Genomic DNA, 72,089 nt, shown 5'->3' with positions numbered 1-72,089 from the left:
AGTTTTGAGGAATAACTTACCATACTAAACCTGGGAACAGATTTGTATGCTATCCAAGTGATATCGAAACAACATAAGCCCTTGGTACCTGCAAAGCATAGGAAAAATTGTAGGCTAGTTCAAATGCTGGTATATACAGTAAACACTGTTATGGTAGTGGGTTGGGTAAAGTTTACCAGTTAGGAAGGCAGAGCTAGCTACCATTTTAGGAAAGTTGATAATGGCCCCTCACAAAGATTAAGAGGATAAAAAGAGTAAGGTGGTATAATCCCAGTGGTACAAAGTATTAGATATCAATCTCAACAGTAGAGGACCCCTAGCCTTCTTCCACCTCATTTGACAATAGTTACCTCTATATAATCAGCCATAGCCTGCCTAATCCTAGTTCTGTAGGGGTATCCACCCTAGTAGACAACCTGAGAGATGCCGATAGTTCATGTACCCTCTCCCTACTCCTTCCATCAGGCAGAACTTGATATAACATGTGCCCCACAGAGTTTGAACAGTTTGAGGAAACATAGTTACATAGTTACATAGTTACATAGGGTTGAAAAAAGACCATTGTCCATCAAGTTCAACCCATCCGAGTAAACCCAGCACACAACCTATACTAACCAATCTATACACTCACATACATAAACTATATATATACAACCAGTAATACTAACTGTAGATATTAGTATCACAATAGCCTTGGATATTCTGCTTGTTCAAAAACTCATCCAGGCCCCTCTTAAAGGCATTAACAGAGTCTGCCATTACCACATCACTAGGAAGGGCATTCCACAACCTCACTGCCCTCACCGTGAAAAACCCCCTACGCTGCTTCAAATGGAAGCTCTGTTCCTCTAATCTATAGGGGTGACCTCTGGTGCGCTGATTGTTTTTATGGGAAAAAAGAACATCCCCCAACTGCCTATAATCCCCTCTAATGTACTTGTACAGAGAAACACTGGTAAACAGAAAAAATTAGAATGTTGTGCAGGGAGGCTGATCAGACCCTGTAGGACACAGAAAAGGTCGGACCATATACTGTTTAATGGTGAGATACATAAGGAACCCCTTTTTATATCTCACTGTTGATTAAAGGCATATTTGCCTTATCTCCAGATATAATGAATAACATAATAGTAGTACATATGCTCATAAGAAAGGATCTCACCTATAGTATAGGTTGGTCCAGGTGCTCATGCCCTAGACCCTCAGCCAAAGGGAGCCAACATGGATACGTCTCAAAAATAGAAAAAAGGCAGGCACTCCGGTAAAGTCATAAGTGGATAGCAATTGTTCATGAGAAGTGGAAGTAAAATCAAAAAACTTTTTTCTCCAGATATAGGTCACTGTATAAATCAATATGTGTATAAATATATTTCATTTGTGTGTTCACGCCTTTCAACTAGGGGGTTAAATGTCTATAGCTATGAATTAGCAGTTTAAACTTTATTTATGAAAATTGCACAGGTGTAGTTGGCGATAGCAACCAACCAGCTATTAGTTTTGTCTACTACAAGCTGTAAAATTAAAGCAAAGACCACCTGAATAGCTGCTACATAAAGCTGCACTTGAATAATTTAACACATTCGGGTAGATTTATCAAAACGTGAGTTTAGATCTTAATACATAAAAACTCACCCATGTTCTATTCATTTTTATGGGATTTTTAAAAGTGTATTTATTGAATGGCCAATTTTAACTATCCCCCACTGATAAATTGGCTTCCCATATTAGTGAACAGAACGTGGGTGAGTTTTTATGTATTAAACTCTAATACATAAATCTGCCCCTTAGGTTTGTAAATAAGCCCTTTCCAAGTTGACCCGGGGATCTTAAAATCACTTGAAGGGGGAAAATATACCAATGTTTAACATGATAAAGCTAAATAGTGGCTGTCCTTAAAATGGGTTCCAGCTATTGTTTTTTAAACAATATATTTTTTTATTTTAAAACAGCCCCCCCTCATCCTAGATCAGAACACTGAAGGCTCAGACTGTACATACAAAACATACCAGGTACCAATCTTAGGGGTCAATTCATTAAAGTACGAATTTTCGTTAGTTAAAAGTATGATTAGAAAAAATTCGGAGTAACCACAATAATTTCTGATAATCGAAAATGTCACGAAAATTTGTTTCTTGGACGTACAAAAATATTGTGGTTACGATCCGAAAGTTACAAAAATATATTATCCGAATGATCGTAAACGGCGCGAAAACCTTTCCGCATGATTTTGGAAGCCTTCCATAGGATTTAATGGCACTCTGCAGCTCCAACCTGGCCAAAAGATAGTCATGATACCAAAGCTTGAATGAATAACAAAAAAGTACAACAAGTGCAACTTTTTCGTGGAAGACCGAACGTACTATGAAAAAGTTTCAGTGCAGCAGGAGGGATTGTAACTGAGAAGAGAACTCGCCTAGGTCACAAAAGTGTGGATTACCTGACCTTTATTAAAATGAATGAGGCATGGATCTCGGAGGGTTACTGCACGCCGGAAGACTTGTTCTGACTCCCCATGCAGCTGTCCTTCTCTGCACGCCGCATGACTCCACACACAGCTGTCCTTTAGCGTCCTCCTTTTTGAACAGGTAAATCCTGAGTTTTTCTGGCCTCTGTGCTTCAGTGGCTGCAACAACAAAAAAACAAATATTTTCAACATTTATCTAACATATATTTGTCCAAGCTTTTACATTCCCTATCTGATCCCCCATGTCCCTCTATGCGTTGGAGTTTTCCAATGTGCAGCTATCGAAATTCGAGTTGCTGTTAAAACATGGTTGATCAGTGCTTGGTACGCTATCTTAGTTTATTTTAAAGGTTCTGCCTGCGGTATGGTTGTGATACCATGTATCTAACATATTTTTTCTGTCCTCTGTGCTTCAGTGCCTGTGACAAAAAAACGATTATTTTCAGCATTTATATGCCATATTTTTTCTGGCCTCTGTGCTTCAGTGGCTGCGACAAAAAAAACATAATTTTTCAGGAATGTACACATGCCTGATTTTTCAGGGTTCTGCAACAGCGGCAAAATCGTATCTTTTATGGTCACCGCAGGTGATCAATAAAGTAGTCCAAAACTGGGCCCACACTGCAGAATCAGTGTTTTTTGGTTCACTTCACTGACATTGAATTACCTCTGCCTGACTGTGCACGTGCGCACAAGCACGGTGACTGCTAAACACACCACTACAGAAATATTCCCACCGACAGGACGAACTGGAGGTGACAAGCAACTAGTAAAAACTATTATTCGCTCACTTGACAGTATCATTAAAGCTTTTTGCATTTTTTTTCGTTGCAGTAAACGCGGCGTTTTGTCTTTGCGTGTGAACCGGCCGTAACCTTTACACGACTTGATTGGCATGTAGACGCCGGACGTTTTAAAGCAGTTTATTACACAAGTTTAGGAATGTAGTGTGATTTGTGCCCTTTACAGCACAAAACGCAACGCTGTGTCAACAACGTATTTTTCAGAGACATTTTTGCCCTTGATCCCCCTCCGGCATGTCACTGTCCAGGTCGTGGCACCCTTTAAACAACTTTAAAATCAGTTTTCTGGGCAGAAATGGCTTTTCTAGGTTCGCCTTCCCATTGAAGTCTATGGGGTTTGCAAAGTTCGTGAACGTTCGCACATTTTGGCGGAAGTTCGCGAACGGGTTCGCAAACTTTTTTTGCGAGGTTCGCTACATCTCTATACTTGGGTTGCAATCAGCAGCACCAGTAAAAATATCATTAAGCCCCTGCAAAATGTTGCTTTCAGTTTCACAGCACTCAGTTTGTAAACGACCCCAGAGATTATATAATACAAGACCTGCTCACTACAGCTTTCCTTTGTGTGCCAGGGGGTAGAGGTACTATATTTATATACATTTAGGTTATTATTTAGCACTCCCTGGACTATATCATATAGTGCCTGTGCAATGTTAGCCTTCCCTTCTATAGAGCTCTGTTTTTGGTTGTATAGGCAAAAAAGCAGTTTATAACATTTTGTAAATGTGTAGCAGCCCCCATTTGATTACACCTTTCGTACCTTCATAGTGCTATAATGTAAGTCTGTTATACTGCTAATTTAATTATGAAGCTTGAAATTGTTTAACGCAGTTAAGATGTATGCAGTTTTTTTTTTTTTTTTGCTACGTACTGTTTGGCAATATTGGCAATGTTATCCTTAATAGAATAAGGTAACATAGTATGGCGGCTAACACATCCAGAGACTGCATCGAAAGTAAAGCTAATGCATAGCTTATAACTTGTTTAAGTTATCACAAAATTCGCATGAATGCTTTTAGACTTAAGGTTAGTGCTTGTCTGGTTATTGAATGCCTAGATAGATTTTTAGTTCTTAGTTTACTTAGAAAGCTTGGATTACATGGGGGGGCGAACAAGGTCTATAGGTGCAAGCAATCGAGAAACGAATAGCCCCCATCCCAGTCATGGCAAGGCTATCAGTTACAATAATTCTTTCTGTGGCTACTTGTCACTACAGTGGCCATAATATCAAAGTCCAACACTAATGATTTTAGCAGGAGCATGTTTAATCTCAGGAAAAGTGTTGTATGTTGCTCTGACCCCGAAGTGGGTGTCTGCAGTGTGGTGGTCTAACCCCAAGGTGGGTGGCCGCAGTGTGGTGGTCTAACCCCAAGGTGGGTGGCTGCAGTGTGGGGGTCTAACCCCAAGGTGGGTGGCTGCAGTGTGGTGGTCTAACCCCAAGGTGGGTGGCCGCAGTGCGATGGTCTAACCCCAAGGTGGGTGGCCGCAGTGTGATGGTCTATCCCCAAGGTGGGTGGCCGCAGTGTGGTGGTCTAACCCCAAGGTGGGTGGCCGCAGTGTGGTGGTCTAACCCCAAGGTGGGTTGTCACAGTGTGATGGTCTAACCCCCAAGGTGGGTGGCCACAACATTTCCTTAACGGCTACGGTGATAGCAGCACATCAGAAAGGTCAGGTAAGCTTACCCTCTGAGCTGGGGAGTTTTGTGTACAGAGTGGATGGACTACTAAGGAAGCAGCATGGCAAAGCAGCTGGTTGATATTACCCTCTATACGTGGCCTTCTGAGCTAGGCACCTGCAGCTGGAAGGAGATCTCTACAGAGTTAATGGACTGCTTGGAAAGCAGCATGGCAAAGTGGTTGATTGACCCTACCCTCTATGCTGGGCCGTCAAAACCAGGCACCTGCGGCTGGAGGGAGGTTGACCTTAACCTTTATGCTTGGCCCTCTGAACTGGGCATGTGCAGCTGGAGGGAGGCTGACCTTACACTCTTTGCTTGGCCCTCTGAACTAAGCACCTGCGGCTGGAGGGAGGTTGACCTTACCATCTATGCTTGGCCCTCTGAACTGGGTATGTGTGGCTGGAGGAATGTTGACCTTACCCTCTTTGCTTGACCCTCTGAACTAGGCACCTGCGGCTGGAGGGAGGTTGACCTACCCTCTTTGCTTGGCTCTCTGAACTGGGCTTGTGCGGCTGGAGGAAGGTTGACCTTACCCTCTTTGCTTGGCCCTCCGAAACTGGCCATGTGCATCTCGAAGGAGGTATCTACAAAGTGGATGGGCTGCTAAGGAAGCAGCATGCAAAGTGGTTGACTTTTTCCTCTATGCTGTGCAATCTGAACTAGGCACCTGCGGCTGGAGGGAAGTCTCTACAGAGTGGATGGGCTGCTATGGAGGCAGCATTGCAAAATGGTTGCGCTTACCCTCTATGCTGTGCCATCTGAGCTAGGCACCTGAGGCTAGAGGGAAGTCTCTACAGAGTGGATGGGCTGCTAAGGAAGCAACATAACAAGGTGGTTGACTGACTCTACCCTCCGAGCTGGGCATGTTCAGCTGAGGCCCTTCAGACCAGATGGGCAGGTTGACTTCTACTCCATTATCAGTAAAAGAACGGTAAGTTTAGTATCCAGGATGGAATCAAATTGGAATCAATGTAATATGCTAGTTGCTTTGGTTTTTATTAAATATTCTTGTTGTTTTGGTTTTTTGGTAACCATCCAGTCCTCTAGCACTGAACTGTTTGGTTTGGCATGGGAGGTAACCTAGTGGTAGGTCTGCCTTGCTTTAACTTGCCCATCCGATATACAGCCACAGGAAGGTGGCTGGATTTGCTGTCAGTACACATGGTCACCGATTATTTTAGCTGTATTTCAATAAAGGAATCTATTTATGTTTTTTGCACGTATATAATGTTAAGAATATTTTACCAGGCTAATGCCTGCATACATATAATGTTAAAAAACATTTTATCAGGCTAATGCCCAGTTTTATTCCATCCTGGGGTACAGTATGTTTGTTACATAGAACATGTTTTTGTGTATTTTATGACTATATTATACATTTTCCATGTTTTATTATCTAATAAGCAATAATTATAAAGGTATGGCGGGGACGAGCCCAACTGAAGGTTTTCAGTTGAGCTCGCTGTGGCGGTAGGACCTTGCCAGAGTACTGCACAGGTCATTTTAGCAGAGGGAGAAAGGAGGTTCTCTCCTGTGACTGCACGGTGGATTGATAGATACAGACGCTACTACTGCTTGTGCTAGGTGACAGCCTGCTTGGATTTCCTATCATCGAGACACTGCAGATCCAGGACCAGCAGCAGGGCTGCTGAACTTCTCTCATGGTTGGTAATGCAGCTCCTGCTGGTAGCAGAGTTTGGGGCCATCCTCTCTGTAGGTAGAGGCAGTCTAATACTCATTCAAGTCTTCAGCGAGGAACGGCAGAGCATAGTAGCGACCTCTTATGGAATTATGGCTTTAGAATATTGCCTTGGGTTAGGCTGGCAAGGTCCTATTTATTTGATAAAATGTGAATAAATGCGGTGGCCATTTTCTCCACCTCTGTCTCCTGGTGTTTCATTGAGATATGTAACAAGGGGGTTCAGTGGGGTGCCTCAAGGCGAAGGGTTAATTGAGGAGTCCCCTTGTCATGTTCCATAAGCTACTTCTGTGTGCGCAAAACCCACAGGGCCAGAGCTAGAGAAGACAGCAGACGGATGCTAAGTCCCTATCAGCCACCATACCCCATTTTCTCCATAGGCACATGTATCTTCTGCCTACCCCTGCTTTTGTCCCTGCAAAGGATACACTCATTCAAATCAGGAGGCCAATTTTTAGATGTGATACAGGGACTAAACTACAGGGGATGCAGGAGTTACAACCACATTTTTTGGAATGTTTGGGACCTGGGGGGAGGCATCCTTTCCCTTTTTTACCCACTTTTCTTGCCAGGAGAAGCAAAAGTGCAGCAATCAGTAGAAGAATTGGCAAGCCATTTATTTTCAGGGCCCAGTCCATAGCTGGAAGCCAAGTCTATGTGAATCTATGGGATAAAGGAGGAAGCTGGGTGTGAGAAGGTTTATAGAGTACAAACATCCGCGATGATGTAAACAAAGCCCAGACCATTCTAAAGGGTTCAAGGGAGCACTTCCTATAACCTGCCACTCCTCAGTTTGTTTCTGACTGTGGGACAGAGCATACACACGGCAGGATTAAAGCTTGGTTTGCGTGCAGCCTATAATAATGCTAAGCAGCTAGTAGGGAGGATCATTTACAGCTAAAATTAGTCATAATCATAATCAGAGTAATAATATAATAATTTTACTATTACTGATCCTGCACATTATTGAACATGTGCTTGAGTTATTTTGTGGGGGTGTTAAATTGAAACAGTCCAATTTCTGCTTCCCTTAAGCCAGATTAGTATTTGCCATATAGAAATCCAAAAAATAGGAATAAAGCTTCAGCAGATTTGCTGCAAAACATTTATTGTGGGGAGTGGTAACACGACATGTTTCGCGTCAATACCCTTTGGGTTACACTTGATTGACCCAAAACATGTTGTGTTACCACTCCCCACAATAAATGTTTTGCAGCAAACCTACTGAAGCTTTTTTTTTTTGGATTTCTACAATTGTATTTGGTTGCAGCACAGAGCAACAACTAGGAGCTAAAGCTTTTTTCACAAGTATTTTATACAAAGTCATACAAAGTTATACAAAATCATACTTTGTCATACTTTGTCATGATTTTTATGGTATACTTTTTACTTCTAAATTACACTGTTTACATGGGAAATAATTCACTCTACTATTTAAAATTTTATTCTTGAACCAACAAATATATATATTTTTAGCTGTAATATTGGTGTGTAGGCAGCCATCTCAGTGCATTATGCCCGAGTCTGAGCTTTCAGAAGGAGCCAGCGCTACACATTTGAACTGCTTTCAGGTAACCTATTGGTTTTCCTACTCCCATGTAACTGGAGGAGTCTCAAGCCAGACTTGGATTGCTACTTGGAGTGCTATTCTGATATCTACTGGGAGCTGCTATGGTGCTTCCTTCTCATTGTTCTGCTGATTGGCTCCTGGGGGGGGGGGGGTAATATCACTCCAACTTGCAGCTCAGCAGTAAAGTGTGACAGACGTTTATCAGAACACAGGTCACCATACCTGCCAATGAAAAGAAGAACTAAAAGAAAATATTTTGGCCATGCCCATTTTGTGACCACACCCCCTAAATACCACTCCCATTTTACTAAATTTGGCAGGTTATTTAAAGTTTGAACACATTTCTGGGGGGTTTGGGGTAGTTTTATGTGTTATTACAGTTTTGCTAAAATGGTGAAATTGCCCTGCAAGCTGCAAGTCTCAGTTCCCCCAAGAGACCTGTTTAGCTTATTAGTTACAATTGTATCTAAGTACAGGTATAGCTTGTTGAGTTTCTGGGCTCTCTGCCAAAAGCTACTTTTTTAATTTAAAGAGAAGTAAACCCTAAAGATGAATATGGCTAGAAATGCCATATTTTATATACTAAACTGACTTCACTAGCCTAAAGTTTCAGCATCTCTATAGAAGTAATGATTTAGCTGTTTACAGTTGTCACAGAAGTTCCTCATCTTGGATTCTGTTAGAACTGTCAGGGACAGTGCACATGCTCAGTGTTCTCTGGGCAGCTGTTGAGAAGAATGTACTGTAGTAAGTATCTGTACTGATTCCTAATCAGTCTAATATTGTGACATTTATATTCTATGTATACAGTATATTTTGAGTCGCTCCCTAATCTCAGTAACTGACAGCAGCACAGAGCATGTTTAGTGAATCAGTAAAAAAGAATATGGGGAACTACTGGGGGCATATTTGGAGGAACAGACCTTCCCTGTTAAAGGGCTGTGGTTGCCTTGGGCTGGTACAGAAGCCCAGAACATAATGTACAACATTTCTTTAGTTAGCTTTAGTTCTCCTTTAAGTTTGAGAAACATTGTACAGTATCTAAGTGCAGGTATAGCTTGTTAAGATTTCTGGGCTCTTTGCCAAAAGCTACCTATTTAATTTGAGAATCGTTGTACCTTTTTTAGTGTTCAGTGCAGGAGGACTGCGGGCTGAGCTATTAAAAGAGGGACTGTCCCGCAAAGATCGGGACAGTTGGGCGGTATGGGTCCTGGCACCCTGGGAAATGAAGAACATGGCTAGCCCCATGTGAGATTCGAAATTAATTATAAAAAAATCTGTTCGTGATTTTAAAAAACAGATTTCAATGCAGGATTCTGCTGGAGACGCTCTATTAACTGATGCATTTTGAAAAAAACAAGTTTTCTCATGACAGTATTCCTTTAAACAGGACATGATTTAACAAATTAAGAGTACATAGTAAAGATCATTGTGCAGTTAGTTTTTGGATAATAAAACTTTTTGTAAATCTGCACTAGAATTTCACTGTGTTATTTGTGTCGCTGGAAAAAAACATGTACTTTTGCAATGAAAAAAAATGGCTGCGCTAGAATTTTTCCGTGTGTTTTTGCTCCAGAGCCCTCTCTAACCCCTCCCATTTGTCTAAGATGTCTGGGCACCATGTTTGCAAAAAAGAATGGGAAGAACATGGGAGCCTTTTATTTCTATGAAGAACAATGGAAAGGAGTTTCTCCAAGAAGGCAGGCAATGTATATATTATTGGTGAGCTAAAAATGCCCCAATGCTTTCTGTGAATTGTCTGCAAAATTTTGCCATTTTGAAATTTTTGGTGAATCAAACGGCCCTGTTTTGCTCATTATTATTTAAGGTCACTGTATGTGAAAAGGGTGGTTCACCTAACTATCAGTTTGTTGTAGAAGGACCAAATCTAAATATCAATATAATTTTCAATTATTTTCATTCTTCCTCTGCCTCTTTCCAGCTTTCAAATGGGGGTCACTGACCCTGGCAGCCAAAAACTATTTTATTGTTATTGTTACTTTTTATTACTTATTTTTCTATTCAGGCTCTTCTATTTATATACCAGTCTCTTATTAAACTATTCCCTGGTTGCTGAGGTAATTTGGCCCCTAACAAAATAATAAAAAATGAAGACCAATTGCACAGAATATCACTCTCTACATCATACTAAAAGTTAACTCAAAGGTGAACAACCCCTTTAATTTGATACAAGCTGAACTCCCACACTTGTATAAAGCGATGTTCATTTATGTATTATATATATTATATATATAATACATAATAATATAATATAATATAATATACATATTATATTATATATTATATAAGTGCAAGCGCTTTACTATCTAATATAAAAAAGCAAAGCAAATAAAGTTTCAAAATGAACAAATGAAAATAATTAATTCTTATTGGGTGTAAAATAATCCTATTTGGTTTATTTAATATTAAAATGATTTTTAGAAGAATCCCTTATCCAGAAAATTCCAGGTCCTGCACAACAGGTCCAATATTTTGTTGTTTGTCATACTAAAGAAAATAAAAGGGAAACGCTAATATGGAATAAGGTTTTGCTTTGCATATACAGGTATTGTATTTGCTTTGGCTAGCAAACTTTAAGCATTGCATTGTAGACATTGTTCATAAATTGTGCTAAATAATCCAAAAAGAAACTGTCACTACTTTTCCTTATACATCAGGTTAGGTTTACACAAAATGTTTCTGTTTTGTTTTTACACATAAAACAGCCTCACTAGGCACATTTTATACAATAAATCAAACAAGAATATACAAAAGAAAAACATCTCTGCCATTTTTAATGTGACTTTCTGTTAGTGGAGCCAGGGGCCACTATGGAACACCAGGGGGCCCCTGGTCCCTTTAAGAGTTTAAAGTGAGGACTGAGGAGGAAGCTAATTGGCAAATAGACAGGGCAGGTGATTAATAAACAGGAATTCTTCATATTAAGCACAGGCAGGGTTAACAGGGCAAGGCAAAAGGCATGTACTGATATACAGGGTAAACAGGCAGGCATATGGCAGGAAAAGTACAAGGTACGGCACAGCAAGGGTAACCAAGTTTAAGCCCAAAGTCCAGGCAACGGGCCACGGCAGGTAGTGTACAGAGAGACAGACAAGTAACATTCTATACCAGGACCAGGATCAGTTTCAATATTAACAAGCAAATCATTAGGGTTGAGAAACTGCCTCATACAGATACAAATACACAAAAGGAATTCTGGGAATGAATTCCAAACAAGCTCCAAGAAAATCCCATTTACATGGGTTTATCCTATAGGCTAAAGCTCTTCAACGCACATTGGGGCACTATTCATCATACTATGTAATCAGAATGGTGACCACACATCGACAGGCATCACAACATAAAAAACAGAGCACTTACCAAGCTGTGTATGGGTTTTCAGCGACCGCGTATGTAAGGATGCGAAATGTTAATAGTTAATACAAATTAGTTTAGACACTAGGTGGCAGTGTTTTCTAAGGTTAAATAATAGTGTGAGTTGTGTGAGAAAGAAAAGTAAATAAAGGAAAGAGGAACTGGAAATGCAGTAGCCATTTTGGCAGTGAGAAGGTAAGGGAAAGAAGTGCTTGTCAGGGAAAGCTTAGGAAGGAGAAGAGTGCCAAATCTGTGTGCTGTACTGAAGTCACACAAATAAAGTTGAAGTGGTTTACAGGAGAGTCTTCCATCACTTGTGTCTCAAGGTAACATTTGGAGTAGCCAGCATGATGGAAGGCTCTGGAGATGTGGTTTCAGCAGCAGCAGCACTCTTATTACCAGTAAATGCGGCCTTGGCCAGTATACCCAAGTTTGATGGAACCAATGTGATGGTGGCAGACTGGGCTGAATGGTTGAGAGGGACGGTCCGATTGTACAAGGTGCCTGCCGAACATAGGGTTGACCTAGCACTTGGGTCACTAGAGGGTGATGCAGGTAAGGCAGTGCAACAGCTACCGGCAGCCAAAAGAGGTACACTGGAGGAGATTGTGGATTATATGGAGAAGTTGCAGTAGCCACAGATCTGCGCACCCGGTTCTTTACACGTTTGCAAAGAGAAGGAGAGATGCTTCCCCAGTTTGCAGTAGCACTGCGGGACCTTTTGAACAAGCTAATCAAGGTGGATGACCGGGGACTGGCTGTGGTCTCCTTTGAGATCAATTCGTGGCAGGCCTGCGAGAAGCAAAGGTGAGAACTGCATTAAAGGAGAAGGTACGAACCGATGCCCGTATCCCGTTCCGAGTCATTCTGCGAGAGGCCATAGAGAGGAACCACGAGGGGGAAATGAACGCCCCAGAGGCCGCCCCAGTCTCGACAATGGCTACTCCCAAACCTAAGGTAGCCGGTGGAGCTGCCCATGGCTTGGAGAGAGTGGTGAAGGAGCTGCAGAAGTCCCTGGCAGCGATACGGCAACAGGTGGCTAGTCTACGCTGGGTGAACGCCAATCGATCCATGCCAACAAGAGTTGGAAGAGGCCTCCACGATGTTGGCACTGTGGGACACCTGGACACTTTGCTGAATATTACCCCATGAATGAGAGGGGCCCTGTCTCAGAAGACCCACAGTTAAACTAATGGAGCCCGTGGTCGAGGGGCCGACCACGGGCACAGCTGATATGTGGCCCATGGAGCAAGAGCGAGGGCTCATTGGCACTAGGCCTTACGTGATAGCAGAGCTCGGGGGAAGGAAAGTTTGTTGTCTCTTGATGATAGTCAGAGGTGACTACCATGACTCTGGCTTTCTTTGAGCAGGGAGGGTTCCAGCACCTGGAGAGACAGTTGTCAGGCTTCTCTTTGAAAGCTGTGAATGAAACACCTATTAAGGTAGTGGGCATCACCTGGATGGATATTACACTGCTCAGGGAATGTGTGCCCTGCAAGGGAGTTGTGGTGGTAAGACAAGCCCAGAGCGGGAGCGCTTCGGTTATTATTGGCATGAATGTCCTGCAGGAATTGGATGGCCTGCTCTTGGCAGATGTAGGGCCAGAATATTGGAATCAGTTCCCTGCCAACTTGGAGACATGCCGACTGCTGAAGCAGGTGGACCGGAAGTGTGAACAGCAGCAGGTGCTACAGAGACTGCCTGGCCGTGCGGGGATCATAGGTATCCCCGCCAAACAACCACACTATATTCCAGGTGGGCATGAAATGGTAGTGCCACTGTGGGTTGGTACCCGTTTCCGATATAAGGTATCACTGTACTTATTGAACCCTGCCCTGACATCTGTACATGGCAAAGGGAGTGGTTAGTTGCCCACTTGGTGGGAAAGGTGCAAGACTGTTGGGTGCCAGTAAGGATAATGAACCCAGGCGCTTCACCGGTGACCATTCCCGCCAATGCTATTGTAGCAGAGGTGTTTGCTATTACTGCAGATGATGTGTTGGATGCCACTGAGCGGAACAGAAATAACCCACCCACATTGTATTAGGAGGTCAGGGGTTTATTGTAAGATGCTTGATGGGGGTGTTATCTGTGAAAGTCAGAGTCCTTGGGCAGCCCCATTGTCCTGGTCCGAAAGAAAGATGGCTCCCTCCGATTCTGGCTCCCTCCCCTGCTGAAAGTAAGGGTGGACAGAGGCACTGAATGCTCAAGTGGCTGCGGTGGAAGGCCCTATGAAGGAGATCTATACTGTAGAGGAGTGAAAAGAGGCCCAACAGAAGGAAACCGCACCCCAGCAGGTGATCAACTGGGTGAGAAAGGGGCAGCAGCCCCCCCGCCGGGTAAGAGTCAGGATGGCCCCTGCAGCTAGAACGTTGCTGCGACACTGGGACCAGCTGCAAGAGCGCCATGGATTGCTATACCGCCAGAGTGAGTGGGAAAAGGAGCGGCAGAAGGTTTGGAAGCTAGCTGTCCCCGCAGCCCAGGTGCAAGAAGTCTGCCGCATTATGCATGAGACCAGGGGCCACTTCATGGCGGAAAAAACTGAGCAATTAGTCCGCCGTTATTTCTTTGCTCCAGGGCTGGGGACAGCCATCAAGGAGGTGTGCCAGCAGTGTCCAAAATGTACTATCCACAAGGCCCAACCAGAAAACACTACCCCATTACAAATCCGCACTGGAGAGCCATTTGAGCTAGTGGCCATGGACTTTGTGACGATAGCTGGGGCCTTGGGACGGTATCGGTATGCCCTCGTGTTTATTGATCATTTTTCTAAGTTTGCAGTGGTGGTGCCTACCAAGGACCAAACAGCCCAGACCACAGCTAAGTTGATGTGGACTCATGTAATAAGACCATATGGTTGTCCCCAGTGGTTATTGTCGGATCAAGGAACAAATTTTGAGTCTCAGCTAGTTACTGAACTCTGCAAATTTCAGGGGGCGCAAAAGTCCCGCAATACCCCCTACCACCCCCAAGGTAATGGGGTATGTGAGAGTTTCAATCAGACATTGCTGAACCTGTTGCGAACTTTGGGAGAGGAGTATCATGAGAGGTGGCCAGAAGTTTTGCCCAATGTGGTATGGGCCTACAACAACACGGTGCATCCCACCACAGGGTATACCCCCTTCTTCTTGCTGTTTGCTAGGCAGGCTTGGTTGCCACTTGACCTCATGCTGCCGGCATCTGAGGCCCCTGTGGGAAGAAGCCCAGAGTAGTGGATACGGTTGCTAGCTAAGCGGCTGCAGAAGGCACGAAACCTAGTACTGCAGGAGGCCCGCAAAGAGGTTCCGCAAGTGGACCCAGCACCATTAAAGAAGGGGGAACGTGTGTTGATGCGGAACCCAAAGGCACAGAGAGGTTCTAAGCTGTGGCCAAAATGGGAACTTGATCCGTATGTAGGGGTTGCTCAACCAGATCAGAATCTTCCCGTCTATCTGGTGGAGCCAGAGCGGGATCGGGGGAAGTATAAGCGGGTACACCGAGACCAACACAAATTATGTGTATTCTACCCTGTCCCAGAGAGCAGGACAGGGCTGTTGACACAGGGAAAGGAGTCCGAGAAGGCTCCAACCTCACTGCCTGTGAGACCCCCGATTATTTGGTGTGCATTACAAATGGAGTGAGGCCACCAATGCGAGCAAGTGACCCAGAGGGTTCGGGGCCAAATGGAGATGTGGAACCTGTAACCACTATGAAGGAGGAGCCCTATAAATATGTCAGTCTCTCATTCAAACCATGCCCTGGTTGCTAAGGTAATTTGAACACTAGCAACCAGATAACTGCTGAAATTCCAATCTGGATAGCTGCTGCACAAAAGAGATCTTTGCCTGAAGATCAGCGGCGGGAGCCCCCAAAACATTGTGCTTTCCACGTGCTGTTTTCACAATATAACTTGCAATAAAAAATGTACTTGTAAACTATTTCCCCATTGAAATGTTGGTGTGCTTGTTCATTCTACATTCTGAAGACCTACAGTTAAAATAAATTGACTCTAGCCTAGCTGTGAATTAATAGAGGTGTTAGCATGTAAGCTCCATTGGGGTAAGGGCTATGCATGGCACATAATCTGTAGCGTGCAATTTAAAAGCCAGTGCTGTATAAAAAATATAATGCAGGTTTGGGACCTATTATTCAGAATTCTCAGGACATGGGGTTTTCCAGATAAGGGGCCTTTGCATAATCTGGATCTGCATACTTTAATGGGCGTATTCATCAATTTTCAAGTTTGTGAATTCGAGTTTGTTTTTCTAAATTGAATAAACTTGCATATCAAATGGTCGATTATTTATTAACAAAGATTACAGAAAGATTCTTTATCTTGAAAACCACAGGTTCCAAGCATTTTGGATAAGAGGTCCTATAGCTGTACTAAGTAAGTTAGTAAACAGCACCCAGTTCCTTCAGCTTTAAATCTATTATGCCCATGATTTAGCTTGGAAGGACAATATCCCATCTTAATTCCATTCCATTATTCCTTAGTGAAACAAATCTGAGCATTCATTGAACAGTCTGTTGTACAAAACAACAATGGTGGAAGGTTTCATATTCATAAAAAGAGATTTCTATGTTTTAGAAAACTTTAATCTTTCTTTTGTGAATATGAGACCAGGTTTGTTTGAATTTTTGTGCATTTTTTTTACTGGTGTTGTTTCATTGCACCTAACCCTGTAACAAACATATAGACACACCCTTTGTGCTCACACAGAGATTGAGAAAGAAATCTATGTTGTGTCATGAGTAGCTGCACAGCACAAAAGCACAAACAGGACAAGGTACAGAACAGAACTGCAAAGCTGACAACTTCACGATGGCACTGGGCTTTGTAGGCACGATTCTTCTGACTGCGTGTGTCACCATTCTGCTTTTCCTGTTTAAATGGAGAGGCAAAATCAAAATCAAAAATCTGCCCCCAGGACCGACCCCAATTCCTCTTTTGGGTAATATTCCACAGATTAACACTAGAGAACTTCCTAACTCTTTGCTTGAGGTGAGTTCGTATTCAGGGAGGCACAGGATAGCATGCAGTAGGTTCGAGATAAGAGGGAGAGTTTGGGATTTTTGCTGTATTATGTTGTTATTAGTGATGAGCGAATCTGTCCTGTGTCGCATCGGTGGAAAACTTGCAACTGCTAAAAAGTTCACAAAACAGAGAAAATTTGTGAAATGCGGTTACTGCATGATTTTTTTGATGCAACTGACAACTTTTTCCTCACTCAGCAAATTTTTGTTGTGTCAAATTTTTGTGTCAGTTTTATAAGAAAATATGCCAATGCATCCATGCCTGGCAAAAAAATTCCCTCATCACTAGTAGGATACTGAATTTTGACAAGAGTAACTGTGTTTAAAAAGCCTAAATAGCACTCTGTTTGCTCTATATGACTAACCACAACTGAAGGAACAAAAACATTATAAGACCGAGTTTTACAACATAGATGTGCTTACTTATAGCAACCCATTTTGTCTTAATTTTATTTTCTAGCTTGTGGCATGGTCATACTGAAAAACTGTTCAAATGTAGATAATGTTACTGCAGCAATTAGTACATGTTACCCATACTGCTGTGATAACATAACCAAAGATGGTAAATTTTTTTATTTAATAAATGATACTATGGTATGGCCCAGGGCTACAATAGCTTGAAAATAAATATAAGCGTTGCATTTGTCATAAGAGGTTGTATAAAAATACACATTTTACAAATTAGCCTATAAACTGTAGCTTTAATATAACTGATTGTACAGGTCGAACTCTGGAGATTATGGTGCTCCATAAAAATATGTCACCAAAATATAGATTAGATTTGTCACTCACTGGATAGATCTATACATTTTTACTTATTGTTATATTTAGAAGCAAAAAGTCACCTCCCACTTGGAAATGAATGCAAACAAAGGTGCAGGTGTTGTACCCAATGTTTTTCCTGCTATTTCATAACGTCCATGTTCTTTATTTTGTGTTTACAGTTAAGTAAAACCTATGGACCTGTGTACACCCTGCATTTGGGCAGTTATCGATCAGTCATGCTCATTGGGTATGATGCTGTGAAAGAGGCATTGATTGATCGCAGTGAAGTGTTTAGTGATAGGGGAATTATGGACCTTACTGAACTGATATTTAAAAATTATGGTAAGAAAATTGGGGTGGACAAAAATTTATTTTTGGCTGTTTACATTGAATAAATTATAATTATTAATGTTGTTGTTAAAAAGTTGTGTGTACATAGACCTCTTGATTTGCATGCTTATGTAGTGTATTTACACTGGCCAAAAAAGTAAACACATAAGGAAAAATGTATGTCATATGGTAAAATAGGGTTTGCCCCACGGGTGAGGTTTTTTTCTCCATGTCAGCTTTATTGCAAGGATTAAGATTTGGATCCACATTTGGCATTTGCATGGACAGATGCAACTGCTTTAGGGTAAAGTGTGAATTTAAGCAATAAGAATTTTGACAATATTAATAAAAATGTGAATTCAGAACTTAATAAATTAAAATTCACCAATGTTTTATTTATGTCTTCGGATTTTTAGAAGTGTATCTATCAAATGGTGAGTTCTAACTTCCACCCAGTAATAAAACACTTCTAAAAAATCCCATAGGAATGAATAGAACATGGGTGGGTTTTTATGTATTAAGCTCTAAATTCACATTTTGATAAATCTACCCCTAAGCATTCTTCTATATCCTGTAAAAATTCCGGGATTTTTCCAAATCTCAGACAAATCCTGGCTTCAGTGCATCCCTACTCAATATTTTTATTAGACACATTTAACCCTTTCCCTGCCAACAACGTAGGTACTACATTGTTTTAAAAAAAGCAGGTATCTGCCAACAACGTAGTACCTACGTTATTGTTAGCTAAGCAATTCTCTCTGCACCAGCCGCCGGTGCAGAGAGACAGATGTGCCCCCAACCCCTTTGGCAACGAGCCGAGGGGGTTGGGGTTGGTCCTGTAATGCGATTGTCGCATGACTGTCCTACAAGTAGCAGATGCGATCGTTTTTTTTTTTCCACTTTGCACGCTTATATACACTCATATACACACTATCACACAACTTAACATGTGCACATGTATACTTTTTTAAAAAAAAATTCCCTCCTAAAAACTGTTTATTTTGACAGTGTGACTATTGGATCAGATATTCTGACCACTAATTATGCTGTCATGTGACTTATTTTGTTGTTTCATTGATTTGCACAATTTTTGTGGTTTTATTCCATTTGTATCCCTATATTAGTGTTCCTGATCTGATTTTAACATAGCTTTGCCATGTGTAACTTTGGTGTACAAAAATAACTTTACCTATTTTGAATTCATCAGAATGTGTACTTTTCAAAAATATATGGTTTTTCTGGGGGTCTCTGTATAGTTGGGGGGGTTACGGCACATAATACGCTGTCAGGGGGCTCTGTGTGCAAAAGCTGAGTTGGCAGGCGAGAAATCCATATGCGCTATTTTAATTTTGGGATCAGTACATACCACAGACTTTGGTATATCTATGCATATTGGGCATCAAACTGTTCAGTAGACCTTAGGTGTTCCTATTTGGGGTGATTTGCCTTTGTACGCAAGAAATTGTGTGAGATAATTGTGGCAAACTGCAACATTTTTATTTGATTTTCTGAAATGTCATAAAAACCACTAACTTTAGGAAAGCTTTGCAGATTGTTACTTTGGTGTAGAAAGGACTCTTTACCCATGTTGGATTTGTCAGAATGTGTACTTTCCAAAAGTATATATTATTCTGGGGTCTCTGTATAGTAAGGGGGTGTTACGGCACATAATATGCTGCCAGGGGGCTCTGTGTGCAAAAGCTGATTTGGCGAGAAATCCATATGGGCTATTTTCATTTTGGGTTTAGTACACACCACAGACTTTGGAATATCTATGCATATTGGGCATCAAACTGTTCAGTAGACCTCTGGTGTTCATATTTGGGGAGATTTGCCATTGTATGCAAGAAATTGTGTGAGAGAAATGCGGCAAACTGCAACATTTTTATGCGATTTTCTGAAATGTCATAAAAACCACTAACTTTGCAGTTAAGCTTAGCAGATTGGTACTTTGGTGTAGAAAGGACTCTTTACCCTTGTTGGATTTGTCAGAATGTGTACTTTCCAAAAATATAGGGTTTTTAGGGGTCACCCTACATTTCTGCAGCTTCTACCCCTCATAAAACTGCCGTGTGTTTATGAATTAGGTAAAAATAAGCCATGAAATTAGTGTGCACAAGGTATATTTGGGGGGTCTCTAAGTGCCATGTGCTTTGATAAACCTATGTACAGTGGGCATCAAACTGTTCAGTAGACCTCTGGGGTTCATATTTAGGGTGTTTTATCTTGGTATCTAATGACCTGTAAAAAATAACATGCTGCATAGTGGAAGTTTTGAGGTGATTTTTGGAAATGCCATAAAAATCGTCAAACTTAGGAAAGATTTACGGCTTGGTAAGCCGTTCACATCAAACTATTCATTGGACCCCTGGCGTTCAAATTCAGGGTGTTTTACCTTGGTACCTAATAATACGTGGGAGATAAGATGCTGGAAAATGGAAGCTTTGATTGATTTTTTGGAAATGTTATCAAAATAGCCAATTTTAGGAAAGCTTTGTGTCTTGGTACTTTGGAGTTGAAAGACATGGGTACCCATTTTAGATTCGGGGGAATGTGTACTTTCCAAAAATATATGACTTTCTGGGGTGAATGTACTTTTTACTAGTGTTATCCCACATATAATGATGTAAATGTTAATTTTGCAGAAGCTGAAATGACAGTACATATGGGGGTATGTTCACATGCCACATACTTAGGTAAACCTATACATACTGGGCATCAAACTGTTCAGTGGACCCCTGGCATGGCATTCATATTTAGGGTGTTTTGTTTGGTTACTTTTTGACCTTTAGGAGTTAAGATACTATAGACTGGAAGCTTTGAAGCAATTTTTAAAAAATTTCACAAATTTTGATAAAAACCAATAAATTTAGGAAAGCATTGCAACTTGGTAGTTTGGAGTAGACAGACAGTTCTACCTATTCTGGATTCCCCAGAATCTGCTCTTTCTAAAAATGTATAATTTTCTGGGATAAGTTTTGGCCTTAAAATCTAAAGTATTCAGCTTTCTGGAGCAGTGCTTTGGGAATATGGTAGTGTACTGCTGGGAGTTTTTGACCTATACAAGTGAGAAATCTCCATAAAACTATATATATTTGGTATTGTCACGTTCAGGAGACATGGGACTTTCCACATCAGGTGTATTTTTTATGCATAAAATAATTTTTGTTTCTGGTGTATGTGTTTATATTATGGAAAATATTTTTTTTTCATTTTTTAGACATTTAGAAGCCTATATCTTGTTACAGAATTGGAATTACACAAACATTCTACCATATTTCAAAAGCTTAGGTTGTACTGAAAAAAACGATATATTATTTTCCTGGTTAAACTAAAAGTCCCCCCCGAGGAAAGGCCCCTAAAGTGAAATGTAATGTAATGTGCAAAATGTTCAAAAACTGTCTGGCAGTAGAAGTTCTGCTTTGTCCAAATGGCTGGCAGTGAAAGGGTTAATAGTAACAGTATTTTTTAAAAATATTTTAGGTGTTATAATGACCAATGGGGAGAGGTGGAAAACAATGCGGAGATTTACTCTCATGACTCTACGAAATTTTGGAATGGGGAAGCGAACCATTGAGGAAAGGATTCAAGAGGAATCGCAAAGCCTTGCAGAAGCATTTGAAAAGAATAAAGGTGGTAGATAATATGTCTATTTAAAGTTATCAAATGTGGTGGGACAGTAAAGCAAACATTAAAAGCTTTTTTGGTAGTAAAACAAAATGAATTGTTACTGCATCACCCATGCCATTAACTCTTTAACTGCCAATAATGTAGTTATTTCATTCTCAGCAGGGTAAATGACATGATGTAGCACCTACCTATCCAAATTGTAAGTTACACTATGGAAAAAGTGCTGTCCTTGTAGCACAAACAACAGACCACCAGATGTCTGACAGTAAGAGGGTTAAGAGAAATCCCTAAACATTGCATAGCTGTATAGCAATATATCAAATAAAACGGCCGATTTAAGTACAAAAGTTTTTCCTTCTGGCTCCTATGAGGTACTGTGGTCATGTACAAAGCAAGAAAATGCATACATGCTAGGATACACCAGCCTATTAATGTACTGGAGATTTGGGGACATTTACTCACCACAGTGCTGGTAAGTGTAAGGCAGCCCCATCTTTACCATCGCCATAGTGGCCTGTGTCCTCTGGCTCTACATAATTTGCATGTGTGAATGATGTGCAAGGGGACTGGTTAGGGGGCCGGAGGGGGTGCATCTACTGCCTTTCACCATGACTATAGAGCTTCCCAAAGTGGGTAAATAACCCCCACTGTAAAACTAAATAGCAATATTTACTGATATGACTGTATGTTTCTATATTTTGCTTCAACGCTTAGGGGTATATTTATCATGCTGTGTAAAAAGTGGAGTAAAAAAGTGGAGTAAAACATCACCGGTGATGTTGTTTATAGCAGCCAATCAGATGCTTTGCTTTAATTTTCTAACTGTTGAATTCTAACTGCTGATTGGTTGCCCTGGGCAACATCACCGGTAATGCTTCACTCCACTTTTTACACAGCATGATAAATATACCCCATTTATTGTCACTAGACTCAAAATTTTCTATAGACCTTTATTATATGACACAATGATTTTCAAGGAAAATTTAAGGATTCAGGTCTTCAAAGTTGTGCACAGGTGGGTCACCATCTTGGATTTTGTTAGGAGAGTCGGTGACACTTGACATGCTCAGTGTGGTCTGGGCAGCTGTTAAGAAGCTAAACTTATGGATCGTCGCAAATCATCAAGCAGAAAATGTGGTTATGCTTTCATAGAACCTAATGCTACAGGGCTATTTAATAAATTCTGATTCATATTGCACAAACTGCCAATGAAATGAGAATCTGAAATAATTACTAGTTATCCTTGTATTGTGACATTTATATGCTTAATATAGAGTATAATTTGAGTCAGTCTCTAAGCTCAGTAACTGATGCCACCACGGAACATGTGCACTGCAACAGCAGAAAAGAAGATGTTCTTGGGGCAATGCCAGGCCAGGCTGACCCCACCCCCCAACCATAGCACTGGGGGAGTGCGATCGGTGCACAGCAGCAACACAGGTATTATGAGTGGGATTGGAGGACCTAGTCTCAGTGTAGACAGACAAGAGGTATGTGCCTAGCCCCCTTAGTGTTGCACCCTAGGCACGTGCCCCTTCTGCCTACCCCTAATTCTGGCTCTGTCTGGAGGCATCTTTAGAGGCACAGATCTTTGCTTCTAAAGGGCTGTGGTTGCCTTGAATTACTACAGAAGCCCAAAACATAATGTACAAAATTTCTAACCTACAGTGGATACAAAAAGTGTGTAGAATTTTTATATCCAGTGTACTTCTTTGTTAATGGAAAACTATACCCCCAGAATACTTAACCAACATATAGTTTATATCATATTAAGTGACCTATATATATATATATATATAATATATATATATTAGTAAATATTTTACCTCTTTTCCCTTGATCCACCATTTAGTGATGGTCTGTGTGGTCTGAGGTCACCTGACAGAAAATAATGCAGGCCTATCTGTAACAGAAAGTAGTGTTGGAGCCATAGACAGAACTCTGTCCACTAATTGGCTAATGTGGCCTAGCATGTATGTGTGCCCGCGAATCGTATGATCCCAGAAGGCCCTTAATTCTTAATTTTCTATTCAGGATTACGAAATGGCACATACTACTAAAAAAGTAAATTTTTATGAAAATGGTGTGTTTATATGAAGCAGGGTTCTATATATAAGCTATTTTAGAAGTACACGTGTATAAACAAAAGCTCAGTATGAATGTATTCCTTTGCAGGTCAACCATTTGACCCAATGTACCTGCTGGTACTAGCTGTATCCAATATAATCTGTTCCATTATTTTTGGTGAGAGATTTGACTACGAGGATCAAAAATTTATGACTTTACTAATGTATCTGAGGGAGATCATAAGATTGTCAAACACTTTCATTGGACAGGTATGTATAGGTTTTTCTGTCTGTCTGTCTATCTCAATTTTTCCATCTTTACAAGTTCTTGTTTATATGCTTCATTAACAATAATGTTATTTTTGCTACAGCTTCTCAATTTCTTTCCAAAAGTGTTACAATACATTCCTGGCCCCCACCAAAATATTTTTACATATTTTGACAAGCTAAAAGAGTTTGTAAGGGAAGAGGCAAATGCTCACAAAGACACACTGGATAAGAACTGTCCAAGAGACTTTATAGACTGCTTTCTTATGAGAATGGAAGAGGTGAGTTCATCTAAAAGGTTGATCCATTAGAATGTACCTGTAAAAGAAAATGTATCCAGTCTAATTGGCTCGTATTAACTGGCTTATTGTCATGAATTATGTGCCTTTGTTATGCACAAAAAGAAGGTTAAATGGATTGTAATAAAGATACATTATTCATAAACTATATTCATAAATTAATAACTGGAAATATAGAAAATCAGATAAATTTGCAGATGGGCAGATCTTGTACCCCTGTTTTGAAACTAGTGTACCTAGTAAAATTAAGGTTCTTTCACAAACTACAAACTACAGAAACTGGATTCACCCTCCCTGCATTGTGGCAATGCTGTAAACTACAAAATCCTGCATATCAAGCTATTCTTCATACATATAACGATACATTGTTGGTCCTGGCAAAGTAGATGCAGAATCTAGACCAGAATCTCCCAAAATAAGTACAGATATGGGATCCCTTATCCAGAAACCTGTTATCCAGAAAGCTCCAAATTACAGAAAGCCCTTCTCCCACAGACTCCATTTTAAGCAAATAATTTAGAATTTTAAAACTGATTTCCTTTTTCCCTGTAGTAATAAAACAGTACCTTGTAACTAAGCCCAATTAAGATATAAATAATCCTTATTGGATGCAAAACAATCCTATTGGATTTAATTAATGTTTTATTGATTTTTTAGTAGACTTAAGGTATGGAGATGCAAATTACAGAAAGACCCCTTATCCGGAATACCCTTGGTACCGAGCATTCTGGATAATGGGTCCTATACCCGTACTGTGCTTCGGTAAGAAACAGCAAGAGCAGCAAAATGGAAAACTTATCTGTCAAGGGAGGCCAGTGAAGTGAGCACCGAAGCAGCTACATTTTAATCTGCTGCAGCCTTTCCTTCTCTTTCTCATCACTGCAGCTTATTTGTGTGCTGTGTAAAAACACTTTGCAATCAGTCTGTTACAAAAGTTACCACCAAAACAAAGAGGGTAAATGAACTTAGTTGCAGGATTTTCTGCAAAACAGGACCCTTGTGTTCTGGTGGATAAGAAAGTGATGAAGCATGACAGCACACAGGGAAGCTGCACAAAAGATTCTAAAACCTTTCAAATCTGTGATTCCTTCAAGTAACACAGGATGAGACATAAGGAAATAGCAGAGAAAGGCCAGCAATTCGAACAGCAGAGAGACAGCAAAGTATGCTTGAAACCATGACTGCTTTTAAATAATTTTGGTAGAACAACATTACTGGTGGTATAGGCCTGCCCAAATTGTGCTAAAGCCAAAGAAATTTGAAAGCCTAGAGAAAATGAATTAGTTCTAAAATACTCAAAAGATTTCTTTTTTTCCAGGAAAAAATGAATCCTAACAGTGAATTTCACAATGAGAATTTGAATGAAGTAATCTTCGATTTGTTTTTCGCTGGGACAGAGACAACAAGTGTAACACTGAGATACGCCTTCTCTATTTTACTTAAATACCCAGAAATTCAAGGTAAATCTGCTTAGGTTACAAACTGCGGTATGTCACCAACTTAGTTAATGGGTACCTATAGCGCCAAAATATTTTCCCCCCACAGGTATTATCTGGAATAGAATTACTGCCAACACATGTTTTTTATCAGAAATGATGCTGTACTGGAAAGCTAAAAACTCAGAAGGCATTACAAATGTGCTCATAATACTGTACTTAGGTAGAAGTGACTATAATATTCTCAAATCGAATTTATGTTTCAAAAAACAAAGGTACATTGGGTCAGCAAGGACACTAACACTTCAAAAACATATTTTACCAATTTAAGATCATTATTTCAGATAACAGATTACCATAATGCCATTTTAGTTAATACAAAACAAAAATGGGTACCATTTAAACAAATAATAAACTATTTTTTCCTTCGTAATTTTTTTAGAATTTATTCCCACAGGAAAGAAATCTAAAACCATCTTATGTGGCTTCACTCAGATGTAAGGAAGTTAATAATAAGAAAGTTTTTCAAATCTACAAATCAGAGAAAACAGACAAACACAAATAAGCTTTTCACAATTTAGAAAATTTTCCCTCAGCACTTGAACTTGGAGGTTGAGGGGACATAGCAATAGCGACAGGGTAGGCCACAAGAAGACTAAATATTGAAGCTCCAACCTGCCTAAACAATCAAAATTGCGAAGAAAACATGATTTCAGAGTTAGATAGCAGCCTTGCAGTTTCCATCATTGATAGACAGGTATTTCAGACATATTGAGATAAAAGCAGGGGTTATTGCTGACACACAGAACATTAATGTTATACATTCTTTCACACATCAGATGTTCATGATTTTGTGTTATCCTGTGATATCTTTATTCAACAAACTTTTAGCCCTCCCATGTTATTATTCAAATGTAATGGAAAAAGTTGTGTGATTCATTGAAAATTTCTCCAAAAACCTTACTCACCCTACCCATTTGTGCTGCCTCCTTTCCCACACTGTTAAGGGTGCTGAAGGCACTAAGCAGACTGCACTGTAAGATAGGAACCATGAGCAGCTAGGCTGACCTGATAGGGAACTGAAGCCTGTCTTTACTTGTGTAACTGCAGGGCTGTGATTGGCCAACCCCCTCCTACTGTACTTCTGGCAGGACCCCCACCCCTTATTTGAAACATGGGCAGGGAGCGTAGCAGATCTATGGGAAGCGTCAATAAAGGCACCAATCTTAAAGATAATGATCATTTTAGCCCAGAGTGGAACCAGCACCATGTATTATTTATTATTGCCTACGAGATGGGAGGGGGTGGTTCAGTTATGCTATATGTCTCCTTTAACCACCATCATGTTTTTTATTGTTTTGTCCTTGTTATTCAAGTAACTGCAGGACTGCTTAATAGAATATAGTTATAGTGCACACAAATACAGTTCAAAATGTATCTTTATCCAGTTCAGCTTGAGTTATCAAGTCCATGATAAACTAATCTCTTAGTGTAAGATGGATCATTTACTATATTCAGGTGACACAGTAAAAACCTTTCCCTTGGTCTGAACATATACTGGTACTTTGTCCAGAGAATGTTCTTAATATTTGTCAGTTGTGTTTGTGTGCACTGTTCTTTCCAGTGGGTCAAATTTGGTATTAAAGTGGTAACTAGTGATGAGCAAATTGTTTCGCCATGCATGGATTCACAGTGGATTTGCGCATTGTTTCACGAAACGTTCACGACGATTCCCCTCGGAAAAATTTGTCTCGCATCAAAAAAAGTCACAATCGCATCAGATTGGGCGCGGTCGTGTCAAAAAAAGACACTAGCGACAAAAAAAGACGCAGGTGACAAACGCGTTTCTTGGATATTTTCCTTTTTTGCTAATTTTTTGGTGAAGCAAAACGGGACAGATTCGCTCATCACTAGTGGTAACAGACTTCAAAACTTCTCTAGATTTAAGACTTCAGTTGGGTTATTAGCTTCACCAGTTATATAGCTGGCTACATTTTTTAGCCATCTTGGTAAAAAGTACATACATGTACACAGCATTTTTCCTAAGAGGAGCAGGTACAATTTAGCTACACTTTTTATGGCAGCTGATTTAATAACTGTAAAGGACATGTAAAGTCTAATTTTCCCCATGTTGGAGCTTCTGTAGAAAGCTGCATTGACCTGTGCAAAAAAAATGTATCAGCCCTGCGCCGGCATTTTACTTACCTTCTGACCGGTGTCCCAAGCGTCCCTTACGTCAATGCGCAGTTAAGTAAACCTGCATGATCTACTCTACTGCACCTATGCAGAACAGCAAAGGGATAAGGATCTCAGGTAAGTAGATGCCAACGCAGCAGGTAGTGGGGGGTTGCCTAACATTTTGGCACACCCAAGTGAAATAGACTTTACATGCCCTTTAATGATTATTTTCTATTGCCCACATCCCTTTTGCATTATGATTAGGGATGTAGCGAACCTCAAAAAAAAAGTTCGCGAACCTGTTCGCGAACTTCCGCCGAAAATTGCGAATATTCGCGAACTTTGCGAACCCCATAGACTTCAATGGGAAGGCGAACTTTAAAAAATAGAAAAGCCATTTCTGCCCAGAAAACTGATTTTAAAGTTGTTTAAAGGGTGCCACGACCTGGACAGTGGCATGCAGGAGGGGGATCAAGGGCAAAAACCTCTGAAAAATTGACACACGCCGTTTTTCGAAATGATCGGTAATTTTGCGACTTTTTCGTATTTTTCGGCGCTTTTGTAAAGTTATCGTAAGTTTTGCGACTTTTTCGGAGCTTTCATAACGTTATCGTAAGTTTTGCGACTTTTTCGGAGCTTTCGTAACGTTATCGTAAGTTTTGCGACTTTTTCGGATCATTCGTACCGTTATCGTAAGTTTTGCGACTTTTTCGGATCATTCGTACCGTTATCGTAAGTTTTGCGACTTTTTCGGATCATTCGTAACGTTATCGTAAGTTTTGCGACTTTTTCGGATCATTCGTACCGTTATCGTAAGTTTTGCGACTGTTTCGGATCATTCGTAACGTTATCGTAAGTTTTGCGACTTTTTCGTACCGTTATCGTAAGTTTTGCGATTTTTTCTGAGAATTCGTACCGTTATCGTAAGTTTTACGATTTTTTCGGTGCCGGCGAACCCAAATTGCGAACATCACGAAAAGTTCGCGAATTTGCGGACTTGCGAACACCCGATGTTCGCGCGAATTAGTTCGCCGGCGAACAGTTCGCTACATCTCTAATTATGATATAATGCCTTCCATGTAAACATTCTATATTGTAATTGCTACACTGTGCATTATGTCTAGTTAGGGAACTCTATAATCAATACTGTTGCTAAATGTGCAGGTGCTTTGTAGAAAGGATTATCTGAGTTTAATATATACATTTGCAAATGCAAACAAAAAATAAAAAATACTGTGAACTCATGAAAGTTTTGTAATTACATCTTCTACTGGCAGAATTTTGTATGTGACTGATTTACAAGCATAAGTGCTACATTGCACAAGTGCAGTTAACAGTAACAACCAATCATCAATTAATTTCAAAGTACTTCCTTTTTGTGTTTGCTATTGGCAACAGCACATACTGTATGTTAAGGTGGCCATACACGAGGCGATTTCGCTCGTTGTGCGATGAACGATTATATCGACAAACGATCGTATGGCGATCGAGTTCCCATACGATATGCCATCCACGGGCAACGATAATTCGGGAAAGATTTTGTCGCATCATTATCGTAAAATACCTACGATCGTACATCTACGTACGATCGATGTCGTTGCTGGCAATCGTGACATGCGCAGAGAACAATCGTTGAAAGACAAATGTCTGACACTCACACCAACTGGCAGATTTTATCGTTAAACGACCAAAATTTTTAAACCTGGCCGATCGATTTTGGGGACGATAATGTCGGCTCGTTTAGTGGGCCGACGATCGTTCGTACACCACCAACTATACGATAACTTAACGATAGCATCGGATCGTTCGGGAATCGGTCGTTTGTAAGTAAAAAATCGGTCCGTGTATGGCCACCTTAAGTTAGCACTCATGTTAGTAAAAGATCTCTTTTATTGTTCCAGCAGTGTTGGGTATTTATGGGCATATAACACTGAAAAAAATGCAGTTTTTAATTCTATGTCTGGTTGATATAGAAAAGATTCACAAGGAGATTGATCAAGTGATAGGCCAAGACCGCTGTCCATCAGTGGAGGACAGGAGCAAGATGCCATATACTGAAGCTGTGATCCATGAGGTGCAGAGATTTGCAGATATTGTTCCAGCTGGACTGGCCCATGCAGCCAGCAAAGATACAACCTTCAGAGGATATAACATTCCCAAGGTTAGAGGCTTGCATGCTGAGTTCTTTAGGAGCAAAATTACCATAGATATGCTGCTCTAATAAAAAAACAAACTTTGGATTGCATTGCTATTAGTACAATGCAGGTATGGGATCCCTTATCCAGAAACCCGTTATCCAGGAAGCTCCGAATTACGGAAAGCCTGTCTCCCATAGACTCCATTTTAAATAATTTTTTAAATATTTTTTTTAAATAATTCAGAATTTTAAAACTGATTTCCTTTTTCTCTGTAGTAATAAAACAGTACCTTGTAATTGATCCCAACTAAGATATAAATAATCATTATTTTTAGTAGACTTAAGGTATGGAGATCCAAATTACGGAAAGACCCCTTATCCAGAATACCCTTGGTCCCGGGCATTCTGGATAACGGGTCCTATACCTGTAATACCAATTACAAAGAAAGGTTCATCCAAATACATATCTTTTATTCATTTTGGCCTAAAAAGAGTGTATCAAATACATCCCTGCCATTTGATAATATATTAAACTTAGCTTAAACATGCCTCTGTTATAACTGAATTATGGCTCCAGTGCTGACCTATGATATGTCTTTCCCATAAGCATATGCAGGCCACATGATTGGCTGACCCATAAAAATATTAGTGATATTTATCATTGTATACAAATCCTGCTTTTCAAATATTTTTATTATTCTACTCCAGGGTACTTTGATCTTTCCAGTGCTGACCTCTGTCCTAAAGGATCCTAAATTCTTCAAAAATCCATATCAGTTTGACCCTGGGCACTTTTTGGATAATGATGGCAGTTTTAAGAAGAATGATGCATTCATGCCATTTTCTGCAGGTAGGGACAGATGGCTACCTTGTGTGGATATTTTGAGAGGTGGGAACACCACAATTAAAATTGGCCTTTATAATAAAATATTCCTTGCCTAGCTATAAATAAATATTATTATTATATAATTATTATTATAATTTAAATATTTTAAGCACAATATTTTAAGGCAACCTTAATGTGATTGACCTTGTTGCATTATTGCCTTGGCAAGCCTGACTTTAGGCTAATGTTTTCTACCTTATTTCCTACAGGAAAACGTGTGTGCGCAGGGGAAGGACTAGCTCGAATGGAGCTCTTCATATTTCTCACTACCATCTTACAGAAGTTCATTTTAAAACCCACAGTTGATAAAAAAGACATTGAAATTACCCCAGAACCTAAAACCAACGGTTCACGACCTAGGTCCTACAAGATGTTTGTTGTCCCTCGCTGCTGAAGCATGATTTATCAAAATAATGATGCACTTAATATAGACTTGAGGCTTACAAATGATTTTGTATGTTTTTGCATGTGTGTGTGTGTTGGGGAGGGACTTGCTCTTCATATTTCTTACTACCATCTTACAGAAATCTGTTTCATAACCCACTGTGGATACAAAAGACCTTAAAATTACCCCACAACTAAGAACCAATACTTCTTGTACTTCAATTTTGTTATGGATGGTTTGTAGCGCCCTCGATGTGGTGATATATACTGTTCTTTTCCACTAGCACTAAATGACTATATCTAATGATGCATTCTCTGTTTTTTACTGATTATGAATGCTTTCAGTCTGTAATGCCATGGCCTGCCCATTAATGATTCTGGATTTAGTTCCTAAATTATTAAGTATGCTATTCATTGCTGACAATGCAGATTAGACTCTCCATGTGGACTTTTATGTCTAAGTTATAATTCTACTGGTTTGCCTCGCTGAAAATTTCATAAAAAATTCACAAAAAAAATTGTGAAATGACAAAAAAACACAAATCTTTTTATGCCATTGCACCTATTTTGACATGACCACGCCTAATTTTATGTGACTGTGGCCTATTTGACGCAACTGTAACATGCCTATTTTGATGTCTTTTCTTGAAGCACAGCAATTTTTTTCCGCTGCAAGTTTTGCTGCTTCCAGAAAAAAATCTAGCAATTTGCTGCAAAACCATGCCTGGTGAAAAATTTCGCTCATCCCTATATATGATTATTAGAACCACTTAATTATCATTTAGGAATGCTCTGTTAATTCAAACTGTTGTGCTTCAAACTGTTTCTCATACAAGCTGATCTTATCTTGAGACGTAACAGAGCACCTGGATAGGGATTTAGAAAATATTTCCAAAGATAAGAAGCTATTCCAAGAAAGTATTTGGCATACCTAGCTCTCAGTCAGTATACTGAAACTGTGGTCAGAAGTGAGTAAAACACTGTTTAAAAATGAGTAGTGCTTAAAGTGATACTGACACACAAAAAAACTACTTTTTTAAAATATGAATCTACATAAAAAGTTACCTATACATCATGTTGATAATTTTTTGCTGATTTCTTTTCTTTTGTAAGTGTTATTTGAAGTTCCTAAACCTGACTGTTTGCCAACCTGACTGTCCCTTCTCAGCCTGTAAGTTACAGCTTCTAATGCTAATAGCCTCCTGCTGCATAAATATGGCAGCCCTCTCATAGAGGAACACGAGGGGATCAGATAGGTAATAAAAAAAGTTTGATTTTTTTTCAGCATCTCTTTAAGCAGAAAAAGAAAAAAAACAACACTGTTGTGGTTCTGTGGTTGGGGGGGGGGGGGGGGCAGGACAATGGGGTTTGCTGTATAAACTCAATATTTTTTAGTCAGCACTCACCACTCCACGAGTTCGTGTTTAGGTGCACGTTGAGACTGTCCACACATCAGCCACATCATCAGACAATGAACGTAATAGTCACAGCACCTTCTCCAAAAATGATTTAAAAAGCCTTTATTGCTCACATCTGGCTTCAATACAGTAATACAAAATACAAAGTAATACAAGAGTAGCAAGAGTAATACAAAGCACTTCAATTTCATACACTTTTGTAGTACACCATTAATGAGCTGGAGAGAGTGCAGAGACTGCAACTAAACTGGTAAAGGGGATGGAAGATTTAAGCTATGAGGTTAGACTGTCGAGGTTGGGATTGTTTTCTCTGGAAAAGAGGCGCTTGTGAGGGGACATGATTACTCTGTACAAGTACATTAGAGGGGATTAAAGGCAGATGGGGGGTGTTCTTTTTTCCCATAAAAACAATCAACGCACCAGAGGCCACCCCTTTAGATTAGAGGAAAGGAGCTTCCATTTGAAGCAGCGTAGGTGGTTTTTCACGGTGAGGACAGTGAGGTTGTGGAATGCCCTTCCTAGAGATGTGGTAATGGCAGATTCTGTTAATGCCTTTAAGAGGGGCCTTGATGAGTTCTTGAACAATCAGAATATCCAAGGCTATTGTGATACTAATATCTACAGTTAGTACTAGTGGTTGTATTTATAGTTTATGTATGTGAGTGTATAGATTGGTAGGTGTGGGTTGTGTGTGCTGGGTTTACTTGGATGGGTTGAACTTGATGGACACTGGTCTTTTCTCAACCCTATGTAACTATGTAACTATCTACAGGCATCTATTAGGAAAAACACTTAAACGGTTTTCAGAAAAGATAAAATAAATACATTGTTACTTATTGGTAAATTGTCCATAGTTACAATGTTTCATTTGACACACGTATCAGCGAATAAGTCAAACACTGTCTTGGGAAACTGAATTACGGAACTCCTTTGAGACAGTAGTGGTTGCAGAGGGGACCGGAAAGCTGGAGGACCATCTACAGAAGTTCTGCACTAAAGTGGAGACTCGAAAACGCTGCAAGTTCCAGAGAGACGCTGCGGATTCCAGCACGGGCCACGTGTACCTAAACTTCCCTAGCATTATTGAAAATCTGCCCATGACCTTTTCTTTTGACTCTTTCCAACCTTCAAATGGGAGTCACTGACCCTGGCAGCCAAAAATTATTGCTCTGCAAGGCTACAATTTGTCATTGTTACTTTTTATTACTTATTTTCTATTCAGCCCCTCTCATATACATATTCCAGTTTCTTACTCAAACCACTATTAAATCAAAAAAAGGACTTGCACTCAAATAAAGCAGTTTACACAGGTGATATTATCAAAATATCTTTATAAAGCGTCTCAAAATAGCACAATATTGCAAATGCATTACAATTCAGTTGATTACATATAGTACATACAGTCAGCGAAAAGCCTTTATCAAGGGAAATTCCTTTGAATTTGCAATTTAATTGCAATTTGCCATTTAACTGTAGCTTTATGTACCTGTATGGGAGTATATTTGGGCTTTTTTGCACCTTACTTCATTTTTTATTTTATATTTTTTGCTTGCTTGTATGTCCTCCATTGATTTATACCAGTGCTGTCCACAATTAATGTGGGTATGGTCTTAAAACCTCTTGTGATAACATGGGTGTGGTTTGAAGTGGGTGTGGTTTAAAAAAGGGGAGTGGTCAAAACTGTCTTCCATTATTGGCCCTTCACCATGTAGGCCAGAAAAATTCCAGCCCTTGGTACCACAGAAGTTGAACAGCGCTGATCTATACTGTTGTGTTCCTATTTAAACCACTGCCTGGTAGCTAGGGTAATTTGGGTATCTGCTGAACAAAAAGTTAAATCTTTAAAAAATAAAGACCCACAGAAAATAAAAAGCAAAGACCAATGGCAAATTGTCTCAGAATATCAAGCATTATATCATACTCAAAGTCCATATGATATGCCAAAACTGCTCTATGCTTTTCTACCCTTCCATATTGTACCACTCTCTTTATTGACTTCTCTGCTATTTCAACAATATCCTCAATGGCATCAAATTGAAGTACTAGAGAATTAATTGTAAAATGAGACCAGGAGGAAAATGGTTGATTCATATACAACCCGGATTCCAAAAAAGTTGGGACACTAAACAAATTGTGAATAAAAACTGAACGCAATGATTGGGAGGTGCCAACTTCTAATATTTTATTCAGAATAGAACATAAATCACGGAACAAAAGTTTAAACTGAGAAAATGTACCATTTTAAGGGAAAAATATGTTGATTCAGAATTTCATGGTGTCAACAAATACCAAAAAAGTTGGGACAAGGCCATTTTCACCACTGTGTGGCATCTCCCCTTCTTCTTACAACACTCAATAGACATCTGGGGACCGAGGAGACCAGTTTCTCAAGTTTAGGAATAGGAATGCTCTCCCATTCTTTTCTAATACAGGCCCCTAACTGTTCAATCGTCTTGGGCCTTCTTTGTCGCACCTTCCTCTTTATGATGCGCCAAATGTTCTCTATAGGTGAAAGATCTGGACTGCAGCCTTCTCCTACGCAGCCATGATGTTGTGATTGATGCAGAATGTGGTCTGGCATTATCTTGTTGAAAAATGCAGGGTCTTCCCTGAAAGAGATGATGTCTGGATGGGAGCATATGTTGTTCTAGAACCTGAATATATTTTTCTGCATTGATGCTGCCTTTCCAGACATGCAAGCTGCCCATGCCACACGCACTCATGCAACCCCATACCATCAGAGATGCAGGCTTCTGAACTGAGCGTTGATAACAACTTGGGTTGTCCTTGTCCTCTTTGGTCCGGATGACATGGCGTCCCAGATTTCCAAAAAGAACTTCGAATTGTGACTCGTCTGACCACTGAACAGTCTTCCATTTTGCCACACTCCATTTTAAATGATCCCTGGCCCAGTGAAAACGCCTGCTTTCTTGCTTAGAAATGGCTTCTTCTTTGCACTGTAGAGTTTCAGCTGGCAACGACGGATGGCATGATGGATTGTGTTCACTGACAATGGTTTCTGGAAGTATTCCTGAGCCCATTCTGTGATTTCCTTTACAGTAGCATTCCTGTTTGTGGTGCAGTGTCGTTTAAGGGCCCGGAGATCACGGGCATCCAGTATCGTTTTACGGCCTTGACCCTTACGCACAGAGATTGTTCCAGATTCTCTGAATCTTCGGATGATGTTATACACAGTTGATGATGATAGATGCAAAATCTTTGCAATTTTTCGCTGGGTAACACCTTTCTGATATTGCTCCACTATCTTTCTGCGCAACATTGTGGGAATTGGTGATCCTCTACCCATCTTGGCTTCTGAGAGACACTGCCACTCTGAGAAGCTCTTTTTATACCCAATCATGTTGACAATTGACCTAATTAGTGTTATTTGGTCTTCCAGCTCTTCGTTATGCTCAAATTTACTTTTTCCAGCCTCTTATTGCTACTTGTCCCAACTTTTTTGGGATTTATTGACACCATGAAATTCTGAATCAACAAATTTTTCCCTTAAAATGGTACATTTTCTCAGTTTAAACTTTTGTTCCGTGATTTATGTTCTATTTTGAATAAAATATTAGAAGTTGGCACCTCCACATCATTGCATTCAGTTTTTATTCACAATTTGTTTAGTGTCCCAACTTTTTTGGAATCCGGTTTGTACATTTCCTTGTCTTTTTCATTATTCAGCGCTTTTATTTTTAGCAGTTTTATTGCTGTTATCAGTATGCCCTATAGGGATTCTGTCATCGTTTTTATGGTGTAGTTTTATTACTAAATTACACTTTGTACATAGCAAATAATTCACCCTCCCATTTATTTATTTTTTCTGAACCAATAAATGTATTATTTTTTTATAGCTGTAATATTGGTGTGCAGGCAGCCATCTCAGTGCATTGTGCCAGTTTTTGAGCTTTCAGAAAGAGACAGTGCTGCACATTAGAGCTGCTTTCAGGTAATCTATTGTTTCTCTTACTTGTCTGATGTCATGTCTCTTAAGCTGGCCATACACGTGGCGATCTAACGATGTTTCGTGCGACCATCGTTCGCACGAAACATCGTCAGATCCGCCACACACAGTCAGGGCTGAAACAGCAGATAAGGAGGTAGAAACAATAGGATTTCTACCTCCTTCTGCCGATTCAGCCCTGACGGCAGATTTTGGTCAGGCGCCTTCTATGGCGCCCGATCAAAATTTTCTAACCTGGCCGATCGGCGAGTCGTCCGATATCAGCAGCTTCCTGCGATATCGGTCGACTCGCCAACATGCCATACACGCACCGAGCGTGTATGGCCAGCTTTACTCTCTGAAGTCATTTCATGGCTTGGCTGCCTCCTGCTTGGGTGCTATTCTCATATCTACCACTAGGGAGCAATTTTGGCAATGCAAATTATTTCTGACATCAGTAAGGGTGTTCTTGGGTGTCATGAAATCAGACAAGATGGGTCATTTTGTCACCCTTGAGATATCTTGCTACCCACAGGTAAAAGCACCTGAAAATATCTTTGAATCGCTACCCTTGTGAATCACTCAGGTAAAACTGACTTTTTGTAAATCTCATGAGAATGCCCCTTCTGCATTTTTGCACAATTATGTGAGATGTCAGTTTTATCTACAGAAATTAAAATAGGGAGCAATTCAAATGTATTTTCAGGTATTCTGAAAGCGTCTCAAAACAGCACAATATTGCAAATGCATTACAATTCAGTTGATTACATATAGTACATACAGTCAGCGAAAAGCCTTTATCAAGGGAAATTTCTTTGAATTTGCAATTTAATTGCAATTTGCCATTTAACTGTAGCTTTATGTACCTGTATGGGAGTATATTTGGGCTTTTTTGGACCTTATTTCATTTTTTATTTTATATTTTTTGCTTGCTTGTGTGTCCTCCATTGATTTATACCAGTGCTGTCCAACTGGAGGCCCACAATTAATGTGGGTATGGTCTTAAAACCTCTTGTGATAACATGGGTGTGGTTTGAAGTGGGTGTGGTTTAAAAAAGGGGAGTGGCCAAAACTGTCTTCTATTATTGGCCCTTCACCATGTAGGCCAGAAAAATTCCAGCCCTTGGTACCACAAGTTGGACAGCACTGATCTATACTGTTGTGTTCCTATTTAAACCACTGCCTGGTAGCTAGGGTAATTTGGATATCTGCTGAACAAAAAGTTAAATCTTTAAAAAAAAAAGACCCACAGAAAATAAAAAGCAAAGACCAATGGCAAATTGTCTCAGAATATCAAGCATTATATCATACTCAAGGTCCGCATAATATGCCAAAACTGCTCTATGCTTTTCTACCCTTCCATATTGTACCACTCTCTTTATTGACTTCTCTGCTATTTCAACAATATCCTCAATGGCATCAAATTGAAGTACTAGAGAATTAATTGTAAAATGAGACCAGGAGGAAAATGGTTGATTCATATACATTTCCTTGTCTTTTTCATTATTCAGCACTTTTATTTTTAGCAGTTTTATTGCTGTTATCAGTGTGCCTTATAGGGATTATGTCATCATTTTTATGGTGTAGTTTTATTACTAAATTACACTTTGTACATAGCAAATAATTCACCCTCCCATTTATTTTTTTTCCTGAACCAATAAATGTATTATTTTTTTATAGCTGTAATATTGGTGTGCAGGCAGCCATCTCAGTGCATTGTGCCAGTTTTTGAGCTTTCAGAAAGAGACAGCGCTACACATTAGAGCTGCTTTCAGGTAACCTATTGTTTCTCTTACTTGTCTGAAGTCATGTCTCTTACTCTCTGAAGTCATGTCATGGCTTGGCTACCTCCTGCTTGGGTGCTATTCTTTTTAAGTACTTACTGCATATCTAAATTCCCAGATCCCTGCTTGCTTCTCTGAGATATGGTGCTGGCAGCCTACAGCAGTGTGAAGACTACAGTGACATCACTGAAATCTTTGTCCTTCCTGTAGGTGCCAGCGGCAGCCTTCCTATTCTCTGAGCATGTGTGTAACTTGATCCTGTCTGCTGTTCTGAGCTACACATGCCCACCAGCCAACCAGAAGCGGATCTGGCAGAGGGGAGTGGGGGAGGGAATGAAACACATGTGCAGTATGAAGCAAGGAGGGAAAGTAAGGGAGAATACCTTTTTAGAGATGGCTGCCTGTTCTAGAAAATGTGAAGTAAGTGTGACTGAGTAAATATTTGATTAGGTGAGCCAAAAGCGTGGCGTTTTTTACTAAACAATAGGAGGACTATTGGGCAGTATGCTTTTTAAATTTTGAGTTGCATTCTCCTTTAAAGGGATTCTGTAATGTTTTTTTTGGTGTATATATTTATGGAGTTTATATTACTAAATTACACTCTGTACATTGCAAATAATGCATTTTACCATTTACTTTCTTATTTTTAAACCAATAAATGTATTTTTAAGCTGTAATGTTGGTGTGTAGGCAGCCATATCAGCGCATTGAAGGAGCCAGCGTTACACAACAGAACTGCTGGGGGAGGAGGGTGATATCACTCCAACTTACAGTGCTGCAGTAAAGAGAGTCTGAAATTTATCAGAGCACAAATCTCATGGCTGTGGAACCCTGGGAAATGAAGAATATGTCTAGCCCCAAGTCAAATTTCAAAATTTCTTGTTTAAAAATGAATTTCAGTACAGGATTCTGCTAGAACAGTGCTATTAACTGAGCATTTTTTAAAACACATGTTTTCCCACAACACAATCTGTTTAAAAAAATTTCCATAGATTAAAAGTTTCAGTGGTTTTAAGGTTTTTTTTTCTAGATATAATTGCTACTAAATGTTTACCCACTGTACATCAAATAAAACATGCTACATGAGGCACAGATTGTAAATGTTACGAATGACGGCACTTCTGGGTTTTGATGCAGATTCCTGGGTTTTAAAGTCAGTGATCAACATGCTACTTGTCAGAGCCCCTAGGCAACAAGCGCACGAGGTCTGAATGATTGCTTCTGGTACCTAATTGTCCCAGGGACCAGCAGATATGTGAAATGCACACAAATAACTTTATGGAAGGCTCTGTTTCTTAAACAAAACTTGCTTTTATTATCTCAATGGTTTACACAATCCCAGTGGGCTCCACTCTATATCAGTGTCCAGCTGGATTCAGGCCTATTCTCTCCCTAACAGAGGCTGCTTCTTTTTGTCACTAACACTGTCAGAATGGGCAAGCTCTTCTGTTTCCTCTTCTTCTTTATTCCCTTTTCATTTTAATAAACTTTATTGTTTGACACTCTGCCAGAAGTCCTTTTTCACACTGATTTTAATTTAAATATTTATACAATGAATCTGCATTTTACTTCCTTACAGGCATGTTCTGATGATGCAGGAGAGATCTACCTTGCCAAAGCCATGCTACGTGCACCCCACATACTGCATACTATGCAATATGTACAATATATTTACTCAAACATTCTGAATAATTAAGAAAAATAATTTAAAAAAAAAATTGAAAAAAAAGTTGTTGCTTGGCAGACTGGTGGACACAATGCTCATGGTGGGCAGGGTGGCCAGGGTGGCATGTGGTTGCTGCCTCACACAGTGGCACATAGTGTTGACAACATTTCCAGAGAAAAAAAAACAGCCTTCCTATAATTTTCTCTTTCTTCCCTATTAATAACATTGGCATCAGCCATTATTTTTACCAGCTATGCCAGTAAAATACCATCCAGGTGTCACTAGCAGCAAACTTTATTGCACCCCTGACAATATAGCATACCAAGCAGGGTTGACACTTTTTCTTCAAAAACGAATGGCCTTCATATACAGGTATGGGATCCATTATCTGGAAACCAATTATCCAGAAAGCTCTGACTTACAGGAAGGCCATCTCCCATAGACTCCATTTTTATTAAATAGTTCAATTTTTTAATAATGATTTTATTTTAATAATAAAAAAGTACCTTGTACTTGATCACAGGTAAGATATAATGAATCCTCTTTGGAGTTGAAACAATCCTATTGGGTTTAATTAATGTTTTAATGGTTTTTTTAGTAGACTTAAGATATGGAGATGTGAGAAAACAGAGAAGATGTTTCTCCTATGGTTTTTAACTTATCAGTCACCACTAATTAAAATGCTGCATACAAATAGGAATATGACACTTCTGCACATTTAAATAATCTGTGACTGCCTGTACATTGTTTTAAAACCCAGTGCTAACCCTTCATTAGCACAGAAACCAAATGTAAAACTGAGGAAGATCAAAGGCATTCCAGCAAGCACGGTCACAGGGCCAGGAGTCCTGGGCTTTACAGTGTGTACTGAGAGACTAAGATTACTGGGGACATCCAGTGTTGACCTTTTCATTGCAGCTTTTGCTTGCTAAATCACAGCTGGTTGTAACCAGACACCTTATAGGGCAGCTAATGCTTCATCTGTATAGCAGATTAACATATTCCACAATTCTATTAGGTCAAACGGGGCAGGGGGAGATCATCTCCCCACCACAAACCATTGCCATGGTAATGTTTCTCCACAAACCACAGTACAACATTATGAGCCTGGAGACCCAATTACAAAGACATCTTTGTTCACAAGCACAACTAGGGTAGAAAATTGCTCCATTCTTTCCCTGGAGTCCCCCCCCCCCCCCCCCCCCCCCCCCACATGGATGGCCCTTATTTTAGGCACATCCAAATGGAACAGGAACCCGGTGTGCTTCATTATTTGGTTCAAATAAAGGCTGCGTGTGTGTGTGTGTGTGTGTGTATGTGTGTAAGATGTGTCTATCAAGTCCCTATGAATATGATTCAATATACAGACCTCCTGAATCAGATCAACAGGAGATGAACTAGACCAAGGGAGAGAGGCAGACCCAAATCTTTCAATTAAATACAAGGCTTGGTGAAACTTGATAGAACTTGTTAGAACTGTGGAAAGAACAGTGGATGGATACATTTTGAGATTCTCAGCCTGTCCTATCCAGCCGAAAGTGCAGGGGACATTTGAGAGTCATTCCTACCTCCACATCAGGCTAGAATTGGCACTTGTACTGTATTAATTGCTGACTTGTTAATCTACAGTATAGCTGGTTTTTCAGGTTTTTGGACTGCAGAGTATGAATTATTGCTATGGCTTAATAAAATCTTTTAAAGAAATTAACAGCCGTTCATTTTGTTAAAATAAAAAAGTTACCTCTGTTTCTTGGAATATTCTGTAGACACTATTATATTATCATATAAATCATATTATTAGGATTCTCTGTGGAATGATATTTATGAATAAAGAATAGAGTATCAGAATGTCTTATCTGTTACTTGTGCCTTTAAAACAGCTGTGTCTGAGATCAGTTTACACATTCCATTCGTTTGCATTGTTATGCAGTTTCAGTAGAGGAAACCGTGCCCTGGATATAGACACACCCCGTGTGTTCACACAAAGTGAGCGACTCAAGCAGTGTTATGTGTGGCTGTGTAGTAAACAGGAAAAGAGCTATTGCAGCGTTGCTAATGTAAATATGGCGATGGATTCAGCAGGGACGATTCTTCTGAGTGTTTGTGTCATTATCCTGCTTTATTTAGTCAAATGGAGGGGCAAAAGCAAATCAAAAAATCTACCCCCTGGACCAACGGCATATCCACTGCTGGGCAACTTTCCTCAGATCGGCCTTAGAGAGATTCCTAGCTCCTTTGTACAGGTGAGTTGTGATTTCTAAAGTACAGTTTATAATACAAAACAAAATTCATTATTTTATAGATATAATTTTGGCAACAATAACAAAAAAACACACAGAAGTTTTAACTATTTCATAAAATTCATGCTGAGCCTTTGTTTTCTGTGCAGCTAAGTAAAACCTATGGACCTGTGTACACCTTGTATCTGGGAGGTCATCGATTAATCGTCCTCATTGGGCACGATGCTGTAAAGGAAGCACTGATTGACCAAAGTGATGTTTTTAGTGACAGGGGAAGGCTTGGGATTTCTCAGGTCTTATTTGATGAACATGGTAAGAAAACTGACAAAAGCCCTTATTTTCAAATCCTTCTGTTTGTTTTCAATATAAAATTTTTAAACATTAACAGTTATTTGTAAATGCAGTTGCTATTGAAAGCAGTGTCTGTTTACATTTTGGCACTGCTGGTTCTGATTCCTGAAGCAATGTAACAAAACCCATCTGATTGATAGACCAGAAGTCTTACCCAGAGAACCCCTTAGCGCACACTGAAAGCCACGGGATCAGCCCATCAGCATGCACACAGATTGGATTTCTGTGTGAAAATACATTCTTTAGAATTTCTCTAACAAAACAGGTTCTCTGTGTGCACAGATGGGTAATTGCAGCTAAGCAGAGGTAATTGCACTGATACAACTGATACATCTGGGACAATAAGAACATTGTTTAATTGCTGCCTACTGTAAAGGAAAAAAAGATATGCTTTATTTACCCCACATGCATGGATGCTATAAATGTCACCATCTGCAAACATGGTCTGTATTGGGGGCATAGCCTCTGCCGGTGAAGAAAACCAAATTTATGACATTAGTCTAAGGAACATCACTTATTTAAATGTATAAAATATACCCATTTCTGTAATATGTAAGGACATTAGACAGCACCTAACAAGGCCTACACCTTGTGCCTTCTAAAATTCTCATAATTTACAGTAAGAGATAATATTTCATATATGTCCCATCACAGCTATCAGTTAGCAACAAATGCTAAGCAAATGGCGAATGTCTTTTTCAGATGGAAGTAAACATACATTTTAATGCTTCAATTCTTTTTTTCCTTCATTATACCTTAACATTTTGAAAACAACTTTCTCTTATATTCATTTTACTGAATGTATCACACTATTCTTAAATCATTTTTTATCTTATTTAATTAAAAGATCCTATTCACAAAATCAAACTCAGAAAACAACCCAAAATTATTCCATTCTTCTTGCAATAGTTAATTAAATACAGTCATAGGAAAAATGGAAAAATAACAGCACAGTGGGTTTTTAATAGCAAGCAGGTTCATTTATTTATAATATTAATTTGAAACATTTTAGGTGTTATAATGAGCAATGGAGAAAGGTGGAAAACAATGCGGAGATTTACACTTACGACTCTAAGAAATTTTGGAATGGGGAAGAGAAGTGTTGAAGAAAGGATACAAGAGGAAGCCCGAAGCCTGGAAGAAGCCTTTAGAAAGAAAAAAGGTTGTAAACATTTTCACATTTAAAAAAAAATAAAGAAAACTAGAGAAATTTCAAGTAAGTGAAGTGATGCAAGTATTTCAGTTGAAACCTATATTATTATGCACCTGATTGAAAATGATTTGAAGACTGCTGAGCTCCTCAAATGTCAGGAATAAAAAATAGGAAAAAAACCTCAATTTGCAGAATTTTTATTTTTGTTAAGTGTATGCTCAGAAGAAATCAGAGCCATTGATTACTACCCCCCTTAGAATGCTAAGTTCCCTTAAAACACTAAGGGGCACATTTACTAATCCACGAATGTCCGAAAGCATCCAAATGCGCTTTTTTCGTAATGATTGGTATTTTTGAGACTTTTTCGTCACCGTCGTGTTTTTTTCGTATTTTGCGTGACTTTTTCGTCGGCGACTAAAAAGTCGCGCAAAATACGGAAAAACCGCGACAGCGACGAAACAAAAAATCGCAAAATTTTCGTTTCCAATACGATTGTTTCCCATTCGGGATTCGGATTCGAGGATTAGTAAATGTGCCCCTAAGTAGCAGAAATATAATAGGGGTCATTTACCTAACAGAAAGCAGTGTACAGAGTGCCGAAATAGGCCACAATTGGCCACTTTTCTGCACACTGTGTTCTGATCTTCAGGAAGTGGTGCAGGCGTTTGCACTCGGTTTTTGCCTATGGCAGCCTATAAGCGCAGTGCTCACCTACACCTCCTCCTGTAGCTGTTTCTTTTATCATTTTACTTTTCTGTAAGTCATAACACTGACTTTTTATCAATAAAAACAGATGAACCATTTGACCCAGTGAACCTGCTGGGACCAGCCGTCTCCAATATTATTTGTTCTATAATATTTGGTGACAGATTTGACTACGAGGATGAAAAATTTACTACTCTGCTGAAGTGCATGAGGGAGCTCATCAATCTGCTGAACTCTTTATTTGGACAGGTACATACAGTATATCTCTGTCTCTATCGCTTTTTCAGTCTTTATATCGTTATGTAACTTTTGTTCACTCTGTTAACAATAACACTATTTTGTCACAGCTTGTCAATGTGTTTCCAAACCTGTCACAACACATTCCTGGCCCCCACCAAAATATTTTCACATATTTTAACAAGATTAAACAGTTTGTGAAGGATGAGGCAAAGTCCCACAAAGACACGCTGGATGCAAACTGTCCAAGAGACTTTATAGACTGTTTCCTGATCAGAATGGAGAAGGTAAGTGTTTATGGAAGCTGAAATACTTATTTAAAATTAATATAGCTGTCAGTTGAAATATTTATTTAAAATTAATATAGCTGTCGTCAGAAAAACATGAGGAACTTTGGCACTATTTTGCACTTTAGTAAATTAGTAAATAAGGCATATCATAGAAACATTTACAAAATAACACCATTCATCTAGTGCTACAGTGGGGTGGGCATTAAGTCTGAAATAGGCTAGAATATTCCCATGTGTCAATGATGCATTTACTGCTGGGAACTCCATAAAGGCAAACGCACAGATGTGCTGTATCTCCCACTGTACAACCATTTTATAGGACATTACCTACTGCTTCCAAATGTACCCAAATGTATCCTTTGTACTGAAAAAATGTACAGACATTTAAAAGACAAATTGACATGATGGATAAATTAGACAGGACAGATTAGATAGATAGACAGATAGAGAAGAATTCGTTCTGAGTACTCAGCTCCACAAAGCCAAATGCACAGATTTGTCTTTTTAACTTCTCACAGGAAAAGATGAATCCTAACACTGAATTCCACAATGACAATTTGTTTGCTGTCATCTTTGATTTGTTTTTTGCTGGGACAGAGACCTCAAGTCTAACTCTGAGATACGCCTTCCTTATTTTTCTCAAATACCCAGAAGTTCAAGGTAATCTTTCTTTTGCGCATTACCACATATCATGTCATATAACCCACACCACCACACTGTATATGACTCACTAGTAAAATCTGAGTACAGGATCATTTCCCTACAACAATAAAGCATTTAAAAAATTGCACTGTATCCCAAATTGCCTGTTACCAGGTTACATTTGTAAAACATTCACTCCTAGATGATTTGATACATAGCATGCATTAACTTACAAGCCGTTTTAAGCATTTTATACTCCTTAGCTTTGGTTAATTGTTTTATATGAAACCTCTATCAAGTAAGGGAAATGATATATCGTTACATAATCATTCAATTTTGTAAATGGTCATAGCCATGCCTTCTTCTTTGTTCTACACAATGAATTTCATGTTTTTGCAAATCACTTACAAAATGCAGGAAATTATATTTAGGTTTACTGATTATGGTACTTTTACCCCAAGACAACCCCACGCAGTTGTTTTATTTAAATACATACATTTTCCTATATGAAGAATGCTGGACTAAAGGGCAGGTTTATCAAATGTGAGATTAGAATTTACCACAGAAAAATTCACTCACTTTTTATTGATACCTATAGGATTTTCAGAACCGTATTTATTAGTGGGTGAAAGTTCACCAATTAATAAACACTTTTCTAAAAATCCTACCTCTAAATCTCGCCCTATCACCTCACTACTAAAATTCTGTCTCCTGGCTTTCAGTCCAGTGGTGCATTAAATATGAAATTTTTATCCTGTCCTTCAGGGCCCTTCATTCTTCTGCTCCCCTCTATATATCAGCTTTCATCACGCCTTACTCCAGTGGCTACTTAAGAGAAGCTACCAGCAGCTAATTATTAGAAATATCAGGACATCACAGGGAGAGGAGGTGATTAAATGTACTATATTGGACATCAATATTAAGCATACTTGTGTTACAACTAAAGAGAATCCAGTTCATAATATATACAAGGGGAGGCTTACCAATAGAGGAAGGTATCCAGGTGCTCATTCCCCAAGATAAAAGGCTGCCACAAACTTGGACCATCAAGCAGAAGTGATGCAGTTAAAAACTAATTTATTTATTGAAAAAACATCTCAAATAAACAAGTCCTATGTGTTTTATGCCTATGCGTAAAGCTTGCTTTTTTGAGATGTTGTTTCCCTAAAAAAACTATTTTTAAACTGCATCTGCTTGATGGTCTGGTTTTGTGGCAGCCTTTTATCTTGAAAAAACATGTTTGTGTCATGCCTGAAACCTGTGTACTATTACTCTTCAGCTCAAAAGGGCAAACCTGTGAAAACTTATTGCACTACCAAGATTCATGGCCTGGGGGGGCATGATTCAATGAATTTCTCTGTTTCTGTCTTTCAGTCTCTTAGTTTATAGGAGCAGTACAAAGGTTTGCTGGTCTACCTGATATCTGACTAACTCCTTTTATGAAAGGGTAAAGAGTGTTCAACTTAAACATAGCACAGTATAAGGTACATGAGATCCTGAGATAGTAGCAAGGAGGGAGAGGACCTATGGTATACAGTATTGCCTGTACAATCCAGAATGAACAAAGTTGCTCGGTGACTTAACCCTAATAGACATTGAACAGTAAAGTGGCATACAGAATGAATACTTTTCTAATGGCAGACTGGCCTTTAGAAAGAGAAAAAAATAATTGTAGGGATTTGTTGATGCAAACTAGCAAAAGCTCTGAGGCCTATTTTTTCATTCAAACGAAGTGGAGGACACTTGGAATTATCTCAGGTCACATAAAATCAGTGGAGGGGAAGTAAGAGCGTTTACTTCTTTCTATACACCCGCTCAAACAAAAAAAAAAAAAATCATGCTTTACCAAAGTGGATAGAAACAACTTTCCAGTTTTTACTACTTTTTCTTTTAAGTATACAATAATACTTCAGAAGATGTGAGACATACAAATACGCGGTCATTAGGTTAACCCCAGGGTGCAAGAGCAAATCCCTTAGTGCTCACTTAGCATGCACTGGATGCTGATGGTCAGGAGGTACAGCAGAGCGCTGTCCTGCTACAGGGTAGATGGGAAGGACAAGGAGGTGGTAGTGGTGATGCCTACATGCCTCACCCTCTCCCACCAATGCAGTGCTGACTACAGCAGTCAGCACTGTATTCATAGGGGAAGCAGCAGTTCTCTACACAGAGACCTGAGGCAATACAGAGAAGGAAAAACCCATGTGCAAATTGCAAACAAATGGCTGATTACTAACTGTAACTGAAACTGTAACTGCTACTGATCAGTCATTTCTTAAACTAATGCACCAGTGATATAATTATGTTGAACTGTATTTTTGTATCGTTGTTGTTTGTTCTTAAAAGAGCAACCTTTAACCTTTGAAAACTATGCCTTGCAAGGCTTTTAATAAAATATAGACTTTGGTCTGTGAATGATTAGTTTTGCATTGGCACCATTTCAAAATTTGTGTGTGGGAGAAAACTAGAGAACCCATAAGAAACCCATGCATGCAGTAAACATACAACTCTCATGAATCAAACCCAGGACCCCAGCACTGCAATACATCAGTGTTAACTACTGCACCAATGCATGTTACCCGAGTTTATGAAAAATGCTTTATTACCAAAGTTAAACAGTGCAATAAATGTTTTATTCCAAAGGTTTGGGGGGGGGCAATAAAATTACTTTGCTGCAGGGCACACTAACTTCTAGTTATGTCACTGATTCAGAGTCATGAAAAACTACAGTAAGATATTTTCTCCATCTATGAAGGATTTCTTGAATGTCAGAAAAATGTATTAATTGACTGACTGATTCAATACAGATACTGATTTCAGTTGTCAAAATATGCTTAACCACCATGTGGGGTATTTGAATCATGTATCCTGGCTGCACATTGTAAACAAGTTAAATGTAACATGTATAAAAATATTTAAAAACAACATTTCAGTTATTAATCTATAGCAACCAATCAAAATGGTTGTTTTAATTGTTTTAACCCACTTATTGTACAGCGCTGCAGAATATGTTGGCGCTTTATAAATAAATGTTAATAATAATAATAATTGTTATGAGTAATTGCTTAGCTGCAGATTTGCCCATTGTTCATAAATGAACCCCTGTAACAGACAACATACTGAATTTAATGTAGCTAAATAGCTAGGCACGTACTATTAACACGAGCACTAAAATGTTTAATTCTGTGTTTATTTTGTTTAGAAAAAGTTTACAAGGAGATTGATCAAGTTATAGGCCAAAATCGCTATCCATCATTTGAGGACAAAATCAAGATGCCATATACCGAAGCTGTGATCCATGAGGTGCAGAGATTTGCAGACATTGTACCAACTGGACTGGAGCATAAAACCAGCAAAGACACAACCTTCAGAGGATATGACATTCCCAAGGTTGGGAGCTGAGTTCTGACTATGACTAATGCCTTTGCCCCATTAGAAACTAACCCCAAATATCCTGCTGTCAGGAATGCCTGTTTTTGTACCATGTTAGCCAGTTAGAAAGCTATATGGTAAAACCTTTTATATCAAAACTTTTATCCTATTATTATTATTTTTGTGTAATTTTGGCCCAGGGATTTATAAAACTGTAAAACATTCCTCTTTACATCTGCTCTTTCTTATTTCCACTGTAGGGGACTTCAGTTTTTCCAGTACTAACGTCTGTGCTTAAGGATCCTAAATACTTCAAAAATCCAGATCAGTTTGACCCTGGACACTTTCTAGATGAGAATGGCTGCTTTAAGAAGAATGATGCATTTATGCCATTTTCCGCAGGTAGGGAAAGGCACTGTTTTGGATAACTTATGTAAGCACTGCAATGGTGTGCTTTATAAGCATTACCAATATCCTGTAGCAGGCGGCCATATAAATACCCTATATTCTATGATCCGAAACAAAGAGCCGAAACCTGCTGCAATTGGCTGCCCGTAGGGTGCACTTTGTACCCTGCCCTGCAAGTAGTAGATGCCCCCTCATGAGAATTTCTGCTATATGTGGATTTAAATGTGTATTTATATGGTTTTAAAAACAATAAACCTGCATCGTAGTTAACCTTAGTGTGATAGTACCTTGGTATGTTTGACTCTAATACCATATCCTTTGCGGATATCTTCCACAGGAAAGCGTATGTGCGCAGGAGAAGGACTGGCTCGTATGGAGCTCTTCATATTTCTCACTAGCATTTTGCAAAAATTCACTTTAAAACCCACTGTGCCTGCAGAAACCATTAAGATTACTCCACAACCAAAGACCAATGCTTCACAACCATGGCCCTACAAGATGTATGCAGTCCCTCGCTGCTGAAGCATAATATAAAAAAAGTTAATGTTCAAAAATGATTTTTATGTCCTTATACATCAGTAATGCAAGTTGTTCCCACCTTATGATCTCTGATGACTTGTAATTTTGAGCTAAAATTATATGGCCTGTCCATTAGTGAATCTAAATTTAAAATCAAATTAACTAAGGGAAATTCCATTCCAACAAGTTTTGCTATAAGTCTGTGTTCAGGCATCAGAACCTATCCACTCTCATTCATGTTATGTTGAGCCCCCAACCCCCTGGCAGTCTGTTGAAGGTGAATGAACCTGGAAGGTTGTCATTTGCTGGCAATGGTCCAATACCTATGAGGTAGGAGCCCTATATGCTACAGGACAAAGACACAAAATGCTGAGGTGGAGTGCACAACACAGAATGTAAGCCAGTAATGAGGGAATCAGGTCCAAAGCTTGAGGAACCAGATGAAGAAGAGACTTTGAGTTGAATTGGCTAAGGCTGTAAAGAGATGCCTGCATCACCCGTCACTCTGAGCAAGTACAATGGGTAGAATATCAGCACCAGTCGATAGTTTATGCTCTCTCTAGGGGCATTATTAATCCGTCTAAATTTTTGTTAAATTCCCCTTCTGTAAGAAAATAGAGGACTCTGGACAATAGAAAACTGTAAATAAATAAATAAATATCATGTTTTCCATAATATAGGGAAATAGTCTGTTTTTTGAGACAATTTTTATTTTTTGCATGAAAATACAACTGATTTTAAGTCCTATGTTTCCTGAATGCTTCAGTAGATAATATGTGTAACTGAGGATTATGACTTGTTTAGGTCAAAAAATTCCAGTACTACACTACTGAATTTCCTGTGCACATTTGGAAAATTGTGTGTTGTGTGTGTATGTTATGTGTGTGTGCTGTGAACGTGCTACCTCCCTTAAAAAAAATTATGTGTGATTGCTTATATGTAAATGGTATAGCCAAGTCACATGGGCCTCAGGATTGGAGGAGGGACACCATTTTTTCTGGGATTGCTAGGCAAGCAGAGATGGGAGATGCATAAGGTTAAGGCAACACCAGACAGGTTGTTTTTTAACATGTGCTTTTGTCTTTGGCACCTGGGACAATTGTGGTTATTAATTAGGGCAAGGAGAATAATTGGGGAATGAAGATTTGACTTTAAAAACTGGTTCTACTTTCCTCCAACCTGAAAAAATCTGAAATGAAAAGATAAATATGAGAATCAAAAAATAGCACCAGAGTTATTCTAAGCTCTCCAGTTGCCACTAAATAGCTTCAGTTTACAATAAAAGCATTCTGTCATGGTAAAAGGTTTCTTTTCAAAATACATCCCCCTGCAGAGTCCTGTACTGAACAGAATTTTTAAAATTTGACATGAGGCTAGACATATTCTGCCCCCAGCCTTATGACTTGTGCTCTGATAAACTTCAGTCTCTATTTTACTGCTGCACTGCAAGTTGCCCTGACCACATAATGACCTGTGCCAAAGCCCTAATAGCTAAACCTGATAGTATAAGTGTAATGTGTGCTTTGGGATGATGCCATGTGCCATTAGCCTCAGGCTTTCTGAATTAGCTTGTACAGTAAAGGCGATATCACTGAATGCTGGTCCTCACTTGTAGAAGAATACACTGGTGCAGTCCATCAGTATATTTATTCCAATGCTACAAAGAAGATCCACACTTACAGGGCTGTGTAAAAAAGATTCCAGCATTTTAGGCAAAGAAAAGAAATGGTTTGTATTGCCAAATGCTTCTATCCCCACCTAGTCATAGATATGAGAGTAACACCCAATCAGGAAAACTCCTAAAGATATAATTGAATAGGAGAATATATTATAAATAAAAAGGATAACAGACAAAAGCAGCACACAAAACAACAAAAAAAGCTTACTATTGACTAACTACTGGTATGGGGCCATCATTCCCCGTAACTGTTGTGTGCTATCATTCCCTTTGTCACCACTCACCTGATATTTCAGCAATACACTAATGTCTACTAAGTTTGCTATGTTATTGCATCAACAGTGACATATTTCAGACAAACGGAGTGTTGTATGAGGTGCAACTTCTAAACCTTGGTATGAATTTCAAGGCATGAATTAACTGTAAAATTAGATCAGGAAGGAAATTATTATCACATACATTACCAGACATGAGGGCTGATTCACTAAAGTGCGTTAAAACGTGCGCTATTTATATCGTTCGTTAAAAATGTTATCGCGTCTACATTTTTGCGACTTAACGCACGATTCACTATAAGCACACTTGCGCTAATTTACGCGCGATACTGCATGCGATATTTTAGTCGCTCTAAATAACGTGTGCGCTACTTTTCGCATGCGCGCTAATTAAGGCGGTATTTTCCTTACTGTCTTTACTTCCTTTTTGCCTTCTTTCCTACTTACTTTACTTGTATGTAATGTATGTATGGCACGCCTATTATTATGTGCGCAACTTATGTCCTCAAAGCTGTGTAGTACAACATCAAATTAGGCCAGTAAATAGGGGGGGGGGGGCATTTAAGAAATATTTAGCCAAATACTTAGGGGTCCGTTTACTAAAGTGGCTTAAATTCAGTAGCACATTTTAGACACAGAATTACTTGCTGGCAAGTAACTGCTTAATTACTTGCCTTTACATTTCATTGGTTGCGCCTTAATGGAACAGTTCAGTGTAAAAATTAAACTGGGTACAATTAACAGACTGCGCAAAATAAAAAAATTGTTTTCAATATGGTTAGTTGGGCAAAAATGTAATCTATAAAGGCTGGAGTGGACCGATGTCTAATATAATAGCCAGAGCACTACTTCCTCCTTTACAGCTCTCTAAGCTGTTAGCAGTCATTAACCAATCAGTGTATTGAGGGGGCCCATATGGGACATAACTGTTCAGTAAGTTTGCTTTTAAATCTGTCCTGCATGCTCACAAACTAACTGACAGTTATGTCCCATGTGTCCACCCCCTAAAGTCACTGACTAACTAAGAGGTTAAAGAGCTGAAAGCAGGAAGTAGACATCTGTCTACTCCAGCCTTTATAGATGACATTTTACCATAACTAACTATATTGAAAATAGTTATGGTTTAACGGTCACTTCAGTTAAACCATAAATTGATTTAATCTTCACACACATTGTAATGCCATTTTAGATTTATCAGCTGATAGCACCAAACTAAGTTACAATATCCTCAGGAAGTGACTGGGCCAGAGGGACACCAGGGAAAAAACCTGGGAGGCCCTAGCTGCAGTGGGTCCCGTGGCCCCTGCCAACCCAGCCTTTCCCACTACACGTGCCAGCACTCCCCGCACTTCCTGCCTAAAAACGGTGTGCGCTGGAGCCCCCCTCTTCCTGCCTGAAAAGGTGTCTGCTAGTGATTCCCTCACAGGTGCGGTATGCATCGCAGGTAGGGAAGCAGGGGCTGCTGCAATGAGGAAAGCTGAGAAACTTGCGTGAGGCACCCCTTGTCTGCCTCTGGGTGGCATTAGGGCCCAAAACACCCCTTGGAGGGAAGAAGTCCTGCAACTGGGGTGGAGGGCCACCAGGCAGGAACCCCAGTGGGCCCCTCCACCCGAGCCTGCTCCCACTATGTGCTCCCCAGCTTTCTGCCTGAAACTACATGTGCCAGCACTCCCACCTTATCCTGCCTGAAACAGCATGGTGTGGTATGCAGCGGGGGGCATAAGGAATCCTGCGACTGGGGTGGGGGCCCCCAGGAGGCAGCCCTTGTGGGCCCCTCCATGCCAGTCCAACACTGAATATACTCCACAAAGCAACTTGTACATTGCTGTTAAATTTGGAATAGGGGGTTCATAATAAACTTATCCCTCTAACATAAAGGTGAGAGTTTCCAGGTTTAAGAAATTTCTTATCTGTTTCTTGTGCCTTTAAAATGCCAGCTTTGCCTGAGGTCATTTTTTGTTACGTAACTTTTGTACATGTAACCCTGCACCGAACATAGCCACGCCCTGCAGTTCTCACAGCGTGTGCTATAGATTCATATAGTGCTAAAGGTGACTATACACTAAATACCCAGTGAAAAAGCTTTTGTAACATTGTTAGAATGGCAATGGATTCAGCAGGGACAGTTCTTCTGGCTGCTTGTGTTATTGTCCTGTTTTATTTAGTCAAATGGAGGGGCAATAACAAACGAAAAAACCTGCCCCCTGGGCCAACCGCATTTCCACTGCTAGGTAATTTCTTACAGGTCAGCACTACGGAAATTCCTAGCTCCTGTGTTGAGGTGAGTAGGGATTTTAGAAGTACTGTTTGGGATTCAGTAGGCAAGAAGTTTGCTCTGTTATTATTTGCCTTGTTAATACAGCATTAAAAGGATAATGGAATGCTTTTTGTGACACATGTTTCAAAAAGCAAACACATGCAAACACATCTTGCTTTGAGCATCACAAAAAACACCCAGAATAAAAATAAAACTAGTAAATGAGCTATAGAGTTTTTTATATTTATGTGGCAACAAATACATTTTATACTGAACCTTTGTCTACCATGCAGCTAAGTAAAACCTATGGACCTGTGTTTACCCTCTATCTGGGCGGTCATCGATCAATCATTCTCATTGGGTACGATGCTGTGAAGGAAGCATTGATTGACAACAGTGATGTCTTTAGTGACAGAGGAGAAGGGGGGGTTTCTGAGATGATATTTAAAAATTATGGTAAGACAAAGTTATTTTGCGGTCTATTCCTGCTTGTTTGTTAAAGTGTTTTTTTCCCCTGCTGCTGCAGCCAAAAGATGGATGAAAACTGACTTTTAATATACTCAAGAGTCTGAATTAAAGGGAATAAACAAATTTTGCTTTTAGCTCCAGTTACATTTACAAATAGCTTTAAAATCATTACAGGACTGACTAATTGTATATGGGAAAGTTGCTGAGAATGACATACTTTCAATATACAAACATATTTTGGTGGTGTACCCCAAAACTATTGATATGGTGCACACAGCCTTTTTTGCTTACATGGGATTTTATCTATGTTTGTCCACGTCATGAACAGACACCAGTTGGGCTCTTTATTTGACCATGACAAAAGGGAAGTGATGTCACATTAGAACCTAGGGTTTTCCTTGATATAGAAGTAAGCATTTTTACCTTTACTTACATTATTATCCTGTTAACTGATTAAGGAGAAGGAAAAGGAAAAAGTAAGTAAGCTTTATCAGAAAAGTCTATGTAAATAAAGCCGTAGAAACCTCAGAGTCCTCTATCAAAAGAAACACAGGATTTCTTGTCTTCTTTTGTGTACACATGTTCTTCAGTATCAGACTTCCTGCTCTCAGAAAAATCCTTGAGGGCACTGGCACAAGTTTGTGCAGCTCTGTCTCTCTCCCTTCTCCTGCTTCCCCTCCCAACTCTGTGTAATTGTGGCTACCAGCAGCTAGACCTGCAGAAGGGAAGCTACTGAGGCCAAGCTAAAATCATAGCTGCTATATTAAGCAAACAGATGGAGCTTCTAGGACTGTTTACTCAGGTATGGTAAAACTTTCTGTAGAATAAATATAGCGTTCTATCTTGCACTAATGTGGTGAATCTATTGGTACTAAAATGCCAAAATGCCTTTTTTTCTCCTTTAAGGTACAGGTTGACATACTACAAGTGTGATTCCTTAAGAGGACTTCCCAATCTGTTGATAGGGAGCTACAAAAAATTGCGGGAAACACTGAGGGGTGTATTTATTAACATTTAAGACAAACATTATCAGTGATGTTGCCCATAGCAGTTAATCAGCAATTCAATTTAAACGGTTTCCTAGACCTAGTTAGTCATCTAACCAAGTTAGAAAACAAAGCAAAGATCTGATTGGTTGCTATGGGCAACATCACTGGTGATGTCTGTCTCCAATGTTAATAAATACACCCCTTACTCCCCTTAGTAGGAATTAGGTGTTGACTTTTACTATCAACAGTGCAGAATCTGCATTTCTGGCATAAATATTTCTAAGTGGCAGCACATAGATTATAGGCTTAAGGTTTCCTTTTGATTAAATGGTAAAATAAGTGGCTAGCAATGCAGTTAAAGGGTTAAACAAACATAAGAATATTAAAGACTTTTTGACTTTTATAAAAAGCCTAAAGCCTTGTGTTCATGGGACTCCTTTAATATTTTTATAATGTAAAATAAGTGATGCATTATTGTGTACCGTAAGTAATACATAAAAACATAGTAAGTTAGGTTGAAAAAAGACACATGCCCAAGTTCAACCTTAATGCACATATATAACCTGCCAAACTATTAGCTGATCCAGAGGAACTGCTAGTTGATCCAGAGAATACAGAAAAAACAATGAATATCCTATAAATTATACAAACGGTGCTTGGTGAGGGGGCAGGTCCATGAAGGGGTGAGCCATGATGCTAAAGAGGCAGGATTGGACCTATCGGCCCAAACAAGCCGCAATTTTGTGAGTTTGGCAGGTGGGATACAGGAAGAGAAGAGGAGAGGACCAGGGCCATAATGCAAGTAATTACAAATTTACAGGAAGATACAATGCCACTAAATTTGTAATACTGACCCCTGGCCTTGGCTGATATTTTACGGGCTAGGCTGGTAAAATACCGACCAGGTGACAACCCTATTCCTAAATGATGTAATAACATTCCTTTAGATGAAAGTGGGCATGATTGTGTTAATCCTTTAATATGTCTCAAACCTTTTTTTCTAATAATTGTAACTAATCGGATAAACACTAGTGATGAGCGAATCTGCTCCGTTTCGCTTCGCCGAAAAATTCGCGAATCTTTCAAAAGATCCGCGAAACGGCGAAAAATTCGCGAAACGGCGAAAATGTCGTGCGACAAAAAAAATTTGTCGCCCGCGGCTATTATTTTGTCGCGCGGCTATTATTTTGTCGCGTGGCTATTGTTTCGTCGCCCGCGGCTATTGTTTCGTCGCGCGGCTATTGTTTCGTCGCCCGCAGCTATTGTTTTGTCGCGTGGCTATTGTTTCGTCGCGCGCGGCTATTGTTTCGTCGCCCGCGGCTATTGTTTCGTCGCCCGTGACTATTCTTTTTTGACGCCCGCAACAATTTTTTGACGTGTGGCGAATTTTTCCGCTGCAAATTTTTTCATCCGTTTCGCGAAACAATCCGCCAATGGCGAACCGCGGAAATTCGGCGCGAATCCATGCCTGGAGAAATATTTCGCCCATCACTAATAAACACTAGTCTTTTTTCATTTCTTATTTTATTAAAAAAACTTCCACTTGATATTTCTACTTCAACTTAATATTTTTATTAAACTCAGGAAAACAAAGCAGAAAAGTATTATGCTTTGTCACGAAATAGTTTTACGAAACACATCCAAAAGGAAAACACAAAATGACATTATAATGAGTCTTTAATAGCTATGAGGTTTCTTTATTCATAACATTAATTTCCATATTACAGGTGTTATTTTGAGCAATGGAGAAAGGTGGAAAACAATGCGGAGATTTACACTTACGACTCTAAGAAATTTTGGAATGGGAAAGAGAAGTGTTGAAGAAAGGATACAAGAAGAGGCCCGAAGCCTGGAAGAAGCCTTTAGAAAGAAAAAAGGTTGTAGACATTTGCAGATTTGTTAAAATGAATGTAGCTCCCCAACATTTGATTGATTAAAAAGTATTCAGACTTTTCCTTAAGCACTTTTGCCATTTACATACATGTTCTGTTTTTATTCGTTTCTGAGAAATTAGCAGATTAGACTGCTAATAAAAGGCTTTCAGCTCAACAGCTCTCTTTCAAGGTGTCCCTAACTGTCTGAATTTTGAATTTTCTTCAAACTTCATGTATTCTGTTAACCTTAGGGTTGAGCCAAAAGCCTGCAATTAGCAGTCAAAAATGGCAACTTCTCAGAAACCACTGAAAATAGAAAATAAATGTAAAATGTACCAGTGCTCGGAGAAGCACTTTTACACAATTCAATAAGCACGTTTGCACAATTCATTTTTTGGTTTTAGATGCCCTTTAGAAACCAAAAAATGTTCTAAATTTTTCTCACCTAATGCCACCATTGAGAAGTAAAAATATTTCAGTTCAGGTCCATGTGGATGTACATTGTTTCAAATTGATCTCAAGACCTCTGAGCTACTGAAAAGTTTTGCCAAAAAATTCATAAAAATCAAATAAATCTTAAACTGAGAAACATCACTTTTTGTTGGAACCGAGCTCAGAAGAAATTGCAGCCATTGATAAATATGGTCTTTATGGTAATTTTCTATCTATTCTTGAAATCATAGCAAGGTAAGTGATAATTTAATCATATCTTACTTATTATCAGACTTATAAATAGTGATGTGCGAATCTGTCCCATTTCGCTTCGCCTTAAAATGTGCAAAACGTCAAGAAAATTCGTGATACGGTGAAAAATCCACAAAACGCATTTGTTGCGTGATTTTTTTTGTCGCCTCTGTCTTTTTTTGACGCCGCACCCGATTTTGACGTGACCACACCCAATTTGATGCGACTGCAACTTTTTTGACACTCGACGAATTTTTCCACGATGGATCTTCACGGAAGTTTCTCAAAACAATTCGCTGTTAATTCAATGCCTGGCGAAAAAATTCGCTCATCACTACATATAAACACTGTTGGGCCACAAAAGGGATCTTCATCCCAGAAAGTCTAAGGAAGTACTGTAATAAACTGATTACACACACTGTACAAATCAGTGGAAACATTATTTAAGTTGGCACTTGGAATCTAAGAAGAAAAATTAGGTTCATCGCCTAAAATATATGAGCAGGGTGGTATAAAAATATTTGGTCTACCTTCCAATATACATAATTAGTATTTGTCATACTACCTTGTGCAAACTAGTTGGGCTAGATTTTCCTGTGGCTGTTTTTAGAAATGTTCTGCTCTTATTACTGTAAGTAAAAACACTGACTGCTTTTTTATTAATTAATGCAGATGAACCATTTGATCCAATATACCTGCTGGGACTAGCCGTCTCCAATATCATCTGTTCAATTATTTTTGGGGAGAGATTTGACTATGAGGATGAAAAATTTATGACTCTACTGATGTACATTAGGGAGTTTGTCAAATTGCTGAACTCCTTCTTTGGGATGGTATATATCTCTCTATTACTGTGTCTATTTATAAAACTATACAGCCATCCATCTATCAGTCTTTCTCTCTATCATGTGGATGTACTATCTATCTGTATGTCGATCTATCTATGCCTTCCTATATACCCATCTACCCATGTACTAATGCAACCACCCACCTATCTACCCATTCACCCACCTATCCATAAATCCACCTTCCCACCCACCAAACTATTCACACATCCACCTGCACACTCACCTACCTATGCATCAATCCACCCACCATCAACCAATCTACATCTTTAAATGGAAACAATAAATGTATCTTTTATATGTAACTTTATTTAGTGAAATAATATTTATATTTATTTGTCACAGCTTTTCAATTTCTTTCCAAACCTGTTTTGCTACATTCCTGGCCCCCATCAAAATATTTTCACATATTTTAACAAGCTTAAACAGTTTGTGAAGGATGAGGCAAAGTCCCACAAAGACACGCTGGATGCAAATTGTCCAAGAGACTTTATAGACTGTTTTCTAATCAGAATGGAGCAGGTAAGTGTTTATGGAAGCTAGGTCAATTAACATATTCAAATAAAATTAATATAATTGTCCCCAGATTTTATACTGAATGGCAATATATGTACCCCCTACTGTTATTTATGAGGCTATTCAAATCACCAAGAAGTTCGTCAACCATATAAAATGGCTGCAGGCCACAGAACTTCAAGGTGACTTCTACTAGTCTATTATTTTGGGTATAATATGCTTTATAATCTATAGTAATGTGATCCCATGTTACTGTATGTTTGTGTGGGTGAAAATGGGAGAACTGTCAGTTTGAAGTTGTATTTTAGCAGGCTGTGCATTCCTTTCAGGTGATGCTGGAAAATGTAGATCTGTAGTTCAGCCTATGGTCTCATACTTTTTTTTATAGTCACTGAACTCCTTGGTGACATCTAATAACCTAATACACTTTTAGTAGAGGGCATATTATCCTTTACTGTAAATTGATCCCATGTTACAGTTTGTTGCAGTTGTATTTTAGTAGGCTGTGAGTTTGGTCTGTAGAGGGCTGGGAAATATATTTTATCATGCTGGATATCCTTTTCAGAGGATGCTGGGATGCATAGTTCAGTAGGATGTCACTCATTGTAGAAGGATTATGGAAATTGTAGTTTAACAGGTTAGGCATTTCTTTCATGCTTGTGCTTGGTGGACACACGGAGTTGCAGTTTGGGAGCCCATGACTACCCCATTATTTTCTGAGGGAACCCACCTGGCAGTAGACTGGGTACAGCAGCCTAGAAGCCTAAGACTCAAGCACCATGCCCACCACTGTTGCAGCTAAGTACCTTAGGAGCATACTGTTAGTTAGGGACTAATACGGTTAAATAGGAAATAATGTACCCCTTTAGTATATTATATGGATATTATAAGTCACAGAAAATTCCAATTTCCCTTCAAAGGATTGTTATTACACCATTTGGGAACAGTTAGGTCTCATTTGTTGGTTGCTTCTATTCCATATAGTAAATAATGAACCCCTATTGTAAAATATAGGGGTACATGAATATATATAGGGTTTCATGTTTTTTAGGTCAGATATCCTTAAAATAGCCTGCGCTGTATTGGTGTTGGGCGGGCGGAAGGAAGCATGTATGTGTCCACCCTATATCTCCCTACCTTGTGAGTCATTAAGATGTTTAAGGTAGAGAGGCAGAAGTGCAGCTCACATTGGGGCCTGGTCCTTAATGCCCACCCTAAGGCAGGGGGTAAGGACAGGGCTAAACTGTGCTTCCTGGTCAGGTCTGAAATGTGATTCAAAATAGGGCCTGGCATTTTATGTACACAGAGACCCAAACAGCCCCGCACCAGCCAAATAAATAATGACTGCCTATAGCAATTTACAGACACACCTCTGGCATTTGGAAATTTTGCCAGAATCTACAGATTGACAGTTCGGTCCTGCCCCTAGTGCTGCTCTCAGCACAGAGCACTGGATTTTCACTTGATTTCCTATATTTACATCTAATACAGGTATGGGATCCGTTATTCGGAAACCCATTATTTAGAAAGATCTAAATAACAGGAAGGCCATCTCCCAAAGACTTCATTTTAATCAAATAATTCTTTTAAAAATGATTTCCCTTTTCTCTATAATAATATAGTACCTTGTACTTGATCCCATCTAAGATATAATTCATCCTTACTGGTGGCAAAACATTCATATTGGGTTTAATTCATGTTTTAATGATTTTTTAGTAAACTTATAGTATAGAGATTCAAAGTTAGCGTGCTTCATTTTGAGTATGCCAAAAGAAAAACTCTCTACTGTGGAAAAATAAAACACAAAGAATTACATCAGTTTTAATAAATGGGGCTTATGATTATGAAATTTAAAGAACAATACTAGTTAGCTACTCTGCTTTATGAACTCCACAAAACCAAATGCACAGATTTGTCTTTTTCACTTTCCCCAGGAAAAAAATAATCCTAACAGTGAATTCCACTATGAGAATTTGTTTGGAACCATCCTCGATTTGTTTTTAGCTGGGACAGAGACCACAAGTTCGACACTGAGATACGCCTTTCTTATTTTACTCAAGTACCCAGAAATTCAAGGTAGCCTTGTGAATCATCAGCAAAGTCCTTCCTTATATCTGGGTTTGAGAGCCTCAAACCTCAAGCTAAGCGTGGTGCAATAGCAGTCAGGTTTATACAGATACATAGACATTTATCTGTACTTGTGCATGATCCACACAAATGGGAATGTATCCTAAATAACTAGTAGTTGAGTGCAACATCTGACTAGTCCAACTTTCCAAAAATGCAACAACGTAGCCTTGGCAGCATAAAAAATCACAGCAAATCGTAAATGGGCAGTTACCAACTTCCCAAGTTATATGATTAAGCCTTTCATTGATGCATGAATTGACAAGCAAGTTTTAGATTTTTACATTTGTTAGGTTTAGTAACATTGGGTTATTTGGTGGAAATCTCTGTTACATAATTGAAATAATGTACACTTTATTATAAAACGCCAACATATTCTGCAGCATTGTAAATAAATGTGTGCATACATTAAACTTACAAGAAAACATAAAAGATATTACCAGTGTCCAAAATCAGCTTGTGTGAATACATTGAAATACATTTTATAAAAATTGAGGTGTTAGTACAACAATTTGTCCATTTTGGTCAACACTGCAGTGTGGGTTTGACCGAGTGCTCAAAATTTCAATTTTATTTTTCATAGAAAAAAAAAAGAAAACATACAAAACCCAATAACCAATATAAGAAGTAAAGAGGGTCCTGTCCAAGAGAGCTTACAATTCAAATCCATTACAAGTGAAATAGAACAAATAAAATTCTGGTCCAATCTTCAGGGGACACTGGCCTTTAAAAGGTTACGGCCATAGGGTATAGGGCTAAGGACCATGAAGGAAGTGGAACTGGGACACAGACATGCAGGTACTTGAAAACAGAAACAAGCCTTTATGCAGCACTTACATGTAAAACAAGGCAGGAAGGTAGGCAATGGCACAGGTAGGGTAAACTGGCTGGCAATGAAAGGCAAAACTCAGAAGGAAGACAAACCACAGGTAAAACAGCCTTGGGGCAGATTTACAAATCTTCAGGTTCAGGCAAATGATTGCAGAAACTGTGAGTGAGTTCCTGAATCTCTTCCAAAACCAATACTGTTAGTTAACTGGGCATTTGTGTGAAGATTACCTTCTGAATAATGTTTCATTTTAATTCAGTATTTGGTCTTGCTTAGAAAATGTCTACAAGGAGATTGTTCAAGTTATAGGCCAACATCGCTATCCATCAGTGGAGGACAGGAGCAAGATGCCATATACCGAAGCTGTGATCCATGAGGTGCAGAGAATTGGAGACATTCTTCCACTTGGATTAGAACATGCAGCCAGCAAAGACACAACCTTCAGAGGATATGACATTCCCAAGGTGAGGGGCTTCCCAGGGAGGGGGGTCCCAGGGAGGACCAAAACATCATGTTGGCTGTATATATACATTTAAAAATATTTTTTTGATTTGCACAGAAATCCCAGTGTTGCTGGTCTTTTTGGATCATATATATGCCATTGCCCAATGAGAAACTGACTGAAGCAGTGCCCATATTACCATACAGGCAACCTAGTCCTATGGTTTCCATGGGTCCCTGAAGCATAGAGATGGGACAGGGGGGTTGGAAGCTGAGGGCAGTGGTCAAGCTAGGGGGGCATAGGAGGATGCAAAAATTGGGGGAAGGGGCAGTGGCCATCCACCCCTTGCTATAAAAAGGCAGCCTCAGCTATTTATGGGCATAATAGCCACCCCCTGGTCATTTGTAACCCCATCTATTTAATTTTTCATACCTCAATCATTTATAAACCTGATAGTTACATAGTTACATAGTTACATAGTTACATAGGGTTGAAAAAAGACCTGTGTCCATCAAGTTCAACCCATCCAAGTAAACCCAGCACACCTAACCCACACCTACCAATCTATACTCACATACATAAACTATAAATACAACCACTAGTACTAACTGTAGATATTAGTATCACAATAGCCTTGGATATTCTGATTGATCAAGAACTCATCCAGGCCCCTCTTAAAGGCATTAACAGAATCTGCCATTACCACATCACTAGGAAGGGCATTCCATAACCTCACTGCCCTCACCGTGAAAAACCACCTACGCTGCTTCAAATGGAAGCTCCGTTCCTCTAATCTAAAGGGGTGACCTCTGGTGCGTTGATTGTTTTTATGGGAAAAAAGAACATCCCCCAACTGCCTATAATCCCCTCTAATGTACTTGTACAGAGTAATCATGTCCCCTCGCAAGCGCCTCTTTTCCAGAGAAAACAACCCCAACCTCGACAGTCTAACCTCATAGTTTAAATCTTCCATCCCCTTAACCAGTTTAGTTGCACGTCTCTGCACTCTCTCCAGCTCATTAATATCCTTCTTAAGGACTGGAGCCCAAAACTGCACTGCATACTCAAGGTGAGGCCTTACCAGGGACCTATAAAGGGGCAAAATTATGTTCTCATCCCTTGAGTCAATGCCCTTTTTTATACAAGACAGCACTTTATTTGCTTTAGTAGCCACAGAATGACACTGCCTGGAATTAGACAACTTGTTATCAACAAAAACCCCTAGATCCTTCTCCATTAAGGAAACCCCCAACACACTACCATTCAGTAGATAGTTTGCGTTTATATTATTTCTACCAAAGTGCATAACTTTGCACTTATCAACATTGAACCTCATTTTCCAGTTTGCTGCCCAGTTATCTAATTTTGTCAAATCGCTCTGCAAAGCGGCAGCATCCTGCATGGAACTTATAGTTTTGCACAATTTAGTGTCATCAGCAAAAATAGAAACAATACTGTCTATGCCCACCTCCAGGTCATTAATAAACAAGTTAAACAGCAAAGGCCCAAGGACTGACCCCTGCGGTACTCCACTAACCACACTGGTCCAATTAGAAAATGTTCCATTTACAACCACTCTTTGTACTCTATCCTTCAGCCAGTTCTCTATCCAATTACAAATATTATGTTCTAGGCCAATATTCCTTAATTTGATCATTAACCTTCTGTGAGGTACTGTATCAAACGCTTTAGCAAAGTCCAAGTAGATGACATCAACTGCCATTCCAGCATCAAGGTTCCTACTCACCTCCTCATAAAAGGCAACTAAATTAGTCTGGCAAGATCTGTTACGCATAAAACCATGCTGGCACAAACTAATAGTATTGTGAACTGCAATGTATTCAAGTACCCTATCCCTTATTACCCCTTCCAAAAGTTTTCCTACTACTGATGTCAGACTAACAGGCCTATAGTTTTCAGGCTGAGAACGGGATCCCTTTTTAAATAACGGCACCACATTAGCAATCCGCCAGTCTCTTGGCACCATGCCAGACCTCAATGAATCCTGAAAAATTAAGTGAAGAGGTTTGGCAATCACAGCGCTCAGCTCATTTAATACCCTGGGATGAATCCCATCCGGCCCTGGACCTTTGTTTACCTTTACATGTTCAAGTCTCTTTTGAATTTCCTCCCGAGTGACCCATGCGTCAGTAGCTAAATTACTAGAACTGGGCATATTACAAGGGAAGCCTTCATTATCTGGCTCCTCAGATGTATAGACAGATGAAAAATAAGAGTTCAAAATTTCAGCTTTTTCCCCGTTTTCATCAACCAACGTACCCCCCCGTGATAATAAAGTTCCCACCCCTTCTTGCTTCATTTTTTTACTATTCACATAATTAAAAAATAATTTTGGATTCTTTTTACTCCTAGCAGCAATATCCCTTTCCATCTCTATTTTAGCTTGCCTGATAGCTTTTTTGCATGCTTTATTTGCTTCCTTGTACCTGATGAAAGTTTCTGCTGTCCCAGCTAACTTGAATGCCCTAAAAGCACGTTTTTTCTTACCAACCTCGACAATAACACTTTTATTCAGCCATAAAGGTTTTGCTTTGCGATGCCTCTCCTTGCTTACTAGGGGGATATACTGTTGCGTATACCTACAAAGCAATGTTTTAAAGATGTTCCATTTTCCTTCTGTGTCTAACCCCATGAAAAGCCTTTCCCAGTTGACACATTGCAGAGATGCCCTTATACTGGCAAAGTCTGCACGTCTAAAATTGAGTGTTTTAGTTACTCCCTTATAGCGCTGTCTCTGCAGCATTATCTCAAAGGAGACCATGTTGTGATCACTGTTCCCCAAATGCTCACCCACACAAATGTTAGAGATAAGTTCATTATTATTAGAAATCACCAGGTCCAAAATAGCGTCATTCCTAGTGGGTTCTTGAACTGCCTGAAATAAAAAGTTGTCATTTAGCATATTTACAAACCTACTAGCTTTTTCTGACTTAGCCACCCCATTACTCCAGTCAATGTCCGGATAATTAAAGTCCCCCATAACAACAACTTGACCCAGTTTTGAAGCCTCCTCCATTTGCAACAATAGCTGGGCCTCATCCCCCTCATCTATACGGGGTGGTTTATAACATACACCAATGATCATTTTCTTTGTGACCTTCAGCCCTACTGAAATTTCTACCCAAAGAGATTCGACGTTTTCATTGGTAATGTCTTTATTACATGGCTTTAAGTCTGACTTTACGTAAAGACAAACCCCTCCACCCTTTTTAATCTCTCTGTCCCTCCTAAAAAGTGTATACCCATTTAAATTCACAGCCCAGTCGCATTTATCATCCCACCAGGTCTCAGTGATACCTATTAAATCATAATTTTCAATACATGCAATAGCTTGCAGCTCCCCTAATTTACCCGACAAGCTACGCGCATTAGCCAGCATGCAGCGGAGATTATTACTTCTCCCTCTGATGTTTACATTAGCTAAGGGAGAATTAGAGCTAAGGCAATTATGAGACTGCTTTCCTTGTAACGGAAGCTCCTTATCTGATAAACTATATGCCCCCCTCACTCCTCCCCCACAACCCTTTGCTAGTCCCCCTACCCCGTCTACACTAATTTTCCCATGGAATTCTAGCTCACCCACCCCCCCCTTGTCTAGTTTAAACACTCCTCCAACCTCTTAACCATTCTCTCCCCTAGCACAGCAGACCCCCTTCCATTGAGGTGCAATCCGTCAGGGCTGTATAGATTGTACCCCAAGGAAAAGTCAGCCCAGTGCTCTAGGAACCCAAACCCTTCCTTCCTACACCAAGACTTTAGCCACGCATTTAGCTCCCTAAGCTCCCGCTGTCTCCCTAAACTTGCACGCGGCACCGGCAAAATTTCCGAAAAAATGACATTGGAGGACCTTTGCCTAATCTTAGAGCCTAGATCCCTGAACTCACTCTTTAAAGTCCCCCACCTACCGTTCATTTTGTCGTTAGTACCGATATGTACCAAGACAGCCGGGTCTTGCCCAGCCCCTCCCAATAATGTGTCAACCCGATCAACCACATGCCGAACCCTGGCACCAGGAAGACAGCAAACTGTCCGGTTGAAGCGATCCGCTTGACAGATTACCCTGTCCACTTTCCTAATGATCGAATCCCCTATAACCACCATCTGTTTAGGCCTAGCTCTGCTCTCCTCCCCACCACTACTAGTGAAACTGGTCTCCCGGCTGTTAGAGAGATCAGCCTCACCTAGAACCGCCAATCCAGAGTTCACACTCCCATCTTCTTCACACAATCTGGCAAATCTGTTGGGATGCGCAAACCCTGGAGCAGCCTCCCTTTTCCTTTTCCCCACACTAGATTTTCTAACTGTCACCCAGCTTACTGCCCTATCATCCTTTTGCTGCTCCCCTCCCCCCCTACTATCTGACCCCACTAGTTCTTGTTCAGTTAACAAGAGACCCCTCTCAAGATTGTTGATTGAACGCAGTGTTGCGACGTGTTCCTCTAGGACTCTAACGCGAGCCTCTAAAGTGGCAATTCGCTCACATCCACAACAGAGGTATGCACTTTGGAACTGTTGTTCCACAACTGCATACATGTGGCAGGCTGTGCACTGTGTCAGACCTTCAATGTTGCTACCACTCATTCTCCCAGTTACAAGAACAGTTAAACAAAAATAGGTGTAAGGACTTGTAGTAAATACCTTGTTTTACCTTATTTTTAACTCCCTTAGTGTTTAACTCCTGAGTTTATAACTCCACTTACAGAGTCCCACTTCAAGAGCAATCACTTACAGAGCACCTACCACCAGAGCAAGCTCCACTGGAGTGCCTGTGGTTCTATTTATGCAGTCTGTAAAGGTGAACTAATCAAACCCCACCCTCCTCAAGCTGAGGGTAATTACAAGGGAATGTAACCTGCTGTAAGCCTATGGATCCCACAAACTTTGTAAATTAGCTCCAAAAACAACAATTACTTATGAAAAAAATAAATAAAACCCAACAGTAAAAAAACACAATGGTTTTGATAAAGTTAGTAAAGAATACTTATCCCTTTTTAGTTGAAATGAAAGCAAGTTGATTCAACCAGCCACCAGCCTGTTAGTAAGCAGCTCACTGGACTGCCTGTGGTTCTATTTATGCAGTCTGTAAAGGTGAACTAATCAAACCCCACCCTCCTCAAGCTGAGGGTAATTACAAGGGAATGTAACCTGCTGTAAGCCTATGGATCCCACAAACTTTGTAAATTAGCTCCAAAAACAACAATTACTTATGAAAAAAATAAATAAAACCCAACAGTAAAAAAACACAATGGTTTTGATAAAGTTAGTAAAGAATACTTATCCCTTTTTAGTTGAAATGAAAGCAAGTTGATTCAACCAGCCACCAGCCTTGTATACCCTTGTATCCAGTGCGAACTTCCATCAGATATCCCTTTTTGATAACAACTTCTTTGGATCCCCTTTCTCTTTTCTTGCTTCACATGTTCAAGTGTATCAATTTTATAAAATGTCACATATTTATCTCTAATCATATATAATAATTAATATTATGCATATGTGTGTTCTATTTATGTTCCAATCCAAGACAAAAATCTTCTCTCACACAATCTAATGTAATTTTTGGGGGTCACTTTAAAGAGTCCCATATTTGATATCTTTATAAAATAGATTTGAATAAAAAAGCCACAGTTAAGAAATCTAGATTATCAGATAATTAACTTAAGATCTATATACTTAATGATGTTGGTAGAACATTCCATCCCTTAGATAAAGAATTTTTTTTCATTTAATATTCCCTAAATATTGGAACTAGAATTTTTGCCTCCATTAATATTGTTCCTAGAATACAGCAGGCTAGATGCTTCAATTTCTATTGATGTTTTGATTTTTTGTTCACAAGGACAGTCTCCTCTATGGGAAACTTGGAAGGTGGTTAGAAGGGGTTAGGAGAGATGGAGAATCTGTATTTCTCATCCACTGGTATTCCTGAGATAAGACATTTTTTTTTTTAACAAGATATTGCACCAGATTTCAGTTTCATTATGGGAACTGTTTAACAAACAGATAACTATTCTTTATGGGAACTTTTTAAGAAACAGATAACTATAGAAGTCTCAACTACTATTTTCCTATAAATTCCTTTGAAAAATTGCTCTAGTTAAAGATACAAGAGCACTAAGTTGTGCAAGAGCATGTCCCTTAGTGCTAAGTTATGATTATAGAGTGTCAGGAGGTGCAACAGCCCAGTGCTTATCGCCTGGCATCCCTCCACTTTCAATGCACTGCCTAACACAGGGGCATTTTGCAGGTCTCCACAATGAAGCACACTCTTCAAATTCCCTTTGCAGTGCAAACTTTTTTTGTTTTTGCATTTGTACACTGTATGGGGCATTGTAAATTACCCCCAGTAGATCCACAGACAGATGGTAAGTAAATCTGCCCCTACGATTAAGTAAAAATGATAAATTAGTATATTTTTAAGTTAAATATTTGACCATGGAAAAATCTGTAAAACTGTAGAAAAATTGCAGCAGATCTTTTGAAGTCAATGGGCGTTTTTTCAGCATATATTTCTCACACCAAATGCATTGAAGTCAATAGACGTTTTTTCTCCCACCAAATGTATTGGAGTGAATGGCCAACACAAAATCTATGTACATATTTGTGAAAATTGTCACCACTCACAGAAATTTTTTTTTTGCCATGAATCAGTATCAGGCAAAAATATTCACTTATCCCTATTTTTGACCATTAATGATAGAAATGAACTAGATGTTTTAACATTAGTTAGCAAAAAGTATCCTTGAATTAACTGAACATCCCACTTATTTAAAGTAAATTACAGGAAAACCATGAAATCAACTAAAACTTACTGAAAATAGCAGCCAATAAACGGGCTTATTTTCTGGATGCTGATATTTTTCCATTTTATCTGACCCACTGCTTTTGTAATTGTGACAAGATACTTTGTTTAATATTGTATGAGCAAAATATACTTTGTAACTCAATGTACGTTACTGTCATACAGCAAATGTGGTGTACCTAACTACATGTACGTGTGGCAAAAAATATGTAGAAAAGACATCAAGGAAACTAAAGAACTGAGTCTTAACGCGCTAGGTAAAACTGGAAGAAGTAATGAGAATTCTGCTATAGATGATCATATTATTGAGGTACATAATGGTAAAGATAAATCTGACATTTTAAGGTACTGAACAGGTTGATATAGGAAGGTTAATACAGGAATAAAAGGGGATAATATACTATTACATTGTATATTTATTAGCAATATGTGTCCCCTAATGGACACATGAAGAATGCCAAGAGTGTAGTGAATGCCGCTATAGTTTTGTTTATATTTTGGAAAGTTTTTCAAAATGCTAAACATTATTTCCTCTGTAGGGAACTTTGATTTTTCCACTACTTACCTCTGTGCTTAAGGATCCTAAATATTTCAAAAATCCAGATCAGTTTGACCCTGAACACTTTCTTGATGAGAATGGATGCTTTAAGAAAAATGATGCATTTATGCCATTTTCTACAGGTAGGAAAATTTGCATTATATTTGCTAGGAAACAAGTGCAAAATTCAGTATGAACAAAACAGGTGAAAGCCAAAATATGTTTTGAACTTTGCACCCTGCCCCACCATGAACACCCACAGTGCAAATTCTTGTGCTTGACCTGTGCTTTACAAATGATAGTGCTGCCTGTGTTTAGCAGAAGTGTATATATGAAGGTCATGGCATCCTCCATCTTGCCCCCATATTTGCACATCATTCAAGTCACACTTCTGGGCCTTTTGTAAATGACTTCTTGTGGTATGCAGAAGGTGCAAAATGGATATCATTAAATAGTCATACACAAAGGGTCTATTTGCCCTCTATCTATCTATACTAGTGTTGTTTTAGAGGAAAGGAAAAGAGAAATTATACAAAACATGTCAAAAGTTTGATGCAAGTGATAATTCTTCTTTCTTGCTCTTTTATTAGTATGTAACAAATACAGATACAGCCCACCTTTGCCTCATAGCGTACGCGCAGCTCAAAAATTCTAAATAATATGTGATGTATCCATAATCTTCATTTTAGTTGACCTTGGTGTGATAGTGACTTGGTATGTTACGCTCCTTTTCCCTTACCTTCTAGGAAAACGTGTCTGTGCAGGAGAAGGGCTGGCTCGTATGGAGCTCTTTATATTTCTCACGACTATCTTACAGAAATTCATTTTAAAATCAACTGTGGCTACAGAGGAAATTAAAATTACCCCAGAACCAAATACCAATGGCTCCCGACCTTGGCCCTACAAGATGTTTGTTGTTCCTCGTTGCTGAACCTTCATATGCCAAAATAAAGGCGCTTACCTTAGCATCTCTGATGATCTAAAATTTTTCAACTATAATGATGGCCTGACCATTAGCCATTCTGAATAATGCACACTTTATGAACAAGCTCTCCCTCTAGAAACCTTTATTTTAGTACACTAAAGGAGGCCTGTTATGCTATAATATAATTCCGAATCCTTTTTTATTATGTTAAAAGGGCTATAAAAATGACAGAAAACACTAGGGCTTGTCCAATTATACAACCTGATTAAGTATACTGGAAAGGCACCATTACAGATCACAGTTTATAGTTTCCCTTCCTGTTATTCACATTTCAACATATTCTGTTTCCTTTGACTACCCCTGATTAATTGGCTCTGTTATATATGGATTTCAAATGCTATTTTGGGATTTTCCATACACAATACATAATACATAAGACCACTTATCCAAGCCTTTTGATTTGAAAAGGTAAATCTTGGGAATACAGTTTTAGAATACATTTTAGAAAATGTTTCCAGATATCATTAGAATATTTCCTAGAAAGAAACCAGTTCCTGAGATTACTTGGAATTAGTGTCCCATCATTAACCTTAAAATACATACAAACAAACAAACTCACATATACAAATAAGCCATGTTTACTGTTGTCTCAGGCACCAGTGTTAAGGGGCATAAAACTGTGCCTCTTAGTTTAAAGTCGAGTTAGAAGAGATGATGAATGACATTTTATCTTATATTGTGGGTTGGTGCTTCTGTTAGGAGAAAATCGCACCAGTCCAGGGTAGCCGGAGACAGCAATCCTCTTCTTTTATTGTTTCTTCGCGATCCTGGGGCCAACTCACGCACAGTAGAGTGAAAACCCCAGCTTTTTTGTTAAAGTTCAGCTTTTCACTCTGCTGTGTAGTGATGTAGCGAACCTCACAAAAAAAGAACTTCCGCCAAAAAGTGCGAACTTTTGCGAACCCCATAGACTTCAATGAGAAGGCGAACTTTAAAACCTAGAAAAGCCATTTCTGGCCAGAAAACTGATTTTAAAGTTGTTTAAAGGGTGCCACGACCTGGACAGTGACATGCAGGAGGGGGATCAAGGGCAAAAATTTCTCTGAAA

General features: G+C 39.3%; 2 protein-coding genes across 5 annotated transcripts; both read left to right on the top strand.

Moving 5' to 3' along the window:
* The first annotated feature begins 16,308 nt into the window (after nucleotides 1-16,308).
* On the top strand, nucleotides 16,309-32,053 carry LOC100497503 (cytochrome P450 2H2). Its single transcript, XM_002939381.5, has 9 exons — nucleotides 16,309-16,573; nucleotides 17,550-17,712; nucleotides 21,184-21,333; nucleotides 23,506-23,666; nucleotides 23,768-23,944; nucleotides 25,281-25,422; nucleotides 29,550-29,737; nucleotides 30,422-30,563; nucleotides 30,809-32,053. Exons 1-9 carry the CDS (start codon nucleotides 16,394-16,396, stop codon nucleotides 30,991-30,993), a joined length of 1,488 nt encoding a protein of 495 aa, XP_002939427.3. The 5' UTR covers nucleotides 16,309-16,393; the 3' UTR covers nucleotides 30,994-32,053.
* Nucleotides 32,054-41,648: 9,595 nt separating this feature from the next.
* cyp2a6.1 (cytochrome P450 family 2 subfamily A member 6 gene 1) lies at nucleotides 41,649-71,021 on the top strand. Of its 4 annotated transcripts, none has more exons than XM_012968038.3 (9): nucleotides 41,649-42,040; nucleotides 54,218-54,380; nucleotides 57,109-57,258; nucleotides 58,612-58,772; nucleotides 59,130-59,306; nucleotides 61,235-61,376; nucleotides 62,533-62,720; nucleotides 70,058-70,199; nucleotides 70,803-71,021. In XM_012968038.3, the coding sequence occupies exons 1-9, from the start codon at nucleotides 41,861-41,863 to the stop codon at nucleotides 70,985-70,987; spliced, it is 1,488 nt and encodes a 495-aa protein (XP_012823492.2). In that variant the 5' UTR covers nucleotides 41,649-41,860; the 3' UTR covers nucleotides 70,988-71,021.
* Nucleotides 71,022-72,089: the final 1,068 nt, after the last annotated feature.

This window comes from Xenopus tropicalis, chromosome 8, assembly GCF_000004195.4.
Source record: "Xenopus tropicalis strain Nigerian chromosome 8, UCB_Xtro_10.0, whole genome shotgun sequence".
NCBI lineage: Eukaryota > Metazoa > Chordata > Amphibia > Anura > Pipidae > Xenopus > Xenopus tropicalis.
Note: the sequence above shows the minus strand (reverse complement) of the source record. Positions and strands in the feature narration are given on the sequence as shown.

Excerpts from the sequence above, each read along its gene's own strand:
- LOC100497503 (XM_002939381.5), top strand. The coding sequence starts at position 16,394 with ATGGCACTGGGCTTTGTAGGCACGATTCTTCTGACTGCGTGTGTCACC. Across the intron at positions 25,423-29,549 it reads TAAATACCCAGAAATTCAAG|AAAAGATTCACAAGGAGATT; the intron begins GTAAATCTGCTT and ends TGGTTGATATAG. Across the intron at positions 30,564-30,808 it reads ATTCATGCCATTTTCTGCAG|GAAAACGTGTGTGCGCAGGG; the intron begins GTAGGGACAGAT and ends TATTTCCTACAG.
- cyp2a6.1 (XM_012968038.3), top strand. The coding sequence starts at position 41,861 with ATGGCGATGGATTCAGCAGGGACGATTCTTCTGAGTGTTTGTGTCATT. Across the intron at positions 42,041-54,217 it reads TTCCTAGCTCCTTTGTACAG|CTAAGTAAAACCTATGGACC; the intron begins GTGAGTTGTGAT and ends TCTACCATGCAG. Across the intron at positions 57,259-58,611 it reads AGCCTTTAGAAAGAAAAAAG|ATGAACCATTTGATCCAATA; the intron begins GTTGTAGACATT and ends TAATTAATGCAG.